This window comes from Lagopus leucura, unplaced genomic scaffold (assembly GCF_019238085.1).
Source record: "Lagopus leucura isolate 7727_CA_CO unplaced genomic scaffold, USGS_WTPT01 Super-Scaffold_100019, whole genome shotgun sequence".
Taxonomy (NCBI): Eukaryota; Metazoa; Chordata; class Aves; order Galliformes; family Phasianidae; genus Lagopus; species Lagopus leucura.
The window spans coordinates 10,388,908-10,460,311 of record NW_024962273.1 but is presented as its reverse complement, the minus strand read 5'-3'; the positions used below and the strand labels follow the sequence as shown (position 1 = coordinate 10,460,311).

Genomic DNA, 71,404 nt, shown 5'->3' with positions numbered 1-71,404 from the left:
TGGGCATTTATTCAGCATAGAAGCTTAAACAAAGTTATTGCTATTTTATGCACAATATGGGAACAACATTCCCTTTTAGAAATCTCCACTTTGCCCAGCTACCACCAGCACCATTGGAATATGCCCAATTCTGGAAAAAAAGATAATAGATCCCAGAAGAATGGATTTGTCCTAGGGAGCTGCATTAAAGGAAGCCAACACCAGGAACAGGCCATGGTGCCAGATTTCTAAACTAGCCTGACCTTCCTCTCATGTCTTCAAAGGCAGCAAATACCCAGCATCTCTCCTGAATAAAGGGAAGAACACACACATAGGAATCAAGTGCCTTGAGGAAAATTATTTCAGAGAGCCACTGAACAAGAACTTGTGGTATTTCTGTGTTGAATCCTAAGTGAAAAAGATATTTTTCTGTCCCTAAAGCTGTTTTGATTTTGCATTTATGCCTGCTTACCTAACAAAAGATACTACTCTAAAAACCTTCCTTTGCCTGTATCCTTACACCATGGCCACCAAGATTATCACTGCTGGAGTCCTTGCAGTTTTGGCAGCAAAAGACTTCTGGCACCATCCTTTGGCAGTCGTGGTTGCGGAAATCTACCAGGACACTGCAGAATTTCTGGAAGACAGAAATATCCCTTTTGTAATATTCTATATTCCAAATGGATCTTTCTTCACCTAAAAGCCATTCCTAGCATGGAAACAAAAACGTGGTTATTCCAGGACATTTCGGAACATTGCTGAGAAGTTTCCTTTAGGTGGCAGCAGGAGTACAAGAATATTCAGCCTCTTGGATACTCTGAACTGCTGTGGTAGAGTGGCTTTGTGCTGAACATAAAGGCAGTTTTACAACCCTTACAACCTATTAAACTTTTCTCTCTCTATTTTTTTCCTTTTCCTTTTTTTTTTTTTTTTTTCTTCCCATTTTAGAACACCTTGCTGATGGGCAGAAGACATGAATCAGGATCTCCTCACTTGTCTGGGCAGTCCTTTGGGTCTGTGTAACAGCTATGTGGGGACTGTCTGGACACTTAACAGAATGTGGAAATGATGCAGTCCCTGCCTAGGGGATCTCAGTCTGGACTCAGTATTGCTTACACATAACATAGCAATGGAGCGTGAAAGGCAAGGAGGTACAGAGGAGAATGCTCAAGATCACAGTGTTGCTTGTTCACCTGCTTTACAAGTTGAGGCAAAACTATCAATATGCCAAATATAATTGCAGTACAGCTGCTAAACTTAGCAGAATTCCCTGTCTCTGAGGTGGTCTTACTGCTTGCTTGCCTTCTGGGAAACCAAAGGATATTTGTCTATTCCTCCCTGCATCTTTTGACTCTCTCTTCCTTCACGCCTCTTATGGTCTGTTCATGAGACAAAGAAGCCTTCCCAATGGAAACAGTCATGCCTAGGGGTCTCTTGGGAAGCAGAAGGGAGATCTGGAAGCATTGGTCCTCTGAACTCCATAGCATGCCATTCAGGCACTTCCAGTCAGCTGGAAATAAGCAGGAGCTCTCAGTACTGCCAAAGGAGACCAATCTCGGACTACGTGGGTGTTGGGCTCATGGGAGGCAAGGCAGGGGGCAGGTCTGCAGCTGTCATTTCTCCTCATCATTAAGTAAGTGAATGATGTAGGGTCTAACTGGGCTTCCATGGCTTGGGACCTCAAGTGATTGCTCATATGCTGTCCTTTAAGAGTCTTCTCTGCTTTCTGGACTTGCTGGTCTCTGATTCCTTATTATTCAGTGATGCTTGACAGAAGCAGTAGTGTTTCCCTGTATGCTGGGCTCATGCCTCCTCAAGAGTTCTCACCTTTTTTAAGAGCAAGCAGATAGACCTGGTCTATACAGTCACAGTGATTTGCTGAAGCTGCTGGCTTGGTGGGATCTGTTCCAGAATCCTGGCATTCTCTGTCATGCTCAAATCTCCTTCCATTCATCCTGTCAATGAACAGCTACCATTGCCTCACACCCTCCTGGAGGCTGGCCATTTATCCAGCTTTTATGGTGAGTAAATAATATTCTCAGTTATATGTCTGGAAATAAGGTTCTGTACAAATTCCTCGGGCAATCAATATACACAGTCGTTTTATGTTAGAAATAGCTTGTTCCAAATGGCCACATATATCTTTATTATATTGTAAATTCACACACTGTCACTGGAAGCCACATATGCCTTATTACCCAGCCTTGGTTGCAGAGCAAACCCCGTATCCTCTTCTCTTTCCAAGCCCCTTTTTCTCTCCGTCTGCTTGGCTGAAGGCTTAGGACTTAACTTACCTCTCCAAAGCTCTGCAAAATCTTCTTCCTCCTTCATTTTTTTTCTTCACTAGAAGATCCCATTTTGCAACCCTCTCTTCCCATAACAAAAGCAAAAAGGAGGCTTCAGCTGCTCATGCCCTATAGTCTTACTACTTTGGGTGTGTTTTCTCTCACAGAAGTTATTTGTACGGTAAAAACATTGAGAGCTCTCAGCCAGCACTGAGCCCCGTTCCTTTGGGCACTGCACAGGATGGTTTTAGCATCTAAGTGACATCAGTTTTATCAGAGGTGACCTGCATCTTCTGGTTAAGGTCCCAGCCAGAAGAACCAGCTTCAGCTCCAAAGGACAAGGTGCACACTGCTGTGAGCATCACCTTCATGTGCCAGGCAAGGGCCTGAAACCCACTTGTAGCCTGCAAGGGTCAGCATTGTTAGTACAAGGAGCAGAGCTCCATCCAAACTCCCAGAGGACCCTGCAAAATGAAGCCATAACCTGAGCAATGGGCATGTCCTCCGCTGGTGCACAGCACTACAACCTGATTGATTTGATGGCCTTTCACTGAGTATGTCACCAAAAGTTCCTTCAAAGGAGTTTTGAGAGAAATGTTTCCTCTCTGGTCTCCTATTATCTTGCCTGTGGTTATACATCTGCAGTGTGCTATCAGCATGGAGCTTGTTCACAATAAAAAGAGAGGAGAGAGACTGCTGTTCATCTTATTGACTGCTTATTCACTTCTTTAAAAGTAATTAGGAGTTTAATCAGAGTTTCTATGGATTTTTTGGGGAATCTGTAATTAAAATCTACACAGTCCCCTTGTATTATATACTTAACTTTCTCCCAGAGCTGTTCAAATATTCTCACTTCCCCTAATGGAAACTGTCAAGTGCCCACCATAAAAACGAATAGCTAAGGAAAGGGCCGTCAGCTCCTACATCTTCTTGTTGGGGAGGTCCGATGGGCACTAGCAGCCTGAGCTTCAGGTTAACAGACCTGGTTGACTCCAAGCTGTTTTTTTCTGATTAATATAGATGTTTCTTTTCATCAGCATTAGGAGTGTGGTGTATGGAGGGGGGGGGGAAGGGAAAAGGAAGAAAAAAAAAAAGCCATTTCTCTGTGTAGGGATGGAGCCAGTCTCTTGATAAGCTTTCAATTACTAGCAGATTAAAATTAGGTTTATCTTCTCCTGAAAATGGCAATGACGTTAATATAATAATACAATTTAATAACTTAATAGCCTGGTGGGAAGTGACTCATCTATGCTGGAAAGATCAGAGTTTGGCTTCCTACTTCTGGGCAGGTTGGGCCTGCCTGCCCCTTGCTGTATGGGCTTGCTGTCAGGCAGGCAGTCACAGCCTGGTGGCTTCAGCTCCTGACAGGGGTGATGGCTCTGATTCACGTGACACACAAATGTCCTGATAATTTGTGTGTTGGGAAGACAGCCAGGGTTAACCTTGAGTGCTTGGCCCAGTCCAGCAGCCAGAGACCAGTGGTATCCAGTCATCCTGAGGGATGGTGACAGTCTAAGGCAAAGGCAGAGGTGTAGCTGAGTCCATGTGGGATCCCATGCTCGAAGCAACTGGTGCCCATGAGCAGCCAAATGTCTCCTCTGCTTGCTGACATGCAGCACAACACACAGGCACAGCTCTGGGATGTGACTCTGTTTGGGTCATCTTGGGATCTGGCAGGGCCAAAGCTTTCAGGGGTATCAGGACTGTTGGTTGGGATGTGTAACTTAAAGCTTTGCGCTCCCGAGCCAGAACAAGAAATCCACTGCACACCCATTCCACCTTGGTTCTGGAGTGCTTCCCCCTGCCTTACTGTGCCCTTTCCTTTTCCCCAGTTCTGATCCTACCTGGTCCTTCTGGGGCATTTCTTTGCAACTCCTCTTGCATGGTGCGCAGAGGTTCCACTATTCTAGGTACTGCACGTGCATGCGACCCCTATCTCTGAGCAGTTCGGAAGTAGGAAGTCTGGCCAGAGGAATAAAGGATCTGTGTGTAGAACCAACAACTGAGGCTCAGCAGACTCATAGAATTGTAGAATCATAGAATGGCTGGGGCTGGAAGAGACCTCAAGATCATCCAGTTCCAACCCCCCCTGTGTCACAGGCAGGGATGCCAGCCACTAAATCAGGCACCAAGTCAGGCTGCCCATCCAACCTGGCCTTGAACACCTCCAGGGACAGAGCACCCACAGCTTGTCTGGGCAGAGTCCTTCAGTGCCTGGAGCTCACTGCTTATCCCGTCCCAGTGCTGCACTGGGGAAAGGACAAGTTTTGAGGTGTAACTGCAGTATGTAGGCATTTCTAGGAAAAGACTGAGGAATCAAACACCCACGTTGTTTGTCCCCTACTACTCAGTCCAGCAGCAAATGCATTAAAGATCTATGAAATCTGGTGGTCTCAGTGAGAGTTTATCTTCCCCGCTCATGTAAAGGAAATAGATTTCTTCTGCCACCAAAAAGTGTCAGTGAAAGCTGCCTTGTGCAGTGTGTGCTACCCTGAGCTCAGGTGTTCACCCTTGCAATTAACCCAAGCTGTCACCCCCAGCAGCCTGATCGAACTGGTGTCACGGGAGGCTGCTGCTCGTGCAGCTGGTGCCTAGATGGGGCTGGGTGATTTCTGACACACCCTTTGGTTTCAGGGACAAAGCTGGTAAATCTTCTGCAATCCCAACAAAGTAGCATTTTTCTGTTCTTCCTGAAGAGTGACTACATCAATTTGTTTATGTCTGGGACAAACTCAGTCAGAAATACTTTCAATTCTTTTTAATAAACTCCTGCTTGAGATCAAAGCAGTCCAGTTTATTCCTAAGGTGCTTTGAAAGTAGGATGCATGTCTGGTTTCCAGCTGCTGGAATCTGTAATCACACAGCATATTTGGGTGTGCTCCTGCAATGAGCTCTAAGTTCATTGCTTACAAAGCTATCAGGTTTTGTATTAAAACCCAGTGAGGGCTATCAGCCTCTCAAGGGCTTCCTTGCCAGAGCAAAGCCTTTGTAGGCATTTCTTCTGTTAAGGGCCCAAGAGCTGGAATTATCCTTGATGCTTACCAGCTATTTGATATCACTGCATTGCTGGCTGATCTGCCTGAAGAGTTTTACTCTTAAGACCAATCCATTGATCAACGCTGCAGGCTGTAACTGTTGTGAGAGAAAGGTGTTTGTCTTCATGCCCTGCACAGTGTTTTATGGAGGAGGATATAAAACGCATCTCTTCCCTTGGCATGATGGCTGTCCTCTTGGTCTAGACTGTGAGTATTGAGTTTTACACATAAGAAGTAACTGGATTAAACAGGTTGTCTCCTCAGACAGCACGCTCAAGGCCTCTAAATAATAAAGTGTAATGACAGTAATTTTCAGATGATAATTTCTGAATGAGTTACTGTGCTTTTGTGTGCTGGAGATTTCCTGTGCTTCTGTAGTGGCTTAAAGCTCAAAACAAAACTTAAAACAATGAATTAAATCAGTTTTCCAATAAGAGAGACACTTACCTGTTCCCAAACACAAAACCTTTCAGAGCAGCATTTACAAAAAGTATTTACTTTGACCTATAATGTGGGCTTAGCCCTTTAACTTGGGTTGAGTGATTGACCGCAGGACCAGTGTGCTCAATCAAGGGCAGGTGCACAAGTCTGGTGGTTAAAAAAAAAAAAAAAAAAGTGAAAAACAACAAGAAGCAACTGAAGTAACAAGGAAAGAACAGCCTGGACAAAACCAATGAGATTTCTTGCCCTTGGCGTTATGGCCCGTGTTATTTCCATCTATGAAACAGAGTTTGTAGGATTTCTAAGGTCTGAAAAGTCTAGCTTTAATTCAACAGTGCCTCTAATGTACTGTGAATTCTTCTAGCTGACAGTGATGGCACAGCAATGATATGGCAAAGATTGTAACTCAACCCCTTCTGGTTTTCCTTCCCCATCCTCTGGAGGGGCTGCCTGTGTCACATGGGTGAGATGGCTTGTGACTGGCATTCGAAGCTGAACTTTGCAGTCTCTGTAGCAGTTTGAACAGCCCTTTTTTGGGGGGCAATTTCTCGTTCAGATCTGCCCTGCCTTAGAAGGTTAAGCTGTGCTCTGCTTTCCGGTGCTCGTGTGCCTCTATCAACCTGGTCTCATGACAGCAGATTGGGTGAGTGCCTGCTTAGCCACATTTCCCTCCAGATAGTCACCTGCATAGATTTGTTAATGCTGTCAGGGGAAAAGAAAAAAACATGGGGTACTTTGCAATGGCAGCCTGATTTTTATTGTTTGACAGTACGAGCTGTTTTGTTGAGTTTTGGCCTGTGTTATTCTGGCATGTTTTTGAAGCACTGCTTTTCTAATAGTTTTCCACTGGCTGACATAGGAGGCTACTCGTAAAATTATTATAGAGAAATCTGAATGTTGCACTCTACAGAAAATGAAAAATTAATGTTATGCATAATAAATAGGAACATTTACCCTTTGACAGCAAGAACAAGCTCAGCTGATTGCAGGTATTTCTAAGGATGCTTTTGAGTTTTGCCCTCTTATGTAGTCAGAACTGGACCTCCTGCATGGATGTGTGAGAGTTTCTGGTCTTTGTTCAAAGCAGCCAGGGCCGACATCAGTAACTGTGTTTGTGGTCACTGGGAAAATAGGCAATTTGCCCTTCTGGCAGTGATGAAGGTGTGATTTGTAAATAGAAATATGGGAGCAGTGCTGTGGCTGCAGATGAAGTGAAGATTTGACAGAGGTGCAGCAGAGCTGGGTTATCTGATGGGACGGAGGAGGAGAGTCCTGTCAAAACTGCTCTGGATGAGATCCTGCAGAAAGCAGCCATGGTTACTGAGGAGAAATTCTACAAATTATGTGGGATTTCAGTGAAAGACCCCAGGCTGCTACTTCTCATTATGGAACACTGTGCCACAGAGCTTCATTTGACATATTTCAAGCATGCAGTGTCTTTAAGCAAAGTATCTTTTACTGGTCATGTTGTAGATACTGAGATGTTTGTTCCAGCTTGCTATACTGGTCCTGGTTGTTTCTTTTGAACAGATACCATTGTTTGTGGCATGGTGTTGCTCTTTCAGAAGATCTCCATCCACATGGCATACTTTTGCAAGTTTCAGCTCTCAGGAGGCTTTTCTCTGCTCTAGTCTCACACCTGAGGTATTCTTTTCATTCATTTGCACTTGATTTGCAAACTCAGATGCTGGAGGAGCATTTGGGAGTGCATCTCTTGCCCTGTTTTTCCTCTTCCCTGGACACCTGCCCTTGGCTGTGGTTGAAGGCAGGCTCCTGACTGAGGTGGGTGCTTAATGTATCCTATGAATGCTGCTCTTCTTCAGTCTCTCTTGTTTTTTATTCCCCCTACCCTAATGCTGAGAAGTTGCTTGAGAACATACCTAAGCCTCTTCCCTGACTTCAGCCTGGCATCAGCTACAGGCTGGAGATCGTGGGGGCAATGAACAGTTCAGCTACCAGTCTCTGGCTGCCAGGTTACACAGTAACTCCACAGAATAAGCCTCCCTTTCTTAAATACAGGGCTCCCATGGTAACTGGGGATGTAGTGGATCAGCCCTGGCAGCACTTACTACCCTGGTGCCTGCAGCTCCCTGCTGCCCTGGGCCTGGCCGCCTCACAGTCAGGATATGGAGTTTTGTCTGTGTTCAAGCCTGTTCCTCACTGATGTATCCCAGGAATCTCTCAGCTGTTTCTTCTGCCTTTTCACAACACTATGCAGTCTTTTTTTGCCCAATTTGAAGGTCTTAAAATTTATATATTTACTTTTAAACAAGTCGCTCTCTGCACTGAACTCTGGAGAGCAGCAACTGCAGTCTGTGTGCGTGAAGCTGGAAAAAGAAGATCCACCAGGACCCTTCCTTTCTCTCCCTCACCCTAGTGAGGACCTGCTTGGATCCCATGCTTTGTTTTGAGTCTGTCACCTCAGTGATCGGGGAGCTGTTGGAACAGGCTGGGAACAGGCTGTGCTGGTGCCAGTGGCACAACACAAAAAAGCATTCACAAATAATGAAGCTCTGAAACACCCTGAGCAGCTTGAATTGGGGTCACTTGTGCTGCGGAAAGAAGTGGGCCGGACTGGGGGAGCAGGGAAGTGGCCTCCAACTTGCCTGGCTGGTAGAAGCAGCCTCCAAGGCAATGGGAAGCTGTCTTGCTCCTGCTGACCATCTCTGGAAAAAGTGGGCTCTAACAGAGGTCCTTAACTCTGCTGCAGATCAGAGTCTGGTCACAGTGGTCTTCTTCAGGTCTCTTATGGGAACTCAGAAAAGCATCCTCCCAGGCACAGAGCATGGCTTTTTGTGGCTGCTCTGAGCAGCCTTGGACAAGTTGTCATCTTGCTCTGTGTCTCAGTTTCCCCTTTTTTATAACAGGATAATGACACTAGCCTAACAAGGGGAAGAAGGGAGGTGAGGAAGGGTGTTTTCATCATTATTATCCTGCCTGACAGGCTTCTGCTTCCAGAGAATGGAAGGAGGTTGGTTTTGAGACTAAGGTAGAAGGACCCTTTACCATTAAATTCTGCTCTGGCTGTGTGATGACACCTCTTCATCCTGTTTCCTTACAACAGGAAGGCAGAACTGACCAGGTCCAAGAGCTTGCTGAAACTTAGCTCTGTACCAGCCAGTCTGTGGTCTCCTTTTTACAGTGCCGTGCCTCTGACTAAAGGAATCTCATCAAGTCAAGTCATAAAGACCCATCACAGCAAGGTATGTAAAACATCAGCTTTTCCACTGGTAATGCCTTCTTCATGACTCGGCTTTGAGGGAAGAAGGTAGGATTTTTAGGGCTGCACTTAGTGGGAGCAAGGCCTTCTTCTGCCTAGCAGGTATTTAATAGCAGCTGAGCTGCTAAAGGGCTCTGCCAGCATAGTATTTCTGCAGCACATTACCTGGGTTTGAGCTGCCAGCATTGCCTGCTTTGAAGACGAGAGCTGCAGCCCCACGGACATGTGGGATGTAGGGATGCTGTTTTTTATACTGGAATGGTTAATGAGTGTGCAGATACCACCTGGACATATGTTCAGGGTTATTCCAAGTGTAGACACCTAATGCTGTCTACTGAAGCCCTGGGGCTGCTTTGCATTGGATGAAAGAAGAGAGCAGGGATCCATATGCTATTTCATTGGCCAAAGTGGAGAGAACAAATTGAAGTGTCTATTTTAGCACAGTGAGACAGCTGGGCTCTTCTCAAGGCAGCTCCTGAGAAGTCATATCTCCATGCATGATGAAGGGAACAGCATCTGGCTTAGCTGTAGCTGGTAGGGCAGAAATGGCTAGACTGGATGATGTTAAGAAAGTCTTCAGATGATTGTTTCACAAAGACCAGCAGGAAGATGTGAGCTATAACCTCCCTTCCCACTAGGAAGTCTAAGTGACCAGAGAATCCCAACAGATTTCTACATGAGGAGAGAAAATGGAAATGTGGGAGTGTATGCAGGTTTTTGGATGTTCCTGGGCAATTTCTGTGTGGTCCAGAACTAAAAAAAAAAAAAAAAAAAAAACAATACACACACACACAAAAAAAAAAAACCCAAAAAACAAAAAACAAAAAACCCCACTCTGATCAGGAGGCTTTAGTTTTCCAGGCAGAATCTATATACTTGTCTCTTGAAATGGTATTATGGATGCAGAGTCAATAAAGATTGCCAGTGACTCTTCTTTCCCTTTCTAGGTGAAAACTTGGCCCAAAGATTAAGTGCTTTGCTGGCCTTCAGAAAATGTGAAGCAGAGACAGAAGATGAACTCAAGTCACCTGGCATCCTGTTAGATCTTCTCTTATGCAAGCTGCCAGCCTGCTTTGTGGGAAACTCAGCAAGAAACATGGGTAATGAACCTGCCTAAGTGCATGGAAGAATGGCTCTGCTGCTAAACAGCAAGTAATTCTTTAGATTTAAGAAATAACATAACTTGTAAGGAGGAAGTTTACAAAATATGTCATCTGAAGATACTGCCATGTTTAATGCATTTGGTGCCAATGATTTGCTTTCCCTTGCTATGCTGTTTACTGAGCAGCTGGTGCAGAGCTGTTGAGCTTGCTATTGAAGATGAAAGGCTGGTTGTTTTTCAAAGCCCTTTGTGTTTTTTTACTCCTAACTGGAGCTGTCAGTGCAGATGCTTTTTATTTCCTTTATAACTGGAGGTCTGAAGTCCCTTCTCTAAAGATTTCCTCAATTCAAAGGAAGATTTCTTTTCCTCTAAGTCCCCAAAGAGTTGGAGTGTCTTTGCTCTTTTGTTTGGGCTGAAGACTCCACAGGCAATGGCAGCGCCATCGAAGGCATGCTGAAAACCTTTAACCTCCGGACAGCCCGTGTCCCATCTGAATCTCCTTTGATGGGGGCTTAAGGAATTCAGTTTGTCCTGATTGTTTCTGTGGCCTGGGAATGAGAACACTTCTCTTGAACTACAGATGCAGTGAAAATTTTCTGGTGATTATTGTGTTTACAGTAGTAGATAAAAGATGCTGTTTCCTCCCCTAAAATATTGTCAGAGAAGAAGAGTTAGGTGCTGTACAAGCCTCCACAAAGAGACGCTTACTGAAGTTGTTTAAAAGCCAAGTAATCAAGCTATGAGAGGTCAAGTAATCTACCCAAGATTGTGGAAGGATGATGAGACATAGCTGAGAACTGAAAACAAGGTCTTGCTTTGATACCTTAACAACTTAATTTGCCTGTTATGGTGCCGTCTCTTACACACTGAAATAGGCTGAATTACAGGATTTTCTTTCTTTCATGTAGTCTGTCAGTTGGTGTTTCTGTTACTTTGGTGGAGGAGCTATCTTAGAAATCGGTACGATTAGTCATTTTCCCTCGCCCAAAAAAATTCCAGCCAATGGATTTCTCTCAGAGTGGCAGTCTAAAGAGCAATGCCTACACATGGTTTTCCCTCAGCCTGCTCCAGCAGGGCTATCTGTCAGTCAGAGTGATGCTCCTCAATAGGTACATAGCCCAATTGGCAGGCAGTCTATGCAAATCTGGTAACAAAGCCATACCAAAAAGTACTGGATCCTGAGTGTTCTCCAAAGCTCTCCTATCAGTGCATTCAAGTGACTTCTGACTGATGACATGCTCTTCAGATAAATATACTTTTCATCTATAAATGTGTTTTCTGTAAATGATTCATAAGAGTGACTTCAATTGGTGTTTCCCAGGTTGCACTGTAGTCCTGCTGCTCACACCCCCCTTGCAGACCGCATGGTATAACTGGTGAGGAGCTGCAGCTGAGCTGCTTATGACTTGGGTGATAAAATTCACCCAACTACTGTCGCCTCAGCTGAGTCAGAGAGTAGCAGTCCTACAGTCACAGTGTTCACTGTTGACTAGAGAGGGTTTGCTCTCCTCACTGAGCAAAGGGTGAATTGATTCTGAATGTGCTGAAACTAGTGCAGGAATGCCTCTGGATATATTTCCAGTTTAATATTTCCCATTTATCAGAAAGGATCACTGAGAGATCCAAGCAGGTATCTGCTCGTTAGTGTAAGATGTTTCCTTCCTGCTTTATTTCGGGGGTTAGTGTTTACATAGCAAACCACATGCAAAATGCACAGAAGCTTCTTCCTCCTGTGCATCCTCACACGAGCTACTGCTTTGCTGGTAGTGATTACAGAGAAGAAGTGAGAAATACCTAAGCATGAGGCAAGCAACACAGTTACCAAAGAAAACCTGTGACCTGCATCTTGCATATCAGATCTCAAGAGAATTGTGTAAAGAGGAATTAAAATGGATGTGGCTACCATTGAAGGTGACTGCATCTTAGCAGGGAGTGTAGTTCTCCCTCTCCTTATTTGGCCAAAATGCACTGTATTGTTATAAAAGTCAGTCACTAAGCCTGAAAAACTAGCATTAGTTAGATCAGAAGTCTGTACAGAGCTGGAAAATTAATGAGTCTGTTATGTATTAGAGCAGTACCCTTGCTTTGCATTCTCAAACATTTTGCTTTCCCTTCATGATTCTGTTACAAACTTTGCTGATTTCTACTTTAAAAAGATTTTGTTGATTTTTATTTTGTAAATTTTAACCTCTTCAAAAAAGATCCCAGGTGCACTAAATATGTCACCTCCTGCTGCAAAACCTGTTTGGCTTGATAATTAATAGATTGATCACTGCTGGCAATAGGCACACTAGTCAAATTTGTATGTAACTGTTCTCTATAGTAATGCAATAAAAGTGAGTCTGCTTTTACAGTGGCAATTTTAGTAGCAATCTAAATCAACACCCTGTTGATGATAAGACAGATCTTTCTTCAAACAGAAAAGCAGTGCAAGTGAGGTTGTTAGTATTATGAGCACATTATTGTCTTTACTTTCTGCAATCAGCTTTTATTCATGCTTTTACAATAGGTGTAAATTTTTATATCTCCTTAGGCAAGCAGAAGAGTGAACTGAACTTTTAGAAAATTACTTAAAATGGGCAATGGTGATAAGAAATAGTCTAGCCCACAGTGTGGAAAAGGTTAATGGATTGGAGTGCTGAGTTCTGCAAATAGGCTGCCCTGCTACCCTGAGGCTGGTAGTTGGGCAACTAAAAAGGAAAGGCTTGACTAGGGAGGTGTTTGAAGTGTGGCAGAGTGTTTTCTGGATGGGTGTGTTGTGGAATTTGGGAGGGTAGAGAGAATTTCTGTGGCATGAGGCACTGCTGCAAGGTAAATGGTGTCTGAAAGAGGACTCACCTTGCATGAGGGTGGAGGACTTGCTCCTGTGACAGACCTGCCCTCCCACAGCTGTGCCTTATCCTCATCCCTCTCTCTCAGGCTGAGCCATGATCAGGTGTAGAAGTGAGAAAGAACAGGAAAGTGCCCTTTATGTAATACAGTGGCAGAAATACAAGTAACTGGTAAGTTTGATGCCCTCAAGCTGTAACAAAAGCCTAGAGCAGCCAGTTTTATTTTTCATTTCTCTTGACAGCACTGCTGTAAAAAGTTGAAAGTATTCACTGTGATCTTGCTGTACTCTAGTTTAAAGAGCACATGTGGCACAGAAAAGTTTGTTGCTCCAAATGATGCTGTTCACAAGCTGCACTGACTCAGACGAGGAACACGATAGCAGCTCACACTTAAATAGCTTTCAAAGTCAGAGCTTCTATTCTTCCTGCTTTCTAGGTCTGACCAAAGAAGCCTGGGTCAGTCACAGGATGCTCTGCATGCATCTATCTGGAGACAAGAGTTCTACGCTCACAGTTCATCCTGGGATTTCCACATTATTTATGTCAGGAGTGCAATTCCTGTTTGCTCCCAGGAGAATCTGTTCCGCAGAACATCCAGACATATTAATTATTATTCTTTCTGCTCATTTAATGGCTGAACAGTCCCTTGCCATCCTCTTGCAGAACAAGACCACCCATAAACCAGTTTCAATGATACGTGCAATGCATCAGTCCCACCTGACAGCTGTGCTGTGTGCATGGCTGCATGCAGGAGCTGAGTTCCTGAGGTGGACCTGTCTTGAATAGGAGTTGCTGCCCTGTCTTTCAAACCACCTTCCCATCTGACTGCTCTTTAGTAAACTCTTATGAAAGTTGTTTGTAATTTTCAAGCAAGAGAAGGGAAATAGTGCAGTATGACTGGAAGCATTACACTATATTATTCCAACTTCAATCTTTTTTTTTAATGGGTAACAGTATGAGAAAAAGTCAGTTTATGTTGACTGGTCCTTGGGCTGGAGGGTCACGTCAGAATATCAAGTGATGGCTATACAGTGACATCTCAGACAATTTATATGTCAAGTCTTGTATGTCAGTCTAGAGAATTCTTTGTTAACACAGCTTGGAGTAGTATAAATTCATATCCTAGGCAAAAAACCTCCTTGGCAGCCAACAGGGATGGGCCATGACCTTGAAAAGGGAAGGGGGGGGGCTGTGTATCTGCAGCCTTTGGTGTGCTGAAGAACAGAGGCAAAGTCAGCTGTGAGCTGATAGTGTGTTTCCATTACAATGGTTCTAGAGAGCATTCTAGAACAAAGAATCTTCAAGGCCATGCTGGAAGCAGAAGTTGCAATGAAGTGAGCTTCTATTCACAGAATCATAGAATGGCCAGGGTTGGAAGGCGTCTCAAGGATCATGAATCTCCAACCCCCTGCCACATGCAGGGCCACCAACCTCCACATTTGATACCAGACCAGGCTGCCCAGGGCCCCATCCAGTCTGGCCTTGAACACCTCTAGGGATGGGGCATCCACAACCCCTCTGGGCAGCCTGTTCCAGCACCTCACCACTCTCTCTGTAAAGAACTTCCCCCTGACATCTAACTAAATCTCCCCTCCCTCAACTTAAAACCATTTCCCCTTGTCCTGCAGTTGTCAACCCTTTCAAAGAGTTGATTCCCCTCCTGTTAGTATGGTATCTATTGTATCATCTATTGTATGCCTTGAAGTCAAAGAACATTTATTTCATGAAAATCACAAAGCTAATTGTGACCTTTCATATTCTCTACTTTTCTGAGGCGTATGGTTGGCTTTGGTACTGTGTAAGCTGACCCTTTGTCTTAATTTTGGCTTTCCTTTACCTTCCCATTTTTGTCTTGCCTTGGTTTGTTGCATAATATATTTCCTTCCTCCTTATTGCCTGCCAAGATAGGGCATGGGCCAGAAATACAGAGAGGAAGATACCATGTGCATAACCTGCTTTCACAAGCTAAGTACAGCTGTGCAGTGTGAGCCTGTGGTCCCTAAGCTCTTTCCTTAGCCTGGAAGCAGGCAGGGAGCCTTATGCCATTGATGACTCTTTTGAACAAGACAGCACTTTGTGACTTGACCTATAGTAAAGTGTTAAGTGATGGGGTCTTGCTGCTGTCCAGCCATCTGTCCAGCCTTTGATGGCAAAGAGGAACTGCTCACTGTGCTAAGCTGTGTTTGGTTATCCTGTGGTTTGAGCAAATCTGCTGTCCTTTTCTGGCTTGCACATCAAAACCAGCTACCTCAGGCAACCACCCAGTGCATCTGCCACAGCTTTCATTGGCATGGACAGAGTCATCTGTTCTGTATGAGTGGGGCTGAACCATCATCTGGCACATCTTTATACCACTGCAGTCTGTTGTAAAGAGTGAGGGACCAAGCACTCCGACAGCATGACTGTAGGATGGGATTCAGTCACTGTAAGCTATGGCTCTGCCCTGACGTGGCTTTTGAGTCAAACTGAATCAGCCTTCTTCATCACAGTGTCTGACAGAGTCAGTCATGATATCTGTCACAGATGCAGATTTTGGCTCCCTGTGGCTTCAGTTTCAGCAGTGCAGGCTTTCTTGGTGAAGATGTTTGCTCTGGCAAACATGTAGCAAAGGAGGGCTGACTGAATAGAGGTCGTTAGATGGAGCAGGTGGCAGCTCTCCATCACTTTGTGCTTTGCCCTTCCCTATCAGTGAAATTAACCCCAGAGCTTGTGCTCCTGTGCTGGCTGGTCAATGAGCCATGTAAAGCTGTACCGTCCCTCCCTGCCTGCGTTGGCACTTTCCTCCAGCCTTAGAAGATCTGAATGTAACGGTCTTAGAGGCACAGAGATGTTCCCACCTCACCAGTGTGTCTGGTGAGAAAATCTTTGTCTTGAAGCAAAACAAGCTGTCTACATTTTGAAATATTAAAAGACATGGCTTGAGTCAGTCACTTTGTTTTTTGAAGTGTTTTATTTCAATTGTGACCTTTTAATATGTGTTTAGAGATTTAAAAACCATAACTTAACTAAAAGCTTTGAAACAGAGTGTTTGAATAATTTTGAAATGTTAATGTCTCTCTCTTTGCTTACATGGAGACAATCTTCTCAGTTCCTTTCCTCTGCAAGCCCTCATTTTTCACTGGTCTAAACGATTCCCTACTTCCAGCTTAAAAAATCAGTCAATATAATCTAAATCTGCTTGATTCAATTAGAAGGGGCTTTCGCAGAGCTGCAAAGTCCAGGAGTTTATCTCTAGAATGCTAAGTGGAGGCAAAGAGGTTACCTAGGGATATAAAATTAACCCTAGAATCATTTTTTTCTCATTTCTAGTTTTAAACACTGGCAATTCTGTCTTTGGTTTGAGTCAGGAAATCACAGTAAGGGGCCTTGTAAAGCACCTAGAAATTAGTTGATAGTGAGACATCAAGCAGAGATGTACATCCACATATTTCACAGTACTCATACATTGGCAATTGGTTCCATATCCCTACAAAAGGCTTTAAGAAAGTGTGCGTGCTTGAGATTTACCATCAGCCAAGTCTCTCCCCACACTGGTTCTTGTGGCTACTAATGATGTGCTAGTAATGTGAGACACAAGGGAGTGAGCCACCCAGCAGCTTAGCACCAGGGTAAATCTGTTTGCTCCGTGCAAGATGTAATGTTTTTTAGCTAGGCCTTGCTCCAACTCTGTGTCCCTAGCACACAGAGCTGGGCCTGCTTGTGCTTTTCTGCAGTTCTGTATGCCATGTCACAACTTCACCCCGGTATGTGACCCAACACTGGTCAGGATGAGCAGGATGGTGCCTCCTTCAAGGCTGGCATAACGTGGATGTATGCTTATTTGCATGTGTTCTGATGTCATTATGATGTCTGTAATTGTTTAAACAGTTCTACCTGAGGAGGATTGCACTGAGATGCAAAGAAAGCCCTCCCCCCCCATGTCTGAAATCTCTGCCATTTCCAGTTATAACCAAGCTCACCAATTACTCAGTTAAAGCTAAACCCACTTTAAGTCAATACAGTTAATTCAAGAAGCCTTAGGGATTTTTTAGAGAAGGATCAGCTCCTAATCAGTGCAGTGGGAATTGCCCCCTCTTTGTTCCGGGGTTGAATTTGCACCCAGACTTGCAGATGCTGATCTCGTGGAAGAAAATCAATTGTTTGTTTTTAATAAAGAACTTGTTCCTTGGAAGGTGGGGGAGAGACTGAAATAGTTTCCCTGGATGGTTTGGAGTTCATTAGTGCACTGATCAGGGAAAATGTGCAAAAAAAAGTGCAGATGAATATTCCGTCTTTAACCTTCGAACCAGTAATTCAGAAAAAAAAGCAATTGCTTCTGAATCTGAGTTCCAGGTGACTGCCTTTTATCTGAGCTCCATTAAATTATTCCCCTGCTAAATTCTCATGAAATAGGCTGTTTGCTCCGGCAGCCGTTGACTCCCTGAGTTTATTTTGCAACCAAAATGTTCTGTTCTCATATGTAATGATCCGTCTTTCACCCTGGTGAAGTGAGGGACTTGAGGAAGGTGCCTGGGCTGCATCTTTCCTCACAGGATCCCCTTGTTTCACCTGCACAGAGCCCAGCTGGGTGAGCTGGCTCCTGCTTCTTGCCATGGCTGTGCCCAGCATTGGGGTACAACAGAGCAGTGTGAGCATCTGGCAGTGGTCTTGCAGAACCCAGAGGCAGAGGATGCTGCCTCATGCTCATTGCCCAGTCCTACAGCTTCATCCTTCCCACCTTTATTCCCACTGCAGTGTCTCTGCAAGATCTTCTCTATTTGGTCCAGGTTATGATTTCTTCCATTCTTGGTTGCCCTGTGTGGTTCTTCCTCAGGGTTTATTTCTGGTGGCAACTACTAAATCCAACTGTCGACTGTTTATTCTGGACTTGCAGAAGTTTCTTACTGCAATTTTCTTACAGAACTCTTTTCAAAAATACAGATTTGTTTATTTTTACTGACTGTGGCCAAAGTAGCAGTTCCAAAATCCCATAGGGAAGGAGCACTGGGGGCAGACGTGCTGAGCTGGAGCTGCTCTGTATGCCAAGTGCAGCTGGCTGAAAATAGTTTTGACCTTTTTATAAACTGAAGCATTGTCCAGTCTTGTTTTCACTGACCTGACATGTTAATGTGCAGGAGAACCACCTCAGCATTTCTGAGGTGCTGTTTGCTTGGAGCATGTTTCCCTTTACAGATTTCTTACTGTGCATGAACTCTGAGGCTGAATGAATAATTTATAAAGCTTTTTACATTTCTATCTACCGTCTTATGGCAAAGCAATCAGAGCACCCCTCACACCATATTGCTTCTCTTCCTCCCTCTATTTGGTCAGCCTACAGTCATCAGTGCCTGAATTCCTTCCCTTATGTAGCTCACGCTCTCTAAGGGGCTCCACGCTCATCACCCAATATTTGTGGCTTTGATTCTAACTAATAGTCTGTGAAGGGCAGCTCACATAGCTTGAACACACTTGACTTTTCTAGGTGTATAGAAGACCCTTGAAGCCTGGGATTCCCAACTGTCCTCATAGTCAACACCCAAGAAAGAGATTCTTCCAACCAAGCCATTTTACTGTAGGTTTGGCTGCAGAGACAAAGCAAAGCAGCTTCTCTTGCTTCTAGCCCTGGTTGCTCACAAAAATGGGTGGGAGGTAAGTCAGTCTCTCAAGGGACCACATAGCACCATATCAAGTCTTCGGAATTTCTCTGCCCCAAGCAGCTTGTATGTCTGGCTTATCTCCTCTAAAATAATCAGTGCACTGTTTGTCAGTCAGCCTTATTTAATAACACGCCACAGGTGGTTTAGCAGCTTGAGCACCGAGGCTGAAATAATTACATTCTCTGGACTGAACAGAAAGGGAGATGCTGGAAACTTTGGGATGCTTGAGTGCTGTGGGAAAGTCGGTTTGATCCAGCCCAATTCCTTGAGATGCTTTTCATTCCCCAGCAGGGAATGGAAGATTTGGCCAGCACCTGTGAAAAAGAGGAAACTTTAGGGCTCAGAGAGATGAGGACTGGATAAGCCTAGCTGCATCACAGCTCCTTTTTTAGCTGCTTGTCCTCTCTGTAGGATCATTCGTTTCTACAGGATGCCTGCTCTGAAGCGTGTGGTGGTTGGGAAGAGATCCTATCAGTAGCTCTACTCTTACAAGGGTAGTGAGCAGAAAATATGAAAGACACCCCCTAAAGAAAATCATGAATTAAATAATGATTTTCAAAAAGCATTGAGTTTTCATACAGAAATCAGAGCAGGGAAGCTCACCACTACATTTCTATGGCCAAACCCACAGGTGAAGATTAACTGAAAGCCTTCAGGGACAACAAACAGAACAATGTTACTGTGGGGACAAGAGCCTGTTTTGCCATTTGTTTTCTGCATGTCAGAGGGGTATGTGAGTGCTGCTGTGGATACAAGAAGAAACAACCTTGTATTTGTTCCTTACATTCACCTCAACAACATTTTGAAGCAGTTTCTAGCACTCATTTTTTGCCTTGGACTGCTGCACTTCTCCCATAATGGATATCCCCTGCTGCAGATATTTCTGTAAGTAATGTGCTTCGATTCTGCTCTGTTCTTTCCACATCTCCTGGCTGAGGAGTGCTTAAGCATATGGATGCCACGAGAAGAATATTTATGGGAATGGGCTGCTTTGAGGCAATAATCCAAAATACCCATGAAGTGCTTCAGATTGAGATTTGTGCAAATCTGAACTGCAAACTTGTTTCTGTGGTGTGTATTCATTCAGATGAAAGACTTTGAAGTCTGTATTGTAACCTATGTGTCCTGTCACGCCTGCTCATATTGCAGATTGCTAGTGCTGCCAAACTACCTGAAATTCTTTGCAGAAATTGCTTAACATATGGTTTTGAAAAACAAAGGGGAAAGTGGAAAAACAACAACAACAACAAAAGACAGAAAATGAAGAAACTACTCTTATTTATTGTGAATTAGTCATCCCTCTCCAGATATGACAGAATAACTGGGAGGAGGCTGGAGTCTCTTTCTGCTCTATTTTCAGCCAGTGCTGAAAGAAAAAGTGCCAGAAATCTCTGCAAAGTCTGTTCTGAGGAGATTTCCCACCAGTTTCATGAATCAAATATGTTTGGATTAACTGTGAATAAGCCCTTGGGCAGAACTAGTGTATCATGGGTTCATTGATCACAAAAACTTCTGTGCATGATGTCTGACCCAACATTCAATAAAGGTGATGAGAAACCTATGGGGGCAGCTTATCCTATAGCTGCGGAGCCTATTAGCAGTTCTCTCTACAGCAGCTGGAGTCAGCTCTTCCCAGACAACGGCAGCAGGATTGCAGTGAATCTTGCTTATGTTCGTGGGCCCAAGTTACAGGGCTTTGAATCAGGCCCGGGGGCACTGTACATTGCTGATTTAAAAACAAAACAAAAACTGGTATAGCAAATGTTGTGTTGAGGGACATGGTTTAGTGAGAAGTATTGGTGATCAGTGGATGGTTGGATTGGGTGATCCTGTGATTCTTCCAGTGTTGGTGGTTCTATGATTCTATAAATGAGACTTGGTAAAAATCAGGCTAATCTCTTCCTCCAGCTGCTCAGATGCCTTCTTTCCCAGCAGCAGTTAACAAAGATGAATGCCTACTTCTTCCAGGATTGTTTGACTGTGGGGACAGTTTCAGGGCTCTCCCTAGATGCTGCCTACACAGTGATGTTTTCGAATTTATGCCCCTCTGTCTGTTGATCCTTCTCTGAAGAGTTTCTAGTAGTGCTTATTGTGCTTATACTCAGAAGTGTCTGTAATCAACTCTGCAATGATATTAAATGAGAGAATAGTTTTTAAAGGCTTCCCCTCCTGAAGTGTGCTGTGCATTTCAGAGGTGACAGGCAATGTGCAAGGACCCAAAACAGAGACATTTGAGAGAGCTTTTAGTCCTTGAGCCTTAGCCCAGTCATACATTGACTTTGGTTTAGGATCTGAGGGCCTCTGATTTAACCACTCCTTTCTCACTTGGCAACCAAGCCAAGAGCAGACTGTGTTTCCTTTCCAATCCAGAGGAACTTGGAGGCTGTAAGAAAAACACAACAAAACTCAACAATTTTTATCAGAAATTTTGCCTCAAAATGAGCTCTGTAATGTCAGAATGTCTCATCTTATGGGATTTCTGTTGAGGACAATGGTAGAAGTCCTGTGAGGCTGTTGCTGCCTTGCTTTCAAATGCCCCTCTTTGCATGGGATCCTCCTGTGCATCGCAGTCCCAGCCAAAGCTAAGCAGGAAGTTGTTGCAGCTGCTGCTCCAAGGCATGGATAAAACTTGCCATACCTATTTGAATTTTAGAGACATAAAAAAAAAAAGAAGTGAAATATCTTTAAGTGCAACAGAAAGAGCTGTGGAAGCAACTCAGTATGAGGTAGATAAGGAAGACTGTGAGTGAAGTGTGAGTGCACGCTTATGATCACAACCACACCACTTCTGATTTGTGTCAGAAAGGGGAAGAATACGTGTTTACAGATTTCCCACTGTACTACAGCCTGACAACCTCGTAGTCCTTCTGAGGAAGGAAAGTGTTAATGCATTCTCCAGCATTTTTATCGTTCCTGTAGAATAATCACCGTTCTAAAGATGCCTGCCTTGAAATTACAACGTAATCCTCTGCCTGACTTAACTCTAAAAATCTGGTGGCTGGTAGATAAAAATCATTGAGAACGATCATTTCATTTGAGGCATCAATAACTTCGGCAGAGCTGTTAGGTCAACAGCTCAGCTGCTCTGAAAATGGTGAACAAAAATTTCTGGTGTCAAGTAGCTCAGTGCTTGGCCTGTAACCTCCACCAGCACTGCTGGCTGGGGAACCATGATTTCTGGAAGTGGAAATCCTCTATTGAGGGGATGCTGGGGAGACCAAAGCTGCTTGTGAGGCTGTCTAAAATGGCAGTTTGTGCATTGAGGAGTAAAAGCGCTGGATAAGCGTTTGGGAGTTCTGGTCCCAGGCCTTGTCTCTGTGGTTTGTTTGCTGCATGACCTTGTAGTGGTTGTGTTTCCTTGTCCTTACCTCGACTTAATCCCTGAATCAGTTTTGTGATAGCTGAGGGATAGCAGTAGAGCTCAGACCTTCCATCTGCTCCCTCAGGCGGACTGCACAGCCCCACACCTAGCAGGGTTTCTGCCTGAAACAACCAAGAGCCAAGAAAGCAGGGCACTATGACCTGTCTCTGTGTGAGCTGTCACTGTGCAACAGGGCAGCTCTAGCACCAAACTGTGCTCATGGAACTAGAGGCCATGCTGGCTGATGGGAATTGCAGGGGACACCCTCAAGGTATGAGTTTTTCTTTACAGCTTTTCTTTTAGAGGTGCGTGATCGTAGCCACCCTTATCCTGTTGGCTAAGACACTTAGGCTGACAGCCTTCAGGTTGGAGGCTGATGGAGGAAGACAGCTTAGAGTCTCTTTGAAGGAGTCTGTGCTGATTAGGGTCAGCTGCTGTTACCTTAGGGGCAGTTAATTGAGTGGGTATCAATAGACAGCAGGCCGTTTATCTCCATAATTTTCCTTTCCTGTCTACTATTGAATAAAACAACTGAGAGGGAAGTTGTATTAACTTTACTTTTATCTTTAATTATCTAATTGCAGTAAAAGCCAGTGTTTGAGAAGTCGCTGAATGCAGGATAGAATTGGTTCTGTAATAATAATAATAACTTGTTTTCCATCTTTGAAAATAAATCTAGTCTTTAGTTGAAAGCTTTAACTGTTGCTGGCAGTCATTCAGCTAGCACAATTTGGGCTCTGAGTACTTGATTAGAATAACTTTTAGGAAAATTGCCTTCCTGAATCTAGTAAGGATCCATTAACCTGATGAAACAGGGTTTGCTTATCTGTGAGGTTAAGACTCAAAACACAGCCTGGGCTGCATTAGATGAGACCTCTCTTAGAATGGCACGAAGACAGAAAGTAATAAAAGCACCATCTGTCATGTCTAGTCAATCAGATCTAGTATAAGAGCAGAATTATTCCTCTGGCTTCACCGTTATTAGATCATCCGTTTGTTAACAATGGGAAGTGTCAGTAATGCTGAAAATTGCTTTTATTGCCTCAAATTACTTCTAGATGTCTTTATCTTGGAGAGAATGAATATGAATCTGAGTTTATGCGACAAAGAAATATGCCAAGGCATTCTGTGTTGAGTCTATTTTGTGATTGATTGTTGGAGGTAAAACTGCATGAGAGATGGAGAAAAAGTGCTGTGTACACTTTGCTTCTGAGAACGATTGTTTTTATAAACAAAGCTCCTCTTGTGGGTTGCTGAGCACTCTGAGGTTCTTTGAAGTCAACTGACTACAAACCTCCTGAGCGGCCCTCTGCATCTCATAGGACTGGCACTGCCAGATCTTCTCTTGTATCCTAGATGTAGCCAAAGGCCACATAAAAGGTGACTGCTTTTTTCATCACGGCTTTATTATAGCTAACAAATGTTGGCACTAATGGATTTCTCTGTCACTGAATACCAGTGTGGTCCCTTCTGTTTAGTGAAGACTTTGCAGAAGCTCTTGGATAGACCTAAAGCTGAATACTGAACAGCACAGGTGTGAGAGGTGGTGGAAACCCATATTGTCAGTTGGGGCTGCCAGGTGTGGGCATTTTGCTCCACTCTAACGCAGGTGTGAATGGCTGCTGGTGAGTAATAAAAGTAAAGAAGGACCAATCAGTATCTAACAAGTACACCACAGGAAGATAAAGGAAATTTGTGGAGGGCTTGTATCCTTACAGTGCATGAGGAACTGCTGAGAAACAGGTTGGTAAAGCAAAGGGGCCTGAAGATGACCGTAGTAGCCTGGCGAGTGAAAGTGTCCTTAAATAGATTCATCAGATCTCCTGCTGCTGGAGCAGGACTTGTGCTGAGCCTGCAGTTGCATAGCTCTAATGGCTTGCAGCATGTAGGCTGTGGGTGCAGGAGAAATACCATGTGCCACTGCCTGCTGGTGGGATGTGCTTCTGGCTGCTTCCCTGCAGCTCTGCTCTGCAGTTGCCCATGAGAAAAGCGCGTCTTTGTTCAGGGGTGCTGTTTGTGTAAGAAAGGGGAACTTATGAACTCCTCCTTTTATGTGAGTATAACCTTTCTCCTCTGCAATCCGAGGGGATTTGCCCTAAATGCCAGTGGAGAGCAGACCTCCCTGGGCACAGCATAGTCAGGACAAAATAAATTGTGCTACAGACTGTCAGTTCAGACTGTATGTTCAGACCAATTTTTTATTTATTAATTTTTTTTTTAAAGGAGGAAAAGTCTCTAATTTTATGCCTTTCCCCCTTGGGATTTTGATACAGGGAAAACCCACACAGCTACTCTTCCTGCTGGAGCTGCTGGCTCTCCCCATGTGACAAAGCGATCCCCGCACGGGGAGGCAGAAAAGAATGGATGTCACCACAAGCTCACTATGAAAGTGTAGGGAACCAGAGTTAATAGATCTTGGATGAGCCCCTGATCTGCCTGGCCCTGGGTGTAGCAAAAGTGGGAGCTGGTCCAGGAGGATCTTATTAAAGTCTCACAGCAATGACAGTCCCAGGAATGCAGAAGGTTGTAACATGTCTATCTGCACTCGCATCTGGGAGTGGCCACTGATGCAGAGCTGGGATCTCTCTGGATTAGATCGGGATTTCTATCAGGACAGAGATATTTTAGGGATTTACATGTTCCCTGACCTGGCAGCTTGCCCTAATGAAACACTGATTATGCAACAGCAATCTAACTTAAGCTCTAGTAAAAAAAATCTGCTGTTGCTGAGAAATGGTGAGAGTAACCTCTCTGTGATGGCAAAGATTTGAAATTGTGCAGTGTATTATGTGTCCTGACACAAAGAAGCTTGCAAGGAATGGAAATAATCAGGCTGTTTATTGCTGATGCGTGAAAAACAGAACTGGAAAAACTATAATTAGAGCCTGCCCTGAGATTCTCCTAGTTGTATGGCCAGATTAATGATTGAAAGTGTTCCCTCCATACGTATGGGAGATTAGTTCTGCTTGTTTCTCATTTTATGGCCAGTGGAGCTAAGGCTAGCTCAAGGTGACTGATGCGTAGCAGAATCAGAAGTGAATCCCAGCGTCCTGCTGCCACATCCAGGAGCTGTGAACCCTCCTTTGCTGTCCAGCAGACCCCAGAGCTGGGCATCTCTGAGAAATGGCTGCGAGGGATGGAGGAGTTACAGGATTCCTGCATTTCTTGCTGCTGGCTGCCTCTTGCTGAAGGAGAAACAAGAGTGAAAGCAGCTGTTTGCACAGAATGGGATAGAAGATGGTATGAGACCACCAGGTCAGTGTGAAAAGGGCTGTTCCCAAGGCAGTATCTGTCCCAGAGGCTGGAACAGACTACAGATGGCTGAGATGCTGTGTGCAATTGTTTTTCAGTCTTTGCTGTGATAATACTAAAGGCAGGGCAGCTTGATGGATAGGCTGCTGATCTGGCACACGTGAATTTTCAGCAGAGTCTGCCTTCGTCAGGACATTTTTTTTCCCCTCCTTTGCTGATCTCTGAAGAGGAAATAGTGACATCTGCTCAGTGAAATGCCCTGAGACCTACAGCAGTAAGAACCTGCTACCACTACCACCAGGGAGAAAATGTTCACCAAACAGCCACCAAGTGCTTTTCCAAAGCTCTGCCACGCCACATCCATCTTTCTTCCAGCTGCAGTGACCTCCCAGCTTCTCACTTCATGAAGGGGATGGATGATCCAGCCTCAGGCAAGTGGACTGGGTAAACCTATGGATTCTTCTAGTGCCAGGTTTTAATCAAAGAGCTGGAGTTACGCCAGAGCTAGTCAGCTGTGGTAGTGGGTATGTGAGAGCCTAGCATTAGGGGCATTATTAGGGGCATTAGGAAAGCCATTCAGAATTCAGTATTCTCACAAGTCAAACAGCACTGAGTAGGATGTTAGAAGGTGAGCTCATGTTCCCTTTAATGCTTATCTTGGTGCTCCTTTTCTTGATTTCTTTTTTCCCAGACTTTACATACCTATGTGAACAATAAAACTAGGTATTGTTTTAATAAGGGACTGCCTCTAAGACATGAGCTGCATTCTTAAAATGCTTTAAATAGCTAAAGAGGGAGATGAAGGCCAAGCAGGAAGGACAGAGAATACAAATGTACAAATGTCCCAGGGATTGGATGTGTGCCCATGGGTCCACACTGGCTGGGGCACCTCAGTGTCCATTTCCTCTGTTTGAACCTCCAGAAATCAATGCTACTGGTCAGCTGGGAGTCAGGGCACGGTGCCTTACATCATGGTGTCAAATACAACTTGGAATTGCAAGGGGGAAATGGTTGGAAAGGAATTCAGGAGGTCACTTAGGCTCTCTCCGTACTGACAACTTGAATAGTTAAATTATTCCTGGTTTTCTGTGTAAAGTATATCCTTCCTTGGCACTTACTACTAATCAGCGCTCTGTTCCAAAAGACCACAAGTCTTGTTCTGGAGCCAGCTTCCAATTTTTGCAGCAATTTTGTGATGCTTCCATCCTGAGAGCCTAGAAATGAATTTAAATTTATGGTTGTACTTTGCTCTGGATTTTCTTCATTTCTGTGTTTTGCTTGAATATTCCCTGTAAATGAAGAGAAATATCCTGATTTTTACATGCTATAACAGTCTCTTTAGAAGTCCTTTAAAAGGGAAAGCCCTTTCCTGATGTGTTTCCCCTCCCACCAATCTTGTAACAGAAGCCACAAGCATTTCCAAGATTTTTACTGTTCTCTTTCTGTCTTTTCATCTCTATTTCATTGTGTGGCCTATAGTGCTCATTCCTCCTTTCTGCCTGTTTTTCTCAGTGCTTGCCCAGAGTTTAATGCTGCTGTCTTTGCTGTACTGTGTACATCTACTCATCATTTGACTAATGCTCCCTAGATTTTGGCCACGCATCTCACACTCTGGATTTAAATCCTTCTTACCATCTACATGTACTTTTATGTATCTTGTGTGAAAAGCCTGCTCTTTGGTAGCTGTAAAGTTACAGAATTGCAAGATTGGAAAGGTTAGAGCAGTGGCTCACAGTGACATTTACCTGCAGAATACATCCAAGGCTTTTCCTGATAGGAAAATGCCTTAGAGCCTTTCTGAAAGGACGTCACAGCAGTTCAGGGGACATTATAGGGGGAACGTAGAAAGGGGTAAACAACAGACACAAGCCAGAAAAGAACCTGGGTCCTCCAGTCGTCTCATGGCTCTAAGGTGAAGTTGGGAGAGCAGCACATCCATGTTATGTCTGCATTCCCCATTCCCATATGACACGTGAGGAACCAGTAACTGAAGCCAGTATCTCATGAAACCTCGTGTCTTCTCACAGTGTTAACTGCTAACAGATGTGCAGAGTTCAGGCCAGTTCTGTAGCTGGTGTACAGACTCACAAATCTGTCTGGTTTTATTGCCAGCTATAGGTCCTGTCTCATCACAGGCCCAGTCCCTGTTTTTGTCTAGTAGAATTTCTGTTATTGAAAGATATGTAGCTGCAGCACAATGTGATTTCTTGTGAACATCCACAAAGGATGCCATGCAGCCTCAGTAAGAGGCTGTACTCAAGTACAAAGGTGGATTCCTTGTGATGTTTTGGAATGAGCAGAAATGACTTCTGTTTGGCTTCGGGATTGAAAATAAATGAAAGTTTAACTATTTTATTGGTGACCAAAGGACTGCTGCTGTGAAGTGAAGCATTAACAGGGTGAGAGAGAGCCAGGACTGCTCGACAAGGTTCATCTTCAAGCACGGCATAGCTGCCTTCATCTGGTGCACCCAAAGCAGAAGAAATGGCAGAAGACAGTGAGCTGCAAACTGTGAAGGAAGCCCAAGCTGGTGAGAGAATTTCTTAAAATTCCTTTTGCTAAACTGAAGGCTAAAAGACACCAGGAAGGATGAGAAGTTTCTCTGACGTGTTTAGGCTGACTAGTGACCAGATAAAAGGCACTTAAAGACAAGCTAGGTATTTGATAGTGTTGTTGGTTGACATACCTTTATAGGTTTGAGTCTATAAGGGCTAGTGAACAGGCTAGTAGAACAAGGAGGCAGGACTAAAGACCTCTGGCATCTTTTTTTTCGTTGATTGACTGATACATTTGTGTTTTTTTTTGTTTTTTTTTTTTTTGTTTTTTTTTTTAAATACTTTAGGATGAGTCTGGGGTGATTGGGAGCCAGTCTTGGTCTATCTAAAAAAAGTTAAGCTATGATCTTTTCTATAATGGAAGAATTGGAGAAAGGAAGCCAGAAGTGGTCTGGAGAGGTTATCTTGTCCATCTGAAGATAGACCAGGGCTTGAAGTGTTCCTGGCATGCTCGTAACTTTTTCTTAGGAAAAGAAAGAGGAGAGAAACACAGATATGGTGAGAATACTATAAAAGTATGACCAGTGTGTGTGAATTCAAAATAAGACTTGTTAGAAAGAGACCAGTGTGGCTGAGCTGAAAATCAAGGAATTGAACAGCAAGATGAATGCAGGTATAAATGAATGGATCAGTTGAGTATGAACAGATTAATGTGTACAGCACTGCAGCATAAAGCAGTGAGAATCTAAGAATTGAAAATGCAAAAGAAAAATGCAGATTGTCCTCCTGTGGATTTAGGGATCTGAAAAATTTAAATGATGAACTGAAAGTTGTAAAATAATGTATTCATGGAAACTTACAGCTATGCAAGGCATCTGATAGCTGAGCATTACATTTAAGCATGGGTCATCTTACAGGTTGTCCACTTGCAAGAATGACAACGGAGAAAAAAAGAAAATCTTACAGAAGGCAGTACTTGCTTTCATGCTTACCAGCTGAAGTTGTTTAAAAGAGGCTTTTCATGGAAATTCAGAAGAGCAAACTTCAGAGTCTATCAGATCTGTCTGCCTGCTTTGGGACAGGACCTGACATATTGAGCGAGTCCCTAATATGTTCTTAAATATCAGACATCAAGGATTGCCTGAACTCTGCAGCCTCAGCTGCACCACTTTTCTGCCAGTGCTCCCACATCCTTGCAGAAGGGAAATTTGGCCAAAAGAGGCCCCAGATCTTCTCTACTGAAGTCAGTTATTTTTCTCATCTTACTGATGATGAAAGTGGAGAATAGTTGATCTCTGTGCCTTTTTCCCTTGGGGTAGCATTTGGCAGTCTTTCCTGAATTTCATCTTAATAATTCCAGAGCCACAAGATGGTTTCTCCCACATAGAAATTTTGAATTCATGCCCTATTCTCCATCCCAGTTCTGGGCATAAATGCAAGCAGCCTGCTGGCTGTGCCGATGTTCTCTTTGTTTGTGGAGAAGTTGGGAACCTGCATGTTTCCTACCTTCCTGGTTTGTTGGAGAAGCATTGTGAGCTACCCTGAGAGGAATTTCCCTGTTGTCCACTGGATGGATATTTTATATGAAGCCTCACCTGCCTTTTTGAAGACAGTGGTGAAGCTTGTCCTACCTCTGTTCCTTACAAGGAAGTTGGTTCAAAAATCGCATCCACTGCTTGAAAGAGAACTTGATCAGTCTGTAATGATTTGAGCAAAACTGAAGGATCCAAATATTGTATATTGTGGCTTTTTTTTTCTTTTAGTGAGGACATACAAAAAGAACACAACTACTCTGGCTTCTCTCGATCAGCCTTTGTTTGCTCGTTTTCTAGTTTCAATAAGACTTTCATTTTCCTTCCTCTTTCTCCAATATTTACAGCTTTTCTAACACCTTTTCTTATTGCCTTTTGTGTCCCCTGCTAGCTATAATTCATTTTGTGCTGTAGCTTTTCAGCCTCTATTGCTCCATACTTGATCTGTTTGTTTATACTCATCTTCAGAAGTGTCACCTTATTTCCATTTGTGGTACAATTCCTTCCCAATTCTCATCCCAGCCACACAGGTCTCCTATCAAGTTTTATTTAACTTGTATCTGAGTTGCTTGCAGATATATTCTCCTTAACTCATTCTCACTGTTTGCTGTGACTTACCATTTATTACCGGATGCTTTTATTCTTTTTTTATTCCCTTTCTGTCTGGGAAAACCTTCCAAAAGATAATGGCCTAAACATCTCTGTGCTGTATTTGACAAGCAGCGTGTTAATTCCACTGACTGATACATTTTTTTCATTCTAGTATTAGAAAAATCATTTCTCCGGTGCAAAGCACAGGGCTATGTACACACAAGGGAAGCATAGCAGCAGATGCTACAGGTAATATTAAAGCATCTCGTTGCATCAGCATGGGAGCCCTGCACCCAAGGGATGCTGAAACCTCTCCTGTCTTGCTTTTGTGTAATCCTTAATAAAATTTGCTGTGTTTGCCCTGCTCACACAGCAGGCTCCTACTGGGGCTTGGCTGCAGTTGTTTTGGCAAGTAAGAGAGACTGACATCTGGCTTGGAAATATTTCTGCTGCTTTCAATGTGGCAACAGATTCACAGGACTCGAGTATGTGCTGGCTTGGTGTGCAGGAGGCAGGACCAACTTGCACACTGTCTGTTTTTTGTGTTACTCTTAGCCTTGAATATACTTTAAAGTCATTCTTGCCTGTGAAACAGGCCTAACAAAGATGTTCTCCATGTCTTGTTAGCAAGAACTGAAGGCAAACTAAGGATCTGTGGTGTGAGCAGATGCCTCTTTCCTACTTTGTCAACTGCAAATCTGGCTCCTTTGTAACAATCACTAGCAGCAACTTGGTGCTGGAGCTAGGGATCAGTTTATGAGACTCTTGTACCAACTGCAGATCCTAGGTATGATCTGTGATTTTTCTCGCAAAAAAATTGAACGAATATTGGGGAAAATTCTTTGAACATTTGCCTTTTAAAGAAGCCAAATGGAAGGGGAAGAAAAAACCTTGAACTGCACGCAAAATACCACAGAGCTGCAGCCACTGAGGATGGTTAATGGGAAGGCTGTGAATTTTGCTCTAATTGCAACCATCACCAGGGAATACTGATAAGGAGCTCCCTGGATTCCCATGGGAAGGGCAGAAGGAGGGACACCAGGGTGCCTACTGGGAACCAGAGGCTCCGTATCTAGCATAGAAATTGTTTGCATCATAGGCATCCCAGAGGTGGCCTTTTGGATATAAGGAGACATTACAGGGGATTTGAGGCTTCTGGGTGCTGTCTGTGCCCTCAGAATTAAGTTGCCCCATAGGGAAAGTCAAGGATGTTCCAGGGAATTGGTATGGAAATGTACTCTGGTCCTTGGACAGCAAAGAAATTACTTAATACCATGACATCCAGTGTCTAAGGGTTTCGTGTGATGAGTTTCAGTGATTATGACTTGGGGTAATACGTGGTTTTTCAGTGGACTGGGACCCCTGCAGAATAAACCTGACATTAGCACAGTGGAGGAAGGACTGATGCTATGATGCTTTGGTCCTAAATCAGCAGGTTCTAGAGGTTTCTGGGTCCCTGGATTTTTATTCAGCTCACATCTGTGCAGCATACAGGGCTGTGCTAGGCTGATGCATGTGCGATAGCTGGGAGCATGCCAAGCAAACAGGAGGTCCGTGCCACAAAGTGCTCACAGCCCCAACCTGCAGAAGGCTTAGGCTGCACTCCCCAGCTCTTGCTGAGTTCTGCTGTTGTCCTTCTTCATGGCACCTCCCTCCCCTTTCTGCCTTGGCTGCAGAAATGTGCTCAATTAGGGTTAACTCAAACTGAATCAAACTTCATGCCTGAGGTTGGAAATCTTCCCAGTCAACTCACCACGGCCACAGAGCATGGTGGGAGACGGGGCGAGAGGGGAGATGAACACTTTTCAGAGAAACGAATCCAAGGAAAGTTTGTTCACTTTTATTTCTGCAGGAGATGATCCCCCCAAAGATTTCCCTGTTCAGAAAAAGTCTCCGGTGAGTGTTACAGCTGATTTTGTTTTCTTTCCTTTCTGCTCAGCTTGCTCTAAACATTGCAAGATCTCTCTGTTCTTTCCTCTTTTGTGCTATGGCTAGAGACAAACACCCTTTCTTGCAGAGGGTTGAAATAAGCTTTAACAACTCCATGCAAAAATCCCTGCGCTAACCTGATTAAGTTAAGAAAGGGCAGCTTAAAGTGAAAAAATGAACTGTTTGCATCCTTGGAGAAAAATAAAAGAGTAAGGGTTTTCATTGCTGCCTTTTTCTTGAATGCTCCTTTCCTTCTGAGAAAGGACTTCCTTCTGTGAAGTGCAAGGGGCTGTCATGCTTGGGTAGGAGGGAGCTGGGTTGTGCATTTGCTTCCTTTGATGGGACCATGGAGACAGGTCTCCAGGTGCTGCTAAGCAGAAGGAGGGATGGGACTTTGGACAGGCCACTGACACGCGTGCCAGAGCCTCAGCTTTACATCAGTGGCTGTGAGTTAAGCCAGATTCAATGTTTTTGTACCTTGCAGCGCTCATGTTTGTGTAGGTTTTCAGGCTTGTTTCAGCTGAGGGCTTGACACTAAGATACTGTACACTACATTGGTTTTGGTGAGAAAGAAGCTTGTTTTGCACCTGCTTTGATTCGCAGGACAGTATGGTAATAACTGCTCTTGCAGCCGGTGATGTCATTAGCAAGCCAGATATTAAGCTCACTGTTTTAAGTACTGTGCAGGCATTAACTATTGGGTATTCAGAGCTCCTCTGAAATCTTAGTCCTATTTTGCAGCTAATCAGCAAGAGGGAGAAGTGCAAGCAAACATCTCTGCCACTGGCACTTTAAATGACCTCTTTTTTTTCTTTTTTTCTTCTTGAAGACAGGCTGTCAACTTCCACAGTATTTCTAAGAGCTCCATAATCCTGCACATCCCAGGCTTACAGTGGTTAGCTAAGCACAGCAGTGTAGCTGTGTGCTCGTGAATCCAGGCTTAGCCTCTTTGCTTTAGCTGGGGCTTTCTGCTGAGCAAGGTCCTCCTCTGCAAAAGTGAGCATACTGCAACTGGCTCTTCCCATGAATGAAGGCTGCCCACTTTTGAATGTCCAGGCAGGCCCCATGCAGGTCAGTGATAAAGCAGAGGGAGCACCTGAGTGTTTCTGTGTGCGCTGATGCCGTCTCACGGCGTGCAGGCCAGATGAAATTGTCCTTGCTTGTTAGTCCCTTGCTCAGCTTTTGTAAGCAGTTACTTAAGGTGCTGGCTCAGGCACTGGGGCAGGTTTAGCTGTCGAGTCCCTCCTCCTGCTCTCTTTTTTCTGCTTATGTCCACTCATCTGTTGGAGGTGCCCAACCCAGAGCAGGAATAGCTGAGAATGGGTTGCTGCCCGAGTTTCTGTCACTCCAGGTCATAGCGTGGCATGTGGTACCTCCCACTGATGCAGATAGATCCTGCAGGGCTTGTGCACTGTGCGGTGAGTTCAGGCAGCAGTGTTCTCAACACTGGCTGCCTTGGCTTTGTGGAGTCCCACTCTGTATCTGCATCAACTGCTATTAAATATCAAAGTATTGATAGTGAGGTCTGGGAAAGAGTGAAAGAAAAATATCCCTGTTGTGTCATTTTATTTCCCAGTTCAAAAAATGCCACAAAGTAACCAGAGGAAGCATTATTTCCTCCTTATCGCTTTTCCTCTATGTTATTAAGAACTTGTTAGAGGAGAGTATTCTGCATTTGTGCATTTGCAGCTTATATATGCTGCCATTTTTCAGGCTGGTCTAAAAGCGGGAGCTCTCAGTGCAATTTCCAAGGGAGCCCACTCAGTCTTGGTAGCCATCTGCTGAGCACAACAGCTTCAGCACAAACTGTAAATGTAATGGGTGATTACATATTTATCCTAGTAAGCCCAAGGATCCAAGGGTTTCTTAATAATAAGGCATTCCATAAATAGTGAGAGGAAAATATTTCAAAAATCACAAAAATATCACAGATGCTGGGTTAGGTAGTGGAAATGGGTTTAGTCACGGTGTTGTTATTGTTTTTGTTTTTATTTTATTTAGCTAACAGTTTATTCTCTTCTGTGGTCCTTGTACAATCTTGAGCAAGACAGCATGATTAGCTAGTCATCTAACCTAGGAGGCATTGCTTTGGGAATCTGAATAAACTTAAGTCTCGTGGTGGAATAAACCTCAATAAACACATCTATCTTCTTATCTGTATTTGCATTTGAGACTCTGAGAAGTAATACAGGAATTCATTATTTCTGACACGAGGTACAGAAATGCATACGAAGAGTTCATCTCACTCCACTGGTCCATGCCATGGCTGTTTAAAACCTCAGACGTGAATGCAGATGACAGTCTTACACCCCCATCCCTCACCCCATGTATGCCCAGCCGGTCTTTCCCACTAATTGGCAGAGCTGTGAAATCTTGCTGTCCCTCGTGGGAGGCAGTGGAGATAAGCAGCTTCCAGGATCTCCCAGCTGTTTAGCTGGGACCGCTGTGGGCAGCAGAGGGACGGGGGCTTGCACAAGGTCATGTAAGACCTGGCTGTTCAGATTCCTTGTACTTCACTTGGAAACTGCAGATTGTAGCTGGAGTGAAGTTGATGTCAATAAAAAAAGTAGCCAGGCTCAGATAGGTTTGAGAAGCGCATAGCTCTTTTGTTTGATTTTTGTTTAATAAATTGAATTATCCATAGCTCTGCCAGCATTCTTGGAATATAAAATAGCTGCTGTGGCTGATGCTCTGCTGCAGTGAATGCAGTGGTGAAGATGGTGTAACTGAGGTGCAGAGATTGAGGGCAATTGACACTGAGGAAGGAGCAATGTTCTAGGTGTTGGGGAAGGCAGCAGTTTCAGGGGAGAGCAGTAGCTCTGTGTGAAGTGTAGATAAAAATGCATCTGAAGGTGTTTTTTGCATCTCAGCGGGATGTTATCTACTGCATCTCTGTTGCAGCAGAGAGGCAGTAGGATCTTTCCAAAGGAGTTTCTAGAGCTGTGGGCAGGGCGGGTGTTGGCTGCTGGCAGTGCTGGAGTCCCTGTACTGTTCCTTACTGGGTCTGCCACGTGTATTCATAGGGAACCCTAACCAAAATAAGGATTGGTGTGAGGTTTCCTCACTTTCTTGAGTTCAACCTGCAGGCTAGCCAGGCAGTTATGAACACCTGGGTTTCAGACTGGATTCCTCTCTGCTGTCCAGGTGCTGTGTGGATGTGTTGCAGGGGTGAAAGCTGTCACTAAGTTGATATGTTCTGCTCTGTTTCCTTTAGAAACTCTGTGGTTCCAACTATCCCCTGAGCATTGCCTTCATTGTGGTGAACGAGTTCTGCGAGCGCTTCTCCTATTATGGCATGAGAGGTACGTGGCCCATGGGAAGAGAATTTCCCATCCTTGTGTTTCTGTACATGATGGCCTGGTGTTCCAGAGTTCTGCTGTATGTGGTCTCAATTGTCTTTCAAAAGTAAATTGGTATTTTGGGATATTAGGCATGAACAACACACTCTGATGCTGAAGCTAGACCTGTTTTAAACAGGAATCGGGACTAGAGACCTCCAACGTCGCTTCCAATCTAAATTTTTGTATCATTCTCAGTCTCAAACCTCGTTTTCCAGTGTGTGATATCTTTCAGTTGTGTGCATTCTCTGTGTCTGAGAATTGAATCATACAGGCACCTAATCTGCAAATAGAAATTATGCATAAACAGAACTACAGGCTCAGGTGTGATAAACTAGGAAATATATTTTCCAGCTAAACATAAATGTTTATGAACAAGGGAAGCCTGATACTCACATACCTCATTTGAGCTTTTCCTGTGTCAGGGATTATGAGGAATAGATCTGTAAGCACAGATTTTTCCACAGCAGCGCTCATAGTTGGTATGCAAATCCCTGTTTTCCTTGTCACTGTGATATAGCTTCCTGTTTACACACAGAGAAGCGCGTCAATTATCTGATGTGTTTTGCTTGCTTCCTTTTAGCTGTCCTGACGCTGTATTTCATAAGCTTCTTCCACTGGGATGAGAATCTGTCCACTGCTGTGTACCATGCCTTTTCTGCTCTCTGTTATTTCACACCTGTCATTGGAGCTATCATGGCAGACTCGTGGTTGGGGAAATACAAGTAAGTAGATGCTTCTCTAATTCAGACAGGATCTGTCCACACTGCACAGCCTGCACGAGGTTCAGTGCTGCCTGTGCTCCTGATTTTGAGCTAGCTCAGGATGCAGCAAAGAAACACTTGTGAAGGTCAGGCTTTTCTCTGTAAATGGATGAACAACTAATGTGTTCACTCATGCTGTTATGTGCTCCTCTTTCACACAATGGCCAATAGGCAATGCAATCCAAATCAATAAATTAAATCACAGAGCACAATGCTCCTCTACCCTCCTTCCACATGCACCTTGAGAAAACTAAGATATAGGGTGGTTAACCCTCAGCTTGCCAAGTTCGGTCACTGAGATGGATTCAAAGATGGTAAGGAAGCAGTATCATCCTCTGAATATAGTAATTTCAGGTGAAATGTCACTAACTGTACCTTCACATGCTTTCTCAGCATAGGGAATGCATGAACACACCTATTTTTATCCCAGAGTAACCTGGGTTCAGTCAGATCATCTCCCTTAGTATAAAACCAGCTAACATCTCCCTGAGAAAATGAGGGAGTCATCCCTTAGGCTGATAATTTGCAGGGCAGGGCCACCATCTGTCCCAGAGTGGTGGTGAGCAGCTGTACACAGGACATTCTTTCCTTGGCACTTTCTGCTAACTGCCTGAGGTGTCTTGCTGTTAGTGATGAAGTGCAGCTGAACCCTTCCCTATAGGTCTAAGCACATCTGGCAGTGTGAGTCTCTACATGGAAAAAAACTGCTGCAATATGCCTTTGTAGCAGAAAGCTCTTAAAGAGATATCAATATTCCTTTTTTAATTTGTGCTTTAACTTAGTCATTTTCTTGTCCTATTGAATGAAAAAACCTACGCACACAAAGTTGGTTTGTTTTTTAACTTCATTATTTGAAGTTGCCTGAGAATACTCAATGCTATTTGAGGATATCTATCTTGCAGTGCGATGTTGTGAAAAAATAAACCATTATGCAAACTTTTGTGCATTAGGCAAGAGATTTTTCTTGGAATAATCCCCTAGTCTTTATAAATGGTGGCTTTTGCTGCCATAGCTAAACCAATAGTAAGGACAGGATAACAGATTAGAGGAGATCACAGGGCTTCTTCTAGTATCTCTTTCCTAACAAGTTCTTCCATTTTTACTGTGAGTGTTTTGTCTGCACATAAATACATAAATGTATCTTAATCTTTAAGATGATGAAGCAATATAATGCACTTAAAAGCCTGACCCTCCTGGTCAGATTTCCTGCTCACACTCGCCAAGATGTGGGAAGCAGATAGATGAGCTCAGTCCTCCAGAGGTGCTTGAGATTCAATTCAGTCTTGTAACAGGAAAACCACACTCCTAATTTGGATGTAGTAATCAGGTGGGTTGAAAGCGAGCAGCAGTCCCTACAGATTCCTTCCAGCACAGTTAAGTGCGTGCTACAAACTGCCAGTTATTAGTAGTCTGGAAACTGAGTTGGACCTGAAGAGCACTCTTCTATTTGCAGTGTGGAACATTTAGCTTATTCTGCCCAGCAATCTCCCCAAAGAAAGTAGTGTCTATGCTTCCCTAATCTCAATCCATTTGCCTATCTCCTTTTTCCAGTGTGCTAAATGTTGACGTAAAAGTTATAGCTGTCTGCAGTACTGGGGATATGGACAAAACTATTCCTTGTGCATCTGCCAAATAGACCTTTCATATCAGGAAACACAGACGCACTCTGTTTTCAGATAGTGCATCACTCAGCACCTTCAGTCACTGCTGTTTGCTTTGCTCACAGGACAATCATCTACCTCTCCATTGTGTATGTGGTCGGCCATCTGATAAAGTCAGTCGGTGCCATTCCATCCCTAGGCAACCAGGCAGTTCATGTGTAAGTAGCTGCTGAAGCTGAATATTTTTGTAGGTTGCAGTGGTAGGTGGTTTACCCAGGACTGTCACTTGTTTCACCCCTATCAGGCCAGCAGTTTGGAGGGGAAGTCTAGAGTGTGAGTTCACCAGGAAAAGCTCGGAACCATCACCAGGACTGAGCCTTTTGACACAGAGACTTCTGATCATGCTTCTCTGCTACATTATGCTACTGGAGTTTGGTCTCTTCCATCTGATTGCTCGCACCAGCTCATTTCTCTCTCATTTTCTCATTGCCGTAGCCATACAGCTCAGCAAGGTCCCCTCATGTATATGGGAACACTAAATCCCAAATACATATTTTTCTGATGTGTGACAGAGGAATGATGTGTTACTGGCAGGGTAATACCGTTCTTGCCCTCTAGATTTTGAACTGATAGGAATGTCAGAGTAGTTTTCCAGCTGGTATCTCTGAAACAACCATGCTGTTTTTACTGAGGTGATCCTGGCACTAAAAGTATATGCATGCAGGCAGGAGTACATCTGGTTTATACAGCAGCTTTCTTTTGTCCTCGATTTGACCTGTCTTGACACTCCTGTTCCACCCAGAAATAATCAATAATCTTTTGGATCAACAGTGGGATTTTGAGGAGTGCTGGGAAGTGGAAAGCACCCAAGAGCCTAATTCAAACAGAATTTCTTCACTTACCTAGACCAGAAGTCTTACATGCAAAGGATTTTTTTTTTTTGTTTTAATTTTCCATTTCGCAATTGATTTCTGCAGCCTTTTGTTCTCAGATGAATGGAAAATAGTCCCTTGGATCTTTGATGTCTGGTACACTTAGTGGGCCTCCAAACAGCAAGAAACTGACAAACACTTTTTTTAATTGACTTATGCTGAATGCAGAAATGAGGATAAATAAATAAGTAAATGTTTGCAGTTAGCTGGCTCATCATCACTGCCAATGTGCAAGAGACAGTGATACTAGAGGAATTATGGTTGGGTGACAATAAAATGTTCCCCTAAGCAGTGGAAGGGTTCTGCAATGGTGTTATTTTTGTTCTTGCATGAAGGGTCCTGTCTATGGTTGGTCTGTTTTTGATCGCCCTTGGAACGGGAGGTATCAAGCCCTGTGTCTCTGCATTTGGTGGGGACCAGTTTGAAGAGGAACATGTAAGATTTATTTTCTTTTCTAAACTCTGCAGTTCTGGGTATTTTATGAGGGTGTTTTTAGATTCTGTTGTACTAGAGCCTGTTTGCTGGGAAATCACATAGGAATGACTTGCTAGGAAAAGATGTGAGGTAGGATGGTTTGCATGAGACCTGAAAGAATCAAGATGCTTCAGGAAAGGGAAATAACAACAGAACACTATTGATATCAGGTTATAATTGCATCAAATAATCCAAATATTAATTGAGCTGGAGGAGTTGGAAGGTCCTGTATAGTATAGCATAGAAAGACTGCCTTTTCTGAATCAGCTTAAGAAGTGTGATTATAACACACTGCAACACAGTACAGCAAACAAAAAGGAAAACTGTATTGCAAGCCTCTCTGCTTAGAGACTTTCCCTCAAAACAGAAACTAGATTGTTGTTGAGAAAAGAACTGTAGAAAATTCTTGCCTTTTGAAGGTACTTCTATTCTGCCCAATGTGGTCAGAATGTTTTCTAGATATGCCAGAATAGAAAGTTCTGAAGAGTTGGGAAAATGTTTCTTTTTAATATTGCATCCTGTGAATTGTAATGCAGTTTCTTCATGTCCTTGTTCTCCATCACAAGGACTTAGCACTGGCCTTTATGTCATGTAATGAATCAATCTCAAATTCCCATTATGTAAACCAGTGGCTAAATCAAGAATAAGGTAGCACCTGAAGAAGTGAAATAGGTCAGAATGTTCTACTTTCAGCTATTACTGTGCATATCAGAAGTCATAGAAGGCCACTGCTATGAGGAAGAAAATAAGTGGATTTGTGATGAGCAGGCTAAATCCACTAAGAATTATTTAGTATTGCATGTTAGAAAAAAATATCCAGAAATGTACCTACTGAGAAAGATTGGGACCTTTAGAAGATGGAAATCCCCATCAATAGGTGTTGAATAAGGACATTCCAGTAGAGACCTATCAGAATAGCCATTGATGGAGCTGGATAAGGGATGGCCACTTGGCCTTGGTGAAGCACGAGATCCTTCTGGAGGTGTGTGCATCCTGTGCTGTGCTGCCTGTCAGACCTGGTGCTTTAGAGGATGCTGCAGAAGGGGAAGCAGCGATCAGAGGCGGTCACCACAACTCTGGCTGGCAGTGCAGCACACTGCTCTGGGGATGCAGTGTGTGTGTACCAGCATGTGGGCATCTCAGGTTGCAGTGCAAATGGTTCCCCCACAAGGATTGTAACAGGTGCTACAGCAGCGTTTTCAGAAGTGCTACTTCTATGAATATTAATAATTAATAATATTTATCCAGCATCTTTCAATTACCACCTAATTACAGGATGATAATATGTACCACTTATCTTCAGAGTGTTTTATAGACTTCAGCTAATGAATCTCAGCATCCCAGTCAGGCACATATTATTATTATTATTATCCCGAGCTTACCATTACAGCTTGGTTACAGAGAAAAACCCGAACTGCTCATTGTTGGTGTGGGCCTGTGCCTATTCTCCAGCAGTCAGACTGCACCTCTCCAACAAATTTATCAAATGCTAAGGCTCAGGCATTCCCTTGTGTTGCCTTCAAGGGAAACTAATTTAGAAAAAGAAACCGTAAAAAGCCTTCTGATAAGGACAATACGTTCTGTTCTATTCATTCTTTTCAGAATAGAAAGTTTGTATTTTACCATTTTGAAATGACTTTTCCCTTCAAAAGAAGAAAAAGAAAGGTTTTATGTATGTGATAGGAAATATAAGTCTTCAAAACCAGTATGGGAAGTTTTGATTTTGTAAGGGATGAAAGATTTAGAGCCAACCAGAACTTTTTTTTTTCTCTCTGGAGTGTTGTTTGGGAAGGCTCCCTGTGTTTTTCATCTTCCACTCTAGCTAGAGTGAAGTAAGTTTTAAAAATTCCAAATGAGATGAAAAACTTGATTTCCCCCTCAATTTTCAAGACACCAATAAATTTCAGCTGGACCTTTAAGTGCATGGGTTTAGTTGTTCCATCTGGAAATGAGGGATGTGGTAGTCTGCATATAAAGTAAATAAGTAGATTGATCCTGTGGTTTCCTTGTGGAGATAAAGCTAACTTTTGAGGCACAGGCATACTGTTGGCCTGGTTTTCTTAAGAGTACTTTGTAAATTCTAGGCTCTGCCACTTTCAGAACTGTAGTACTACAAACAGTGATGGAGACTTATTCATCAGGAGCTCAGATAGAGAAAGTAGATTTGTCTGCAGGTTTCCAAGTACCCTTGTCTATGGGATTAGCAGTCCAGACTAAAAATGCCTGAATAAAATGATATCTACAATATGTTACATGAATGCACAGGCTGCTGTGCATATTAATTAAGGACCAAAGCTGCTTTCAAACAGTGCGGTGTGGTTTTTAAGGTACTAAATAGCTTTCTCTTTGTTTCTTTGTTTTGCTGTTGCCAAGGAGATCAGGATTATCATGTACAGTACCTTTTCTCTAATTAGTTAATCCAAATCATGTTATTAATGTACGTCTGCTCCGAAGATTAGGAAAGGAAGGAGGGAAGTATTTTTTTTTTCCAATCAGTGTAAATTGCAAGCTGTTGTCTATTATTTTTGTACTCACTTCTGCTACTCTGATCATTTTTTTTCCACCACTTGAATCTATAAATGTGTATAATAAGGAAGTTTTAGTACACCTTGAGATCTCAGGCTTGATTCCTTAAAAGTTGTCCTCATCTGCAGTTCTTTACTTTTTAATCCTGTTTTTCAACCTTGTGAATATTGTTGTCTCAGGGAGCAGAAGGGAACACGACCACAACACCTGTGGGGAGCTTCCTCACACATGAGTTAAAGCTTCACATTCAAACCATGCTCAGGTCATAGAGATGTGGCTCAAGGTGCCCTGGGGAGTTTGCTGCCATGCACTGAGCCGTGTCCAGTTTGTCCACTGCCATTGTAGAACCTGGTCACAGCTGGGAGTGAAGCCCTAGATACTGATGAAATACATTGGCTGTCTAGGCTTGGACTGTCTTTAAATGCCAGCTTCACCAACTGAGATATCCCACAGCTGGTGGTACAGATGAATGTGGTGTAGGCCAGGTAGCCTTCTTTCTCTGCTCTGCCAGCCCAGGCACAGGGAGGAAGTTTAGCACTGTTAGTGCGTGTCTCTGAGTGTGTCCAGTGCACGCAAGGAGGGACTGCATTTGACTGAATGCCTTCACGTGTTACTTTCGTGAAAAGCACCAAAATATGCGTCAAATTCTTGATTCCTTCCAAACTGGAAATTATGTAGGAGGAAGGAAGGTCAGCAAGAATCCTTTAACTGTATGAACTCCAGTGTGTTGCACCATCTATTGAATTCCGAGCTCTAGAATATGCCCCGATAGATTTAATTTCCCCTATTAGTCTGATGTTGACAGACCTCAGATTGATAATCTCCTGTCTTATGGATTCTTTTCATTTGCTGCCACTCTCTCATCTTTGCTTGTATAAACTCAAAATATGCAGGTTTATTTTTCTGTGTTTTTTTTTTTTTTTTTTAATGGGAAGAGAGGAGGGGAGAAAAGAGCTCAGACATGGGAACACATGATGATCTTGTTGAGCTGTGCCAAGCTGTATTGAATTAGGTGACAAAGGACCTGAATAAGTAGATGCTCTCCCCCTTCCAATCTCACAACAGTCTCAAAGCAGTGGCTTTTCCTCTGAAGTGCCAAAAAGCCCCACAGTGCATCTCAAGTAAGATGATTTGTGTGAGCGTTTACCATCACCTGAAGTCAAGTTTGTTTGCCTAACATTTTATGCACTTCGTGTCAACATTTACCCAGTCTTCCTAACAAGAGAATTGATAGCACTGAATTTGCAAGCCTGATGCTCTGTGTTAGCTGTGACACTGATACTGTCTTCTCTTGTTTTAGACCTCTGAGAGAAGCAAGTTTTTTTCCGTCTTCTATTTATCCATTAATGCTGGAAGTTTGATCTCCACGTTTGTAACGCCTGTATTAAGAGGTCAGTGTTGATTTAGAGTAAAACAATAAATTAGCTGCCCTCTGGCTACTCCGCTGTGCATTGTTAGGTTCTTATGACAACTGAATGGCAGAAATTATATTATCTCTGGATTGGTCAGTGTATTGCATTTATGCCTTGTTAATCCTGCCATTGCAGCGTAACAGATTTATGGTGCTAGCAGCAGGCAAGTCACAAAAACCGTATTCCCAGTTGTATTTCAACGCCAGCCCGAACTGCAGAATTAAAATATGGGAGGTGGAAAGATCTGAATTGTCATCTAATTCTTTCTGTGTCTAGTGAAGTATTGATCCCTGCCTTGCTTGCAGTAACCTGTGGATGGGAATTGATATCTGATGCCCTGGGCAGGCATCAGGACTGAGTGGTTTAGTAGGGATGGATGTGGAATCCTACACTGTCCTGCCACTGCTGACTGTGGGAGGACTCAGTCCTGGCACCCAAGCATGTCTGCGTGGGTCTGCTTGGAAGATTGCAGCTCTGAGCAATTACCCTTGAAAACAAAGCACAGGCCTCTGCCCCACTTAGGACCTACTTTACATTCTGTCCCTGCTGCACTTCTTTCGTTGTATCGTAGCGCCTGGAAACCAGGGGACTGGCATGCTATAAATACAGGCACAGACGCAGAGGGAAGGCAGCAGACCACAGGCAAAGGGATTGGGGGCAGGACTAGGTAACATTCACACTGGTAATTTTTTCATTCTGTCCTGTGGCCTTCAGGAAGCTTTCTTTATTTGCAGTATTCATTTCATCAGGCTGTTCATTTCACAAAGCTGTGGGCAGTTGTGCTTGTCTTATATCACCAAAGTGTTGAGGCGAATACTCTCCTTAACCAGGTCAACCTTATGTTGGGAGGGGGTTTTGCTCAGTGCCATCACTGCACAGATGAAAATCTGATTCCCTTGGAATGTAAGAACCTGTGCCAAGGCAACATAACAGTGAACTGGTTGCAACGTGGAAATGAGGTGGAGAGGATGGGGATAGTAAAATTTCTGTTAAGTATGAAAGGTTTCCTTGGAAAAAAGAAGTAGTACAGTCCAAAGACATTTGGCAGAAACATGGAATAGATGTTTTCAGGTGGAGGAGTCCAGCTCACTTTGTATGTTAACATTTCAGTGTGTCCATAATATCTTGCTGCCAGCTTTGTTGGATTTCAGCTAATTTATGAAAATAAGCAAATAAATGTTATGCACCACACACAGTTATGCAATTGGTCATGATTGCCCAGAGACAGCAAATGGGGACAACAGAAGGCTTCGTGAGCTGGTTTCCTGTTAACTCTGTTGTTTATTTTAGCCAAACTTATTTGTTGTTTTTTCTATGCAAGAGCGCAGTAATTTGTAGCCACTGGCATGCAGATGCAGACTTCACTGCTAGTTTGCAACTGGCCTTCTGAACTCCTGTGCTGTGAACTAGGCTGAAAGGCATGGGGTTTCAGTGAACCATACCTTGGATCAGTGAAAGCCATGTTCTAACAAACCTGGGTTCCTGATGGGCAAGACCTGGCTACCTCTGGTGAAATTAGGAAGTTGAAGAGAAAAGGTATTGGGGGTGCAACTAGTGTGTTAAGTCTAATCCTGTGCAGCCACTTATTTAGGAGTAGGGGTATTTGCTGCCACTTTGTCCACTGTAGATCACAATGAAATATAATCATAATATAACTCATGCAGCTGGCACAGATACTGTGGAAACACAGTACTGATTGTTTAGATCTATGTGAACGTATAATGATTTGAGGTCGTTTTAAATGTTTGTTTTGTTGTTGTTTTTTTTTTCTTTCCAAATTACAGTTCTTATCACTGCTTTCTACCTATTTGTCTCCCTTGTACTATTCTCATCAATATCCCATTATCAGCTTCTATTGCTGGCAGACACTAGCCCAGCTTCCAAATTGTCCTCGTCAAGTGAGGACAACTGTTTCAAGGAAATTCAATTCATAGTGTCAAGCAGCAACAGCAAAGAAGATTTAGAGCCAAACCAAGTGGCTGATCTAAGAGAAGCAAATCAAAAACCCAGGTAACGTAAGGCTGATAATAAGGAGATGCTTTTCTTTCTGAATTCTTTTTTAGGGGATGTGAAATGTTTTGGAGAGGATTGTTATGCACTGGCTTTTGGTGTCCCAGCAGCACTGATGGTGCTGGCGCTTGGTGAGTGAAAACCACCCTGATTCTAGCAGTAGTTATCATTTTTAAGTCTGCGTGTGGATGAGAAAATGCACAAGTTCACCAGCACTGGATGGATGCTATGATGGAAAGCTCGAGAGTTCAAACTCATCCAACTGTTCCATGGTTCAGATCAGCAAGAAAAAACACTTGGATCACTTAGAGATGGGCAGACTGTGGTCATCCTGCAATCCTAAATCATGATACTGGTGAGAAGATGGTTGTTCTGTATAACAAATGAAGGCATTAAAGTAATTTTGATGTGCTTCAGCCCTGTCTGTGAGCAGGTTAGGCCTCTGAGCTGCCATCTGAGCGCTACCTATAGTAGTACTCAAAGTACTCCAACTTACAGAAGAGAAGCTTAGTATGCCACTTCTAACCTTTCCACAGTTTTTTTTGTAGCTTGAGGCCATCCACTTTTGCTTCAGAATGCTTACCGCACAGAAATCTCAGAAAGGGAAGCTGAATGAGATGCCACTTTATTCATTTCTCACTTTGCTTGGCTGAAGTTATTCCCACAATTATAGTGGCAGCCTATTATTATGTTGCAATAATAAGCCCTCATTGCCCTAGAATCAGGAGCGAGCTGCAATCATCCTGCTTCCTAAAGCCTGCGTCTTAGGCCTGTTAATGTACTGTCAAGATGACTTCTTCAACCCCTATCAAATACCCAGCAATTTCTGCATTCTTACAGTTACTCATCAGTAGCCAATATAAGGGACACCCCATTAGCTTTAGTTTCACTGCTGCAGGGGAGCAGTCCCCTTATTATGCTGCATTTGAGAGCTTTTAACACAGCATGGGTTGACTTCTCATTCAACATGTTAGCTTAATTGAGAGACTGTGCAATTGTATGAACTGCATCTGTGATTTGGAAAGTTCATCCCCCTGAGAATGCTTAAGTTGTTTTTCCCTGTCAAACTTCCATCCTAGAGAAGGATCAGAGCGTTGGGAAAATGTTATCAGGTCACAACCTATGTTACAGCAATTATGTTTCAAAAAAAGTGCGTGGTCACAGGCCTGAGTAGCTCCTGTTTTCCCACGTGGTCCATTCTTAGTGGGTTAGTGCGGCATAAGCTCCTCTGTGCAGCACCGTGTGATGAATGTTTCTAACAAGATAGTAGTAGTTGCCCAGGGAAAAATGGACATGTAAATATTACAGTTCCAGTGAGGCCATCAGTTGTAATGTGTTTTTAGCTAGTGTCCTGCTGCCAGATTCCATAGCCTGCCCAGCAAAGCAGTTCTGTGTACTTTTGTAAAATATTGGAGTTTTCTTGGATGTGATGTGTTTAACTATGTGAGCAGCTTGCAGAACTGGAGAACATACTCTTCCAGCCCTGACCAATCCCCTTCCCATGATGCTGGCTAGCAAAGAAAGTTTAGAGGCAGAATGGGCATCTTACACAACAAGATTTTCTGAGCTGCTTCAGTGTCTGAAATACAGGAGAGGACTGACATCATTTATTTTAATGCAGGAACCTCAGTTCCCAGTGGGGTCAATGGAATTGCCAGGAGATATTTTCAGCAAACTTAATGAATCACCTTTAGGAAGGCACCAATAACTCCACATAGACATGCTAAAAATGAAGTAGCACTGTTACCCACTCTATGACTTTGGACGAGTCTCTTTGGTTGGGATTCACCTAAACTGACTTCAGACACCTCTCTGGCAGTTCTGAAAGTCAAAACTGGATGTTCATAGTCCTAAAAATGAAATGGTGAACATCCAGGTGAGAAAAATATGTACTTTTCTCCCCTGGTTGGTTTGTTACATGGATTTCATGCTCAGCTTTTATTGTACTTCTCCTTGCTAACACTTTTGGAATTGCAGTGTAATCAAAGGCTCTCAAGGAACAGGACAAATGATCTGCAATTGGATAGCTCCAACTCTGACAATATTTTGAAGCCTTGCTAATCTATTTTGTGTGTTGAGGGAGAATGCAATACCTTAAATTGCACATCCCTTCACGGAAACCACGAGTGAAGGTAATTTCTCTTAACGTCATTCAAATGTGCATGAAGTGCAAGTACACAAAGCTCATGTTGGATTTGGATTCATCCTCACGTGGTGGTTGCAATGATCTGGGGCTAGTTTCATGCACAGGTATCATCATCATCAACATCAGCAATTAAAAGTGGATTGGTTTTTAAGTCGCTTTGTAGGAATCACATTGCCTCTTGTAGGATCTTTTTCAGTTTGAAGTCATTAACAGAGCCCTATACGTTTGTTTGGTTTGATGAAAGTACTGCCATGTAAGCCTCAAAGGGAGAGGATTTCTGCTGAATATGAGGGTGAGGGATCCTCCCCAGAAAACAGAGCGGTTTTAAGTTTCAGTCATGTAAATTCTCATCTGGAGTATAATCTTTTTCAGTCGTGTTTATAGCTGGAAGCGGACTGTACAGAAAAACGCCACCACAAGGAAACGTCTTACTTGAAGTGTGCAAATGCATTGGAGTAAGTGTGTGCCATTCTCTCTTCTTCATGCGTAATTCTGAGGCTGCAGGTCAGAAGAGTGCAAAGGGAATGGGGAAGTGACATCTAGAATCCTTCTGAATGCTGCTCCTGGCTAGGTATTTTGCTGTTGACCTGTAAGGAATAAGGAACACATCTATGTCTCAGTTTATTCTTCAGCATTTCAATTATTATAATTTCCATAGCTCCACATCTTCAGCTAACGCCAGTAAAAACACTGGGTGGGGTTTGCTGGTAAGGGCTGAAAGAAAAATTGAGAAATGTAACTTCTTTCAGGTGAACAATTTTACTGAAGTTTATCAGTTCAGCAGACTGTAATATTACATGTTCATGTTATGCACATTAAGTTACTCTACAATTTCAGTATAGCCTATCAACTATTTTTCGTAGTGTGTGAGCTGGCTACAGTGTATGAGAAATCCTGTCTTGTTTTTGGATGGATATTGATGTTTCTTGTTCAGGACCTGTTGCAAACAGCAAATGTTTTCTTTTTCTCTAGGTTAATGCTAGTAACAGATTTACCTTGGGGAAACAGACCAGATCTTAGGGACAGGATTTCTAAGGGAGGCTGCCACTGTTTTTGCCGGTCTGTTCAGTGGCTGGAGCAAGAAGCATGAACAAACAAGTTAAAAATTTGGTGTCACTAATTTCTCCTGCAGTGAGAAACCAATTTAAAAGCTGCTCTAGGACTGAATGAGACATGGGCTGCGCCAGAAATATGCAAAGAAAGACCTACACAACAAGAAAGGAATGATAGTTCTGATTTTGATATTGGTGTGAATAAGGAAATGTTTCCTCCCCAGCACTGTGGTCAGTCCAACAAGTGCCCTTCAGAAAAGAAGAAGAAAAAATGATGTTCAAAGCTTTATCACATATCAGGTTTTAAATCAAGAAAAACAGACGTTGGAGGCTAACAGTGGGTTTGCTTGTGGAGGACAAGCTCTGGAGGTAGTTCATTCACATATCACACCTTTAATCAATCAGTGTCACAGAAACTTTCCTGCAGAGAATTGGTTCTAAAGCATCTGGTTGTGCACATGCAAATTTTGGAAGTGTCCATCAGAACCCCCATGATATGTACCTCCAGGGGTGGAAAGGGCAGTTTTAAGCTGGGAATGTGACAAGGGCAGACGAATAAGACCTCAGAAATGGAAAATTTAAATTAGGAGGGTAGGCATGAGGGAGTTATTCACCTGTTTTTCTCCTTAGTTTGCTATTAAAAACAGGCTGAAAAATCGCTCCCGTCAGATTCCAAGGAGAGATCACTGGCTTGACTGGGCATCAGAACAGTACTCGGTAAGTGATGTTTTACAAGGAAGGATTGGAAGGGAAAAGGGAGTCATGCAGACTTAGGACTGGCCTGGCCACCCCACTCTTCATATGCATCTCCTCACTTGCCTTGTCCTTTCCCATGTCTGTACTCTCCTGACCCTTAATGGACAGTCGAGATGCTGCACTGAAATGCAGAAACGCAATTATGGTCATGAATAAATGCAGTGAAAAACTGTTGTGTAGAAAAACATAGGAGCTCTTTTGCTTTGTAGTTTGTAGCTTGAAGCCCCTGTCGGTTTGTCCTCACATCTTAATTTTCTGTCTGTTTCCTTTATAGAAACAGCTGATTGCGGAGGTTAAAATGGTGACACGTGTTCTCTTTCTCTTCTTACCACTGCCAATGTTCTGGGCCCTGTTTGATCAGCAGGTACAGTACAGCATGTTGTAGGCCTGAATTTGCACCCCTGTGCTGCCAGCGTGACACCAAAGTATCCTGGAGACACAGTGCACTACCTTCCTATCAGGTGCCTAGGGGCTGGTTGTCCTGCAATGGCACAAAACTGCAATGGTTTTGCAAGACCTCCAGCACTGTGGTCTTCTCTATCCCCAAGTTCTCTGTTCCATGGAACATCACGCAAACTACATTGCTGTCTGCTTTCTCCTTAGGGATCCAGGTGGACTTTGCAAGCTACAAAGATGAACGCTGACTTTGTAAGTATTTAATGTCACTGGGGATAAGACTAGCAGTAATATCACTGCTCTTGCTTTTTAATCAAATTCTCTTGCTAGTAAGGGCTTCTGCCTAATGAGTCTGGATAAGTTGCACTTTCAGTGATTAGAAGAGAGAGGCCCTATGTGGCCGTGTGCAGTTCATCATAGCACATCTTGGCAAGGAGCAAGGGCTGGGGAGCCACTGGCAGCCTGTAATGTCAGGAGTGCTGATGTACTGGCAACTGGTTGCTCTGTGACCCCCACTCAAGACAGGAAAGTCAGATAAAGTTCACACAGCCCTTGTGGTGTATAATGAGAGATGTTGTAATTGTATACTTCTGCTCTGGCTTACTTAGTGATGCATTGATGAAGCCTCTAAGAATCAGCAGGAATCCTGTGCTTAGGGTCGAAATGTGGGGAGGACGAATTAGTAGCCATCAAGTACTTCAAAGGTGTGAGTGGCAAATGGAGCAGAGGGCAGTGACAGATGACTGTAGATCAGCTGTCTAGCTAACGATGTCACCACTTAAAGTGTTTCCAGAAGTGTATTTCATAGGCCATCTAGATCTTACCTGCAGATACTCATATCAGAATTTAAGATTGTAAATGCCCATTTTACAGTTTAAAATCAATGTAAGGCTCCAGATTTGAGTTCTTCCTCTTAAAAAGTTTTGCTCTCAGCATGTGATACTCATTAGGCTTAATTAATTCAAATGAGGCATGAAAAAGGCTACACCACTTGTAATATTTTTATCCACTCCAGAAGGACAAACAGTGAAAGTTCATGAAGTCTTTATGACGTGTATCTAGAAACTTTGTTTTCTGCTGTTGTGCTCACACACACTTAGTGATCCATTAGCAGAACATCTAAGAATTACCAGGAGTCATTTTTTAAACTCTCCCTGGTGGAGAAGAAACCAGTACATATTAGTTCTACCTGCTTGAATGGGTTTTTGGCTTCTTTCAGTCTTGTTGAGCCTTAGTGAGTTGCCCCAGCTCATGAAGGTGAGAATTAACTGCAACACTGGGTTGATTTCTTCATTAGGGTTGCTGGAGACCATGCTTGCAAAATTCCGTGTTTCTGCTTTCTCAAGCCAAAGTGCTCAGCTAGGGAGACTGAATTAACAGGGAATGGTTTAGAGCGACATGAAATGCTTGCAGGCTTGTTTTCTAGTGGCATATTTGTACACAAAGTAGTGAGAGAAGAAGGTATTTGCCTGATGCTATTAATTGCAAAGCTCCTTTGCTTTGTCCACTGCTTTTCATTCTCCTAGGAGGCAGCTGCCAGCAGAAACAGGTAGGCAATCTATATTCAGCTCAGGACGAACCTGGCAGACAGGAGGCAAATCCCCACGGTGCTTTCTCGGAAAGATATTATTTTCTTCCTAATGTTTTCCCCCTTTCTCTTCATCTTAATTTCAAATGAAAAGCTGTGTGAAGTTCAGACAAACGCCAGCCTCTGCCTGGAGACAGCTCATCTGTCACTTTTGGAGACTGAGATCCCTCTGTCTATCCTTGATGGCCTTCCCAATTGCAGGGGCAAGACACAGTGGTGCAAGGATACCGCAGCTGTTACAGCCTCAAGTTCTCTTGGCTTAAACCAAGAACAGTTGAACAACTGACCAAAGCCCATTTGGTGCCTTTGTCAAAAGGAGGGAGTAGATGGGGGGTAGTAGGTGGGGTACAGCCTACCGGCTCAAGGGTAATCTTCTGTAATCCTTTTGAGGTGTTTGCAACAAATGCCATCACAGCGCAGGGGTCTTGAAGCATGAGGACATTCACTTACAGGATTTGGGCTTTTCCTTTAGAGAAGCAGAGGGAGTAAGCTCAAAATCCAGGTCCCAGCTTAGAGCTGACATTCCCATTCCTCTCCGCTCACCTAGTCCTGGGCTCAGCCAGTCTGAAAGATGGGACTCAGTACCTGTCCTGGCCATGTCCCAAATGCCATATATCAAGGCCTGAGCGTAGCTTCCTTCTGCAAAATGATCCTCATCAAATTCTCTGTCTTTAGATGACAAGTGTCAAAAGCACAATGTCAGCTGCTAAAGCCAATATAAAGAATTTGAGGAAACCACCTTTGCTGATGAAAACCATACTGTGAGCTGGTTGCTTGTTTGCCACCAGACATATATGCTGTGCACTCTTATATGATCATGCTTACGAATCACCTGCCATATCTTTTTGTTTCAGGGAATATATGTCCTTCAGCCTGACCAAATGCAGGTAAAAATACTACAGGGTAGGAAATTACCCTGTAGAAATATATTTTCTTGTTCTCTCTCATTCTTTTTTTTCTTTTTTTCTTTTTTCTTTTTTTTTTTTTGTCACGGGACCAGTGGTCTTTCTCTGCTCGTTTCAAAGGTAATAGCGGTGGTCCTGCTGGCTAGTGTGGTGTTGACTCTGACTTACTGTACACTAGCTGTTTAGCAAGCTTAACCTTGATGTTCAGAGGACCTCTAGGATGTCATAACACAGGCATAATGCAGAGGTGTGGGAGAACATGACGCCTTAATATTTCTTGAACTAGTGCTGGCATATGGGAGATACAGATTGTCTTTTTTTAACACATCTCTGCACTGGGATCAGCCTTTTACCTGAAATATGTTTCCTTTCTCCCTTCCTGCAGGGCAAATGAAAATATGAAGGCTCTGAGATGATGCTGTGTTGTCACAGTTGATTACAGTTCTTATGCTGAATAGCTCTGAAGAAATTCAAAGCTGTTCCTTTCCCTAAAATCTTCCTTCAAAGCTGAAATGGAGCATCTCTCCCTGCTCGTTCTCTCATTGCTCTGTTTTCTTGCTGTGCCACTTCTAACTGACAGACAAGTTCTGCCCTCCCAGGAGAAAAGCAGTTCCTAGGGGGGTTCTCATGCTGTGTGGAAGTATGAAAAAGTGGCAGACACAAAATAGTGCCTGTTCCTCTGAGATTTTGCTCAAGTCCCAAGCTGTTTCCATTATTGTTGATCTGTTGTAAGGTGCCACCAAACACAGCCCCTAAAGTTGCCTGCCTCTATTTCAGTGGGTTTTGTACTCTCTGGAAACACAATGCTTCAATTCTCTCTTCAGGGAAATTGCACCAATGATGCTTGCTTACCTCTTGGAGAGGAGGGTGTGAACAAAACATATTTGTGCCTGTGAAACCTAAATGGCAGAAACCATCAAAGAGCAAACTATGATTGTAGTTTAAAAGGAGGTTTTTAAGTGTTCATGTCCTTTCTGTAATGGAATTATTTCTGGAGGGCATTGCTTTATGACTTTAATTACTAAAAGTTGCTTTCTAGTCACTGAACTCCCATTGTTTTGTATTGCAGTTCTTAAATCCACTTCTAATTCTTGTCTTCATCCCGATTTTTGACCTTGGGCTCTATCCTCTGATAAACATGTGCAAATTTAATTTCACGTAAGTACTTGGGACAACATGGATGCCTCATTTCTTACTGTTTTGCAGCAAGTGTGCAGAAGAATAGCTTTTAAGGAGAAGGAACACAAATTTCTATACTTGTGCTTTACAGCACTTGCCTCTACTTCAGCCTCTCTGGCACTGTCGCCATTTTCCATAGGCCAAGGAAATTCCAGCGGGGAAAATTCTCTGATGTTGGTTTCTGCTCTGTCATCAGGTTTTCCCTGAAAGCCAGTATGAACAGTCTTTAAATTTGATCAATACGTCCTTCTCCTTATCTCCTGTATTGCTGCGAAGTAATTCCCTACCTGCAGCAACCAAGTTTGCTCTCCTGCCTAGGCTACATGTGGTCTTGTGAAGGCAGATTCCCACCAAGATAGGGGCCAGTGGAGAAGGGAGTTTTCACAGTAGCCCAGGTGTTCTATCATAAGTCTTCTCTAAGAAAGTGCAGTGTTATAGGAGAAGACCTCTAGATCAAAACAGTTGTATCTGGGGACCAGTGTATGCTTCTGGGGGGAGATTTGACTTTTGAGTCTCTATAGTCTGTGAGTTGATGTGCTCTAGCAGTGGGAATACGTTATGTGCACTGCTGGAGTGCCTCAGCCAGTGCAGCTGCAGCTGAAGTGAACCAAGTTTGCATGTTCCAACACCAAAGTGTGTAATGGGGAGATGAGTGGGAGACTGGCTTCACAAGCCCTTACTTGGCAGAAAGCTTCCTGTCTGATGACAGGTTCACAGAGTATTTAATCCAGCAGCACAGACCCAGGCACTGAACGGAATGGAATGTCATGCTGTTTCTGCCCCCTGGATGCTAGATACTGACAGGCCCCTCTCCAGTTCAGCCATGGATGTGGCAGTGGATATCCTGTAGTCTGCAAGGTTTTAGCCTGAGTGGCTGCAGAAACTCATGCAACACAATCCCAATGCACAATTCAATGTCAAAATCACATTATTTATCCCAATATGCAAACAATAGTAATCTTTTTATAACAGACCATATAACTGAGAGACAGAATTTAGGTTCGTAATCTGGATTTCCCAGACCCCTGTCCATCTGGACTATGATTCAGACCATTACAAAGACTGGAAATCACTGAATCTAGATCTGTATTTGTTTAAAATCTCAACAGTTCAGCACTCAGTTTGGACCTGCCTTTCTGGACCTATCATATACCTTTTTATATCAGATTGTCTCCTATAGCTCTGGCAGAGTTGTTCTGTTTTGCACCAGTTTCAAAGCATGTTCCTTATTCTCTAGGATCGCAGATGTATTGGCAGGAGAAATAACCCAGAGTGATGACACAGATGGTCAGAAACACTGATGACATAAACTACACATTTATTCTTCTCTTTATTCCTGCTGCTAAGTAGCACACTACTTATCTTTTGCTTTTCCCAGGAGAGACTTGAAGATGTATCATTTCTAGTGCTCATTCCAACATCGCAGGTTAACATAATGCCATGAGCTATTCCCACTAGATGAGCTAGGAATAAGACAATATGAAACTTGCAAGCATAGAACTTTTTCATGGCATACCAGTTTTAATTGGCCTCAGTGCTAGCCTCATGCAGAAAAATAGAATAGTTTTAAGTTAAATGATTGGCAATTTAAACAGCACATCATTCCCAGTGCCACCTGTTGGACAGTTCAATACGTGGTTTTGGCACGTTCTTAGTCTCTGAGGAATTGTATTCTATATTTTAAATTACTTTCTTTTCTCAATGGTACCTCTTTCATTTGCTCCATAGACCTATTAGGAAAATGGCAACAGGTATGATCCTTGCAGGGATGGCATTTGGACTAGCAGCCATTGTAGAAGTCAAAATAAACGTAAGTATAGCACAAGCGATTCCTCAGAAATATTTGGCTTTCCCTGATATGTTTTTATTAATGTCTGTTGAATAATCTTTTTACCAATTTTGTTCCTTGATAGTCATCTTCAATGAGTTCTTTACAATTAAGCATGCCAATCCAGTTGACAAATTCTTACTTTCTGCCTACGTGTCTCTTTCTGTGACTGTCTCTTTTTTGGTCTTTGTAATTTTGCTATACCTGTCATCTGTATTGATCTGTCTTCTAGGCTTCTATCATCAGTGATTGGCAGACACCTGGCTAATGCGAGTGATTAATTCCCAAAATATAGTCTGTTCTCTTCTATTTCTTGCTGTAGATTTTTTGTATTTTACTGTTTATTTATTTATTTCATTCCTTTCCTACTTCAGGCTGGGGATCTGTTCTTTATGCAACAAATTCATTATCTATTGATGGAAGTGAATGCAGCCACTTCCACAATCACAGACATCAGGGGTGGCCGTGCATCCCCAGACAGGATGCCAACAAATCTCTTGTAAACTCAGTGTTAGCCCCTGCAGATTTGTACCATTTGTTTCTGGCAAGTGCCCGGCTTTGTGCAAACTTTGGCCAACCTTTGGCTTGAGGAAGATACTGTAGGATTAATTTTTAAAGCTTCCATGTATACTTAAAGTGTTCTGTAACAGAGTGGCTGGCACACAGCCCTGGATTAACATTTGCAAGTTCTTCAGGTGAATCCATTGACAGACCTCCTACTGGAAAAAGACTGTAGGTTCAGCTCTCCTTTCTGATCTTTTTTCATGAGTGAAAAAAATGCTCTAGTTGTCAGCCACAGCAGCTCTCTCTGGACACTGAAAGCCTGCTCTGGCTGTGGGCAGCTCCTAAGGGTAGGGACACAGTGAGTTAGAGGCTCTTCCTGTCTCTGCATGGGAATTTTACCCTGAAAGCCATTAAAAGCTCTAGCAAAGAGCAGCATATGGCAGCCCACTTTGGGCAGTGCAAATGAAAAGTTGCGGTAATGAGATTTGCTGGGTACTCATACAGGGCCTGTTGGTCCAGTGCAGCTATGGGTTCATGGAGGACAGTGACACCTTGTCTTTTCTGACAGTATCTCTCCTCCAAGCTAGGTTCAAACTACCCTGCTTGCCATTCCCAAATTACAGGATAAAATGGAAAAAAATAATAGTTCTGAAGTATTCCTGGCAACTACTTATTAAAAGAATGTGAGGAAAAAAAGGTAATTCATGGCTTTAGATTGCAGATAGCAGAAGGCTGATATTGATTGAAGTTCTTTTTCTAGGAAATGATTCCTGACAGAATGAGGTTCCTCTATACTGCAGGCATTGTTTTTCCTTTCTTAGAAAACAGGAAGTGAGATCTGTGCTTGGCATGAAGCATGGTGTCAAGTGATGCAAAAGCACCATTTACAGTCATGGAGCTGGACTGGGATCTTCAAAACTTAGCTTCTGGCTGAGCAGTCTGGGAAAATAATTATTCTGGTCACAGAATTCTTTCCTTTATGATATGGCACTTGTGAGCTGCACAGTGAAAGCAGGGATGTTGTTCTACCTGCTCAGCAGCTGTGCAGCCTGTACATTCGGTGATGTAAGGGGCAGTCTTTGGGAAGGTTGGTAGGTTGGCTATTGAACTATTAGATTCCCCCGCACGTAAGATTTATGTTCAGTTTTCACTCAGCGCAACTTCTGATGAGGAAAGGATGGAAAAGTGTCATTACAGAGAGGAAGACTATTATAACTGAAAATGAAGTTATTAAAGTGCTAATAAAGCATATGGATGGCACTTAAAGCCTTTTATTTTAATTAGGAAACCGATATGCCTCAACTCGTCCCAAAAGAAAGTTTAATTCAGGTCCTGAATTTGGCAAAGAACCCAGTTCAAGTGACAATCCAAGACCAGAACCTATTTCAGCAGCCAGTGGAGGCTTTCCAGGTAAGTACATGTGTGGGGATGGAAGGCTTGACCTGCATCCCATTGAAAAAGGGTGGGCTTTTTTCTGGCATTTTCCAATAAAGATCACAGATGCTATGACTTGTTCTCCAGCCTCTTAGAAGTGCATGGGAATGACTTTAGAGATGGAGCACACCATCTCCTACCAGATAGAAGTGGAATGTTTGGAGAAGTACTTGCTTGACAAAGGGAGGAATGTCTAATGATATTGCCCTAGAATTAGGAATAAAGGATAAATGTCTCAGTATGAGGCATTCAGCTGGCATCTCTCAGTGCTAAAATACTAACTAAACATTGCTGTTGGGCTCTGAACGGCATATGAAAAGTATTTACCTGCAAAGGAGAAGAAAAATGGGAAGGCACAAAGCTGGGTATGGGCACTGCAATTTGTTTCCCAGTTCAGCTTCCAGATGACTTCAGGTCAGCCTAGTTTGGGAACCAGAATGGCAGTCCATTGGCCACCAGCTGCCTGCCACATTCTAGATGGAGTCCCGTTGAGGCAGATTGGGGCCAGGGAAAGGGTAGCTACATGTGCAGAAGGTTCTTTGGTGTTTGAGTTACATCTTGCAGAAGAAACTACTCCAAGCTCTGACTTGACCAGCCTGAAGCCTATAGGTTGATGTAGGTCTTTTGATGCAGAAGGAAAGCTTTTCACCAGCTTTGACTGTTAACCACCTTTTACAGAATTCCATGAAGAGATGGTAGGGTTGCTCTTGGTGGGAAGAGCAAGATCCTTTATCGCGTGAAAAAAAGCAAATAACTAAGTTTGTTTTATTCACAGAACCCAGATGAGTACTCAAGTTTAATATTGAATGGAGAGCAACAGAGCCTTCACTTCATCCTGCAACATCAAGGATCGTCTCTTGCTTTTAACTACACCGTGAAGGAAAAATCAGTGTACAGTTTAATTGTTTTTGAGGCGGAAGGAAGCCTATCAAGTCACTTAGTGAGTGTGGGAGCGAAGTGTAAATACAGTATTAATTTAATGGTTGCGATGATACAATGGGTAATGGGGTAATAGGCTTATTAATTCATTTGCTCCGTTGTGATGTCTGTCTGATTACTCTCAGATGCTCCAAGCCTGGCTTCTTAGCTAGCAGCACTGAGTCTGTACGCATTTCTGCTGGTTGATTAATAGAGGCATTATGGCATCTGAGAGATGCTGGGAACACTTTAATCCAGTGAATGCTGTAGTGGGACAGCAGCAGCATGCCTGCTGGGCAGCAGAGCTTGCAAAAGCTGAGGAAGCAAAGAGCCTGAGATTTTCCCCAAAAGATGGTTCTATAAAGCAAAGATGTTAAAGAGGCTCTAGGGCTGGGCATGGAGTAAAAGCATCAGAGGAATGATTTGTGGTGCAGTTATTACAAGCGTTTAGTGAAAGTGCACAGAAGACCCATTTGTTTTGCTGAACAGAATAAATGATTAAGTTCATTTCCAGCTCTGCAGCAGAGCTGTGTTTGGACTTTTGTGTATTGCTGCAATAATTATAGAGACATACGTGGGGTATATAGGGCTAGATTCTGATATCTTTTATGTGCAGCTGTATCCCAAGAAACACTTTTAAAATGAATGGTGTAATTCTGCATTGAGGTAGTTGTGTATGTATGTGTGAATGGCATTAGAATCTGTCCTTATGCTAAAGTGACTATTTTCTTTGCAATTTCTCAGCCTCCTACCTTGCAGTGTTGTCAGTGCATAAGCATTCAATATTGTATAGTAGAAATTATGTAGCTGGTTTTAAAAATGAGGAGTTTTAAGAATTAATTTTTTCCCTGAGGCAGTTTTTTTTTTTTTTTTTTTTTTTTGTTTGTTTGTTTTTTTCATGTTTTGGAACTTGGGGCTCATTTTCACACAATGTTCTTAGGTTTCCCTGAAACCCTGATGATGGTGTGCCGTTTCCCTTAGAAATTGATATTCATACAGTGATTTTCATACTGTCTCCATGGAAAGAAAGCCTGAGACAGATTGAAGCAAAGTAATCTCTGAGCTTCTGTAGCTCTCTGTGCTGCCCCAGCTATCTAACCTGTGTTTGAATTAATTCCTACCCTCAGCACGGGCAGATTTCTGCTCTGTGTTGTTGGCTGATGCTGTTGAGCTGTCATTGTCAGCTGACGACAGGAGAGGTGTGGAAAGCAGTTTAGTAAATGACACTTTGCACCACTGCAAGATGAGGATGGCAGTGGCATCACTGTTGTGTTGCAGGGCTTATCCTGGAGTAGTCCCAGCCTCCCTCAACCCCAAGGTGGGTTTGGCCTTTTGCTCATGTTTTCCTGGAAGAAGCCAGTCTGAAATTGGTTTCTTCTCCTTTGTGGGTGGTTGAGTGGGCAGGAAATGAATTTGAGAGCTCTGGGGATCTTTGCTGAACGCGAATAATAATTTGTCAGTCCTGCCTGCAGCGAGCTAGTGTGTTAATCCCCATGAGCCTCCCACTGAAAGAAACAGTGTTGTTTATTATTTATTGCTCTGAAATTTGTTATTCACTGTGGCTATTTGTTACTTAGGGCATATATTATTTGTGGATCAGCATATTGCACTGAAATGCAGTGGCCTTTTCATAGGGATGCTGTAGTTCTGGATCCTTAGTCTTAGAAGATCAGGGTTTTACATCGCAAAGAAAGCACGGAGAAAGGGCTGTGTGGGTACAACCATGGATTTCAACCAGCTATGAAACTGACTGTATTCTTTTTGTGTGAAATACAACCTTCAGGGCAGGGGCTGCGTAGCTATTGTCTTTATTCTCAGCATTGTGCACCAAGTAAACCCTTCTCAAGCAGGTATAGCTTAACTTTCCAATTGATGCCCCAGCTGTGATCTTAAGGAGATCTGTCAGTCCCCAGCGTACCCAACCACGCTGCAATTTCAAGGATGAGCCTGCAAAGACTGTGCATCCTGGTGTCTCCTGCTCTCTGCCTGCACTGTGTGATATTTTTCTCTCTAAGTGTCAGGAAAATTATAAGCTGTAGATGTTGATCAGAATTGCAACCTAACATTCCCTATTGGCTTTAGGCTCTGTGGAGATGATGAGTAAACCAAGAATCCAGCTCTGGAAGTTCAGCTATTTGCTGGTTTTCATAGGAGCGTGGTGCTCAAGTTTAATTGTAACTAATCATTGGAAGAGGCTAATGTGGATAGTGCTCTCTTGCTATTTCCAGATCAAGACAAATCATTTTGTTAGAGAGTGTTGCAAGCCTTAGTAGAAGGATAATTCGTTGAAATTCTGTAGCCTGTATTAGAAAAAATGTATGATCTCATGTTAAACCTTTGGAATTTTGCCATTGGTTTCATCGTACTGGGACTTCACTTCTGTAGCGTGATGCAAAGCTTTAGTGAGATACAGTCAGTCCCATTGGCTTTGCAACATGTCATTCCACTGGCACTAGTATTTTCTGTTACATCTTGTTTATAAGGCAGTATTAATTCATATATGTGATTTTCTTCGTTTTTTTTCCTTCTACTTTAGATTACAGACTTGAAAACAAAGCCAGAAAATGGTTTGGCAGCAGTTAGGTATGAATGGCTCTTTTTCTTTTTTTTTTTTTTTTTTTTTTTTTTTTTTAGGAATCAAGGGTGGTGGGCTGAGAGAAACTGCTTTTGTCTAATTCAAACTGTAAGTAACGTAGCCCAGATGTTCTTGGGTTAGAATCTAGCCTATGCTCTTCCTGCAAGAAACGATTCAGGTGTCAGCTGCAGACACTGACCTCCCAGTCTTGCTGTGCAGAACTGAACTGCATTGCCATCTACTGCCTAGGATTGTCTGGGCTGAGATGGCAGCTTAAAAGATCTCCTCCTTTGGAAGGGTGATCTCACCATGGCCTGCCATTTTGGGAAAGAAGGGGAAGATGCAATCTGGAAAGGAGCTGTTGCCATTTGTCCTCTGCAACCCATGATGATCACTTATCTTGTCCAACTTCCTGTACAAAAGCAAACTAATCAGATAAAATGAGAGCAGTATCTTCATAGACCTGCACCTGTGAAGTTTTCTGCTACCTGAACACCACCTAGGAGACTTGATTAATACCTCCTGTCAGAAACTCTTTCATTTTTCTGTCAGCATTTTTTGACAGAATCTCAAACATTTCCGTTAAAAAATTTCTGAGGAGATTTAACTAGGAGACTGTTCTTTTTTTCCACTGAAGTTACTTTTGTTGAGCATATTACTGTCTTTAGGACTCCCTTCTATGTTAACAACTGAAAACCAAAATTCTTAAAATCATGGATCATATGAAAAGTTTTTGGTTTCGCTAACAGGCCCAAACCTCTGTTTTCCCATGAAAGTTTGTTGATGGTGAAAATATATTGCTAGAAAACTCTTTCTTGCAATTAGAAACTCCTTGGAAAGTATGGCAGCACAGTGCACGCGCTCATCAGGACACACACCTTTATAGTTTCCTGGGGGTGGGGTTCTATCCTCTTGAACAGATATAAAAGAATCTATGAATGTGTCTGAGAAGAGATTGCTGGTAAGTTCATTCTCACACACACAAATAAGAGCTCTCTTTGCACAGAGAGAGTAAAATTACATAGCAGTAGGAAAAATAGTTTTATATTGAAAGCCTAGGCATTGAGTCAGGCTGATACTTTGGTGGCTTGCAGGAGAAACTGTCATAACCTTATGGAGAGACAGAATGCTTTGGGAGAGAGTGCACTTCTTTTAAGTGATTCATGTTTTACTTTTCCTGCCCTGTCTGACAGCCTAATAATATGCTTTCTTTGCAGATTCATTAACGGTTTGAGCCAAGATGTCAACCTCACCATTGACAGCAAACAGTTCATATCTGTTCAGAGAAACTGTGGTGTTTCTGGGTACTCGCTGGTAGAGAGGGACACGTAAGTTTCCCTTGCTGTGCTGAAGGTCCTCACTGAAGCCCTTCCTTGAGCACCATAGGGTTTTTTTTGTTTGTTTTTTTTTTTTTTTTCATGCAAATAGAAGAAACTTAATTGCAATGCTCTTGGCATTTGATTGTGTGGCAGATGTTTGTAAAAAAAACAAGCAAACAAAAAAAGCAGAATAATCAGCTCTGTGCAGAGCAGCAGTTACTCTAGGCCACTTGTGTGTGTACAGAAGAACCATGCATTTATTTTGCAAAGCATCCAAGCCGAAGGATAGGGGATCAGTTTCTCTGTGCATAATATGTTGCTGAATAGATTCAAGTTCTTAACTGTGTCTGGAATAGCTCCCTTCCTGTAGCAGTTGTTGGTTTGGTAAGATAACATAATCAGGGAAACATTATTGCTTGGAAGCATTATTCCTTTGACATGAGTGTAATGACGTTCTAATTGAGGTAATGATTGGAATTTTCTTAGAGCTAGGTAAATAGAATATCAGGAATCCAAAATCTTTTTGAAGAAGTCCATGTACAGAACTTAACTTTCTCTGAGTAGTTACACTGTATGTGGAGCTGGAGTGAAGAATTATGAGAAGTTATTGAGAGGCCATCTGTGCATCTGTCAGCAGAATGAAGTCGAAGATGGAAAAGTCTCTCTGCCATGTGGCACCTGCTCTATTTTGGTATTCTCTCAGGTCCAAGCTTTTAGTGTTAGGATGCTCTCAGAGAAGGAACAATTCATATTCCACATGACAAAGTGCTGGTATGTGGGCTGGTAACATCTAACATCCCATGGCCTTGTAGGCTGGGCTGATAGACTGGGGGTGCATATGGCCGTGGTTTGGCAGCACAAGACTTGGCTCATGTAAGACGTTTTTGGCCTCTGCAATGTTTCAAAAGCCTCCTGGCTTTTCTCTGCAGAAGCTCCATCCAAAGTATTTATGGCTGCAGTTTAGGTGGATGCATCAACCACTGTGGCAATCCAAAATTTAAGAACAAATAAGAAGGCTAATTTGCTCTATTGAAAGGAAACACTATGGCTTGTGGGAGTGTATCTCTGATATCCTGAAGACTCTCTGAGCCTGGCTAACTTGCGGGGCCCACAGTTCCTAGAAGGAGTGAATAAAATTTTGGAAGAAAAATAAGGCTGGGGAAAAAAAAAAGAGAGAGAGAGAGAAGTTCTCTTTTTGCTGGAAATTTTTGAGATTGCTTGGAAGAATCAGCATTTCAAACCATTAGCAATAGCCTGGGTCATTGGGTGAACTCTAGTCAGTGCCTAAGTGTTCCTGGAAGGAAGAGATGGCAACAACTCTAGGGATCCTCTGACATAAACCTGACTGCAGCTTTACATTATACATCCTCTCTTGTCCATTGTAGGGGCATTTTTGATAGCTCTACTCTGTGCTCTTTGTCTGAGACTAACCAGAAAATGCTGTACTTCATCCTTGTATCTAGATATGATAATGGAAAATGCATAACTGAAACTGGGGAATTCACCCTGGACCTAGGGCTGCTTGACTTTGGTGCATCGTACACTGTTGTGATAACTAATGTAAGTGATCCTGTGTTGGTAACAAGCTCGTTCTGCTCTAGTCTCTGGCAGTGTTTTTCCTCGTACATTGGTGACTCTCTTGCTTTCTCCACTTTGTGAGACTGAGGCAATAGCCATTTGAAGGCTATCCAGGAAAAGATTCTGGCAACTATAAAAGCAAAGGGGGCGGGTGGTCATTCCACCTTACACTGTGATCTTGTCAAGTCTTACCAGTTAAACAAGAAGCAATGTCTTTTGCTTGATGGAAATCCTTAGAAAATCAAGTGACATGCAGTTTATGCTGGTATCACACCATCTTTGTTTGGTTAACATTGACCCAGCACACTGCCAAGAGCTAATGCTGCCTGTGACCTCTAAAACTACAGTACCTGGTAACATCTCACACTTGAGAAACTCTGCAAAAACAGTCTGCTACACCCTCATGTTTTACTTACTGATCTGAAAGTTGATCTTTCAAGGCATGTGGATTTTGCACAGGAAGAAGAGGAGCAAAGTGTTGAGAGAGGTGGATGAGGTTATGTATCTCCTTTTCCTCCTCTCACTCTCACTGTACAGCTCATTTGGAGACTAGTGTGAAGTCAAGGCATGCTTTTCCAAACAACCCAGAAGTGTGAACCAAAGAGGGTGGAATCCTTTGCCTGCCTGCCAGCTTCTTAGAGGCACTGCTCTGACTGGTCCAGCTGGCAGGAGCCACGGAGATCAATGTAACTGTCTTAGTGCCCATTTTAACCTTCCCACTGCACAGGCACGCTTACAAACCAGGTCTGACAGGACACGCTGCTGAGCTGCCCTTTGGGGCTTTGACTACTGTGTGGTGATGAACAGAGCAAAGTGCTGTCAGCTATTCCCTGGCAGGAACATCTCCCTGTTGGGCAACTAATGGGAGCTGTTCGTGTCTGTGGAATCCAAATACGTAGAGGGGAAAAGCATAGCTGCCTAACACCTGTTTGGTTTTTTGTTTGTTTGTTGGTTTTTTTTTTTTACATTTTTCCTCCTGTAGCTGGAATAGGATGTACAGTCCTGGAGAGAACAGGCAGATGCTGCCATCTTTGAGTGTAGAGATTTATGTACACAAAACACATGCACACTTGAAGCGATGTTGGCCAGTCCTTACTTCTATGGCTGCACACCTCTTTCCCTGGATGAGAAGCTGAGTAGAGTAGTTGCATAGAGAATATGAGACTAAGAATATTATCACCAAGCTTCGAGTAATACAGCTGAGTGTAGTAGGAGAGGTAGATGCATTCCAAATGGGTGTGGGCAAGGACCCCACTTTGTGGTCTCATCTCAAAGCCCCTGCTGCCTCCATGGATGCTTAGGGGTGGCTCTGTGCCTCAGACCCTATGGCGCTGTGCGGTCCTTTAATCTTTCTGACCCTCTGTTTTTCCATCTCTTGTCCTGTGCTTTCATCCTTCTGTAGAGAGTTAGTTTGCTCCAGGCCAAGATAATTTTTAATTACTGCAATGATTTGTACCATGCTCTCCTACTCAGCTGAGAGTGAAGTATAGAAGAACCAAGAAAGCAATATATTAGGCTGCTAATATAGCTGAACTGTAATACTTAAATCATGGAAATAGTGCCTTCCCAGCCTTCTTCAGTGTGCAGTTGTAGTATAGTACTTGTGACATTTCCTTTGGGCAAAAGAACAGTGCGCAGCTCTCCTCTCACCCCTTTTAGCCTTCTAAATTACACTCTCTTGATTTGCCTCCCTGCATGGTGATTAAGTACATCTCATAAACATCCCTTGTATTTTCCCATGTACTCTCCTTAAACACTAGGTTTCCTGCCTGAAGGCATTTTAGCCTAATGATTGCCTGGCTGCTACTCAAATCTCTCTCTGCTTCTCTGCACATCAGAGGCAGTATTAATTACACCTAGAAAAGCAAACAAAAGGAATTAGGAATACAGACACTGTAACTGTCTCAATATACCTGATGTGGGGAAGTTTTTGCTACTCTTAGAATTCCTGAACTGGTTATGTTTGGGTGTTGATGCTATAGTTGGGGAGTTATACAGTGCTGACGGAATGCAAATAGTGGTCATGTGGAGGGAGTGAGCATTTATCCTCTTGCCCATTCCGGCTCTGGTGTCATCAGCAGGTAACAGGCTCCATAAAAGTACTACACAGACTTTTCCTAACACCAGTAAAGAAGGCAGCTTGCCATTTTGCAATAAATCTTGAAGATCTTGTGGCACAGGAGGTAGCTGGGATATTTTCATGTTGTGCAGTAGGAGTCAGCCTACTCCCAACAGGCTTGGATGTGGCAGAGATCAGACCCACAGTTTCACTTCCAGGTCAGAGCTTTGCTTCTGTCTTTGCTTTAAGCTTCATCTTAATTCTCTGTAGTCCAGTCTAGGAAGGATCTGATCTTTCAGCAGCGAATTGATGTTCCTTTATTTTCCTGCTAGGTGTCTGCAGGTGCGGTTCAGACATGGAAGTCAGAAGACATCAAAGCCAACAACGTCCATATGGCTTGGCAATTACCGCAATACTTATTAATATCTGCTGGAGAAGTGATGTTCTCCATTACGGGTCTGGCCTTCTCCTATTCTCAGGTACTCCACTTGAAGATAAGGGGCTTAATTAGACTTCAGGATTTATTCCCACGTCTGCCAAGGTTGCATGAGGCTTGGAACCTGCTTTAAACTGAGAGACTGAAGGGGGTCTAAGGGTTTATGAGAATCTGATTGTGGTACACTAGGTTGTCTGGGGTGAAGGTTTGTGAGTGGAGAGGACTGAGATATATTGCAAGATCAAAAAGCTGAAGCTACTCAAATCTATCTTTAGAGTAAACTGCGTATATTTATTAATGTGAGGCATTAATCCATGGGACAATCTGTTGTGAGATATGGATGATTTGAGGTTGGCAGGAAGCTTAACATCAAGATCCAGTATTTTCCAAAGATGTGCAGACGCATGGCACCAGGCTTCAAGCTTCAGAGCTTTTTGCGTGGGTCTCCAGTCTTCCTGATCTTACAGTAGATGATCTGGGTTGGGGGTGATCAGAATCCAGATCTGCAACAGCAACCATTACTTCCTTCTCCATGTGTCCTCTAGAATGACTTGTTTTGAAACCTCTTTGTATGCAGCTGTAGGACTTAATTGTGAAGGAGACACATAAAAAATTCCACCGTTTTCTCCTAGGCTAGGTAGAGGGATGTGGGCACAGCATGACAGCCACTGACCAGACTCTTCTTCTCTTTTCAGTCTCCAGCCAGCATGAAGTCAGTGCTGCAAGCAGGCTGGCTGCTCACAGTGGCTGTTGGGAATACCCTTGTGCTTGTTGTTGCCCAGGCTGCACCTATGGCGCAGGTATGGTTCTGCTTGTAAAACAAAGCTAATGCTTTAGAACAGGCCCTGGATGGTGTTTCTGGATGCCTGTGCCCTGGAGGCAGAGTTTCTCTACCCAGCCCCAGGCTCCAACGTGCCCCAGCTGTCTCCCAGCCAGGGTTCTGCATAGCCCTCAGCATTGCCCTCTGGATCAATGGTCTTTCCTGGGCCTTTCAACAACAGTAATACTGCTGTGCTGTGCTAATAGTGCTGGAACTCAGCTTTAGGCAAGCAGACTTCATTTGGACCTGGAGCTTGGACACAATGTCAGCCATGTGTTGCTGCTGCATACCAAAAGCAGCTTGCCTGATTCTGTGAGGGCCAGCTGCCTGTTGTATCCCTGCGATACTGGGCTCTGCATGGGGAGGCTGTGGTGCAGAAGTTGTTTCTTCCAAGCTGCAAAGCTTCTGGGATAATGACATGAAGGTGTGAACTGGGGCTTGTTTCTGGCTCACAGCAAACTGCCTGTCTCAAAGGCATCTTGTGGGCAAAAAGCCCAGGCAGGTATGTGCCAGCCAGGGCAGATTTGTAAGAAGAGGTTTAGTGAAACTAGCCCATGGGTAACTGACTTGTGTTGAGGTATATCACACATGTTCATATTTACATAACTACATTACATATACATGATTTACCAGAAAACGGTGAGAAACCTTAGGTGCTGGAAAGCTTTCACCCAGCACTTTGAAAAGCACTTGGACGTGCAGAGAAATCCTCTGGACTGGGAGACTGGTGTTCCCTGACTTGCTGTTTTATTTCTTTTTCTCTTTCCTAGTGGGCTGAATTTGTCTTGTTCACTGTTCTGCTCTTTGCTGTGTGCATTATTTTCTCCATCATGGGATATTTCTATGTCAGTGTGGATCCAGAGGACCTAGAAGAAAAGGAAGAGAAGAGAGAGACCCCAAATAGAGGAAACATGATTAGTCTTGTTGCTCAGAAAACAAAGCTCTAACACATTATGGGTTGGGATCTTTTTTTCTTTCTATCTTTCTTTCTTTCCCTTCTTTCTTTGTTTTCCTCTCTTCCTCTCTTTCTCTCTCTTTCTCACTCTTTTTCTTTTTCTATCTATTTCTCTCTCTTTCTTTCTCTCTTTTTTTAAAATTTTTTAAAAATAATTTTTAACTCAGTAGATGGTAGGGAAGAATGGAGATGATGTTATTTTATAGTACTGTGGTCTTTATTACTCAGAATGTAGCTGCCATCTAAATGGGACAAAGTAGCCCTCTAAAAAACAGTAGAGGGTCCTGAAATCTGAACAAAATTCCCTGGGAAAAGTTCTGTGGTATTGAATTCCCATATAAGTGAAGTCAATGGAATTTAGAACCTGTCCTTCTTTCTAAGCAAGGAATGCTTTCCTATGATTTTCTTTTAAGTATATATTTAGGGCAGCAGAGAGGAAGGGTGGAGGGCATGCCAGCAAAAGGTAGAGATGCTTGGAGAAAAGGGATGAAAAATCCCATGTGGGATCAGCAAAGAATAGATGCTACAGATGGAAGATTTTTTTTGTTGTTGTTTTTGCTATTTTTTACTGCAGTCATCAAAGACTGGAAGAGTTACAATCCCCCAAAATTACATCGTGTAACTCTCTTTATGAGTATTTCACCCCATTACTGCAAATTATGTTTGGTCCTGATTTATGACTTTCACCTCCAGGCCCAGAAGTAATAACAGGGAATTAAATGCTGCAGGCTAAACTATTCCCAAAGCACCACTGAACAAGATATGCATTCTACCATCTCTCTGATATACGGTATTTCTTAGAAGTCTGCAGCAACTGATAGCATTCTTTGATTAGACATGATTAGAGAATTGGTTTACATTTTTGTACTTTAGGAATCCAAGCTGTTACTTGTAGTCTTTCTGTATATAAAGTCTATATTGGACATTTCCTTTAACAGTTCCTGCCGCTGCAAGTTTAGGGTTTTCTTATCTCATGCTTCAGTTATTCTCCACTGGGAGACACACTGCAGCAGTTTCTATAAAATTCCAGGCATCCTACAGTGACTTAAACAAGGAAGCACTTTACCATCTTTTTTCAATCTACAAAAGGATACTGTGGCATATGAGATTTTTCTTTTCCTACCTGATTTCTGTCTCTCTACCCATGTAGGTATGTAGGTATTTTAGCAGAATTGTGAGAATTATCTGATTTTTTTTCTTGCTTGCATGGAGCTGTGAATTTTCTTGTTCTGCATTCAAACTGTTTCAACCATTGCCAATCTAGTAAAACTCCTTGGACAGTCCCTGCCTTCCTCTGTCACCCCAAGGCTGCAGCTGTGACAAGTGTGGCCTAATTTACAAAAAGGCTGTCAATAGGGTCTTCAGGTTCCCAGAGAATAGATTTTTAATGATGCTTTCCTCTTCCAACTTGGCATTGAACATATCATGAAATACTTGCTTGGTTTCCACCCTGAACGGGACTGTGCTAAGGAGTATGCTTAGCTTGACATCACTGGTGCTTTAATTTGCTGCCACGTGTGTATTGTTGAATAAGACTGAGACAGCGTCACTTTTTGGTTTGTAACTGGAATATGCAGTCTTGGATTGTTTCCTTTCCTTCTTGTCCTAAATGGCCATGAGGGTGCACCACTAGTTCTGCATAAGCTCCTGCCTGCTCTGAAATAGCATCTGGGTCTTGTGCCAGAGGGGGACCGTGGTCTCAGACAAATGACAACAGGCTGTGGGTGTGCACACAGAAGTGCTTAATGTGCTTCAGTTGATGCAGAGCCATTTATTAAGCTGTGGTAGCTGGAACCGGGTGGCTGAGCCCTACGACTAAGTGGGGAATGAAGGGCATTGAAAGCCATCTATTAGGTCATCCAACCTGCTCCTCGGAAGCCAAGTCGGGATTATTCCCTCCACTCCTTTTTGGTATTGTTCTCTTGCCATGAATCTGTGTGTGTTCTTTCTCCTCCAGGCATTGTTGTTTTCCTAATCCTGTTTTATGATACGCTGCGAATCAGCTCAGAGGCTGCTGAGTCACTCTGCTATGATGCTGTTTGACCAGCTTCCAATTTGAAGTACTAATTTAAAGTATTTTGTCCTTTCTTCCCCCCACCAGCAAAACAAAGAAAAAAAAAAAAAAAAGCAAATGGAAGGAATGGACAGGCTCCAGTAGTACTGAACAGACCCAATTTAGAATTATTGGAGCATTTAATTTTTTATAAGCCTTGAATTTGGAAGTGTGTTGATGTTCGAGGGCATCTGCGGTGAAAAGACAGCGGAAATCATTGGAGCACTGTCCTTGGGAAGCACTTGGTGCATCACAGCTTGAGGTGGTGTGAGGGAAAGCAAGGTACTCAAAGATGTGATCTTTAAGACTGTGTGTGCTCAAAAACCTCTTGATTTTTATGTTTTTTTTCCTTACTGGCGGCATTACCAGAAGCTGTCACACATTCTGAGCTTAATTTAAAGGAAGCATTCAAAACTCATAAAAGATACATTTAGGATGTCATCTGTATCTGCTTTTTAGTCTCCCGATGCCAAATTGTCCCTTCCCAAACATCTCGAAGTTCCAAACCATCACCATAATGCTGTGGGGAGAAAAATTGCAGTTTGCGGTTGGGAAGGTTAAGAACGTGAAGTCAGTGCTATAAATAAAGTGCAAACATGAGGCTCGGGGCTGCTGCAGCCCCTTGGGAGAATTGCTCCAAGGAGTGAAAGGCTCTGCTTGTGTTTCTCTTCCATCTGATGGAGTTTCTTCTTCGCACCTGCTCATCGTCACCTGCTGGAAGTCACCTCCTCCTCTGCTCTGCCTGCTTGGTTGTTGGTATTTGGATTCCTCGCTGCTTCAGCTGCGGTCGTAAAGCTTTGCTAACCTGACCCGTTTATTGAAATGTACTGTAGTTTGGAAAGATTTCCCCTGAGCGTGCTGACAACCAGCAAGGAGCAGGCTAGGGGCTGTAATGAAGAGCTACAAGGTTGCAAAATGGCACCTTCAGTATAGCACTTCTATTTTAGAGCTACAGCTCCATCCTAGCAGCCCTTTCACCACCTTCAAATGGACTCAGAGCAGGATCTGGGTCCTGATTCTGTAAAGTATGGAGGCCTCAGGGGTTTTATTCCATACAGACCGCCCAGAGACAGGGCCATGCACAGCTCTTAAGTCCCAGTTTTAGGAAACTATTCCTTATTCCTTTTGATGGTTTGATTTGGTATCAGAAGGGGAAACCAAAACAGTGATAGCATACGTAGAGATGTAGAGCGCATCCCTAGGGGAAAACAGCAGCCTGCTGTCTGTCTGTCCAGCTTTGCCTGTCGCTTTCAGCAAGTGATGGAGTTTGTCCTGGGGCAGATTAGGGAAAGCTCACACCGGCCGTTTTGGAGGCTGCCCTACAGAAATGATCATCTCTAGCTGAGGGACAGCAGTGGGCTGACGAAGATCAGTAGCACATCACTGTGCAAGCCTTCGTGGAGATTGCAGGGATTTGCCCCATTGTGGATGCACACGTATTTGCTTTGTGGAAGGATGCATTCTGGTCGAGTCCTTTAGTGTAGCAAACTTCCCTTCAGTTGTGCTGGCTGTTGTCCAACAGATTTTTCTTCTTAGCAGGTTGAAGTTGTGGCCAGTGGTATTTCCTTTCAGCTTTGCATGAGATAAGCATAAAAATGAGATTTCAAACTCTGCAAAAAAAAACCTTCTTGGCTATGAGTCCCTTAAATTTACCTCTTTTTTTCTGAGGCAACGGAATGCTATTAGGAAGCAAGCTGTGCTATGCAGCTCAAGGGGTTTGCATCTCTCTTCTTCCCTCTTCCTTTCCCCATAGAGTCCTATAATTCCAGAAGCTATGTTTTGTTTGTGATTTTTTTTTTTTTTTTTTTTTTTTTTGTAAAAAGAAGCGTCACTTACACAAGCAGAACCTTTACTTTCATTAGATTGAGCCCACTCATTTCTTTAGGTTCTCAAGCTAGAGTTGTCCGTGAAAGATGTGGTTTTCCTGAGCAGTAACCTCCGTGCAAGCTTTATTGTAAAAGTGAAATGTGAGTGAGTGAAAGGAAGGGTGCAGTGATGGGAAGAAGAAGAGGAGGAGGAGGCTATGCTCCTGGTGATGCTCCACCACCCATGGGCTTCCCTTGGGACAGAAGAACTAGCCGAGGTGTATCACAGAGAGTGGCAATTAATGGGTAGTTTTAGCCAGGGCTACATGCAGAAGAACAACCTCTTATTTGT

General features: G+C 43.2%; 1 protein-coding gene across 1 annotated transcript; it reads left to right on the top strand.

Annotated features, from left to right (window-relative positions):
• The first annotated feature begins 31,527 nt into the window (after window positions 1-31,527).
• Window positions 31,528-67,197, top strand: SLC15A2 (solute carrier family 15 member 2). The gene is made up of 22 exons (XM_042877883.1): window positions 31,528-31,656; window positions 34,904-34,991; window positions 35,611-35,752; window positions 37,518-37,610; window positions 38,660-38,759; window positions 42,625-42,715; window positions 44,800-44,877; window positions 47,265-47,347; window positions 48,575-48,661; window positions 48,975-49,064; window positions 49,304-49,348; window positions 51,539-51,571; window positions 52,659-52,747; window positions 54,497-54,578; window positions 56,385-56,510; window positions 57,310-57,474; window positions 59,989-60,035; window positions 61,245-61,355; window positions 62,810-62,906; window positions 65,316-65,462; window positions 66,115-66,219; window positions 67,010-67,197. Exons 1-22 carry the CDS (start codon window positions 31,528-31,530, stop codon window positions 67,184-67,186), a joined length of 2,205 nt encoding a protein of 734 aa, XP_042733817.1. The 3' UTR covers window positions 67,187-67,197.
• Window positions 67,198-71,404: the final 4,207 nt, after the last annotated feature.

Excerpts from the sequence above, each read along its gene's own strand:
- SLC15A2 (XM_042877883.1), top strand. The coding sequence starts at position 31,528 with ATGGTGGGAGACGGGGCGAGAGGGGAGATGAACACTTTTCAGAGAAAC. Across the intron at positions 38,760-42,624 it reads ACCAGTTTGAAGAGGAACAT|ACCTCTGAGAGAAGCAAGTT; the intron begins GTAAGATTTATT and ends CTCTTGTTTTAG. Across the intron at positions 54,579-56,384 it reads TTGTAGAAGTCAAAATAAAC|GAAACCGATATGCCTCAACT; the intron begins GTAAGTATAGCA and ends TATTTTAATTAG.